Source organism: Corvus moneduloides, chromosome 3, assembly GCF_009650955.1.
Source record: "Corvus moneduloides isolate bCorMon1 chromosome 3, bCorMon1.pri, whole genome shotgun sequence".
NCBI classification, from domain to species: Eukaryota; Metazoa; Chordata; class Aves; order Passeriformes; family Corvidae; genus Corvus; species Corvus moneduloides.
Window position 1 is genome coordinate 58,142,501 of NC_045478.1, and position 54,218 is coordinate 58,196,718.

The following is a 54,218-nucleotide window of genomic DNA, read 5'->3' on the forward strand; positions in this document are numbered from 1 at the left end:
GTGATATGCCTGCCATTCCTGGCGCAGCAAAAAGGGCACTCTGGCACTGATAAGCAAATAATTCTGCAGCAAGAGGCTGGAGTTTGACTGATGGTTTGTGGTCTTTGCTCCCACTGCTGTTTATGTGCTTTGTTTAGTGACTCTTGGATGAAAAATGCATTAGCAGAGACTGGGACATGAAACTGTTTCTTGAAGGAACTCTCCTTATTGCTGGAAAATAAAGCCCCTTTTTGCTCTTGGTGATTAAGGATTAAACCAATCCAAAATGCAGAATTAGGGTAGTTAAGAGGAGATGATTAAAAAATTACACATGAGGATTTCAGCAGAAGCTTATTTGAAATAAAAGTTGGTTTTCTTTCAGATAAGGACAGCAGAGATGATTTGAGGTCAAGATTGACTCTAGAGATTCTGGAGGGGTTTATTTATCAAAATTACAATTTGAATTAAAACTCAGAGAAAGCATTTCTAGAATAATTTTTACTTTTAATTCCTATTTTTTTTCTTTTCTTAGCCGTACAGAGAACTTCAGGCACTGAAACACTCAGAAGATAAGGAGAAGAAAACATGCTGATATGATTGAACTTTGGTCATAACTCAGAAAAACAAAGCAAAACAGAAGAATAAAGCCAAGAAGAAATACCAGCAACCAATGATAAAATTCAAAGGTAGCTGCCAGTGTGAAAAAGATTTAGTAAGTCCAAATGTTTAGAAGAATAAAGGATGCAATGAAGCAAAAAAATAGCGGTCTCTGCATCTGGTCAGTCAAATGACGAACACCTACATTCCCTAATTTGTACCTTAAGATTGTGAAAAATAAAATGACAGAATGCATTTTTTGAGAGACTGGGAATTAACTTTCTTAGTTATATACTAGACACTTCTTGCACTTGCAGTATATAAGGGTGTACTACTTTGAAAATGACACAGACAAAACAGTTATGAAAAATCACTGGATTTAGTGAGTTACAGAAAAGATAAGTACGGAGAAGCCACAGACCAATTTGTCTCATTTTGTCTTGTTGCCATCCTGTAACCTCAGACTCTTGGAAGACCACTTTTCATCTGTCGTAACTGCAGAGATGCTCCTTCATAATTACTTACTAAGTCTCTGGGTTTTTTATTGCTGTAGCATTTCTGGATCATCAGCATGAATTAATAATTTATATACATTCATAATTTACAGTAGGGAGTGTGATGGAGTAACGGAAGCTGGAGGCCATGGGATCAAAGGGAAGAAGGATCTACTCTGTAGTCAGTGAAGTCACCAGGGTCATGAAGAGAGGCGCAAAGACTGTATGGGGAGCCTGCTCTCTGGATAAAGCAATGTGCTCTACCAAACTGGGGAACAAGCTACACCACCAGCACAGGAAAACCTGGGGTGGGAAGGTGAACATGAACAGGTCCTAGCTCAAAGTGTGTTGCGACCTCTCGTTCAGGTCAGTTTGTTTGGGCATCTTTAACCAGTCATAAAGAGACTCCACAAATTGGACATGCAAAACTCAAAAGCATAAAATTATTGTTTATTCCGTAACACATTAAAAAATGGGGTTTTCCAGACTCCTAAGCTAAGCTTCGACACGCTCCCCACCCCAAAGTCTCTCTGCTGGCCAGGCGGGCATGGAACAGGAGGAGAGGGTTTGGTGTCCACAGTCCCCTGCACTGAAGTCTCCATGGTGCTGAGCTGCCATCTGCCACCCCCTCCACCAGTGCTGGTCCACCAGCTGTGTGAGCCAGAGATTCCCTCACTGCTGACCTGCTGCCACCCCATCTCACATCCTTCAGCCAGCCTCCATCAGAGCTGCACAGGGCAGCTGTCAACACAAGACCTTGTTCCCAGGCTGGGGCAGCCACAACATGCCCAGCAGCCTCGCCACATCCACATCTGTCACGTGGGCTGTTCTCCACAGGAGCAGACATTTCCATCCAAATACTACATTAGCTTATGCATGGGTGGATTAATGTTACTATTTGTATTCCAGACTCAAACTGGTCCTTGCAAGAATTAGATTAAGGAGGTTTCAGAGAAGTGTTAGCTAACATTTGTTAATCATTATTCTTGAACATAATCTCGGAGCACTTGCCTCTGCTGAAATATTGGACATTTTCCTCACCATGTCTCCTTTCCTCGCTCTGGAGAAATCCAAAGAGAAGCTTGCCCCAGAGGATTAGACACAAAGGTGCAGGAAGCCAATGGACAAAATCAAATGGAATCCTATGGCAATGGACACTGAACACACAGATAAAATCTCCATATTGCACATAGTCTTCTCCTTCCTGTGGTTTACTTGGGAGTCATCCTGCAGTGCTCCTTTGGTGGGGGCTATGCCACATGGGAATGCTCAGTTCAGCTGTTTTGTGTAATTCATCCTTCACTAACCATGTTATTTAGATTTGGAGGTTTGTGCAAGGCCAGTTAAAAAATAAAAACAAGCCCAACAGAGAACTAGCACAGTCTGGTGTGAACATGTTGCAGCATCTGTGTTAAACTCTCCCAACAGTAAAGCAACTTCATAATCCTACCAACACTTAGCCTGAAAATCACACAAATAAATTAAGAAGCTTTCAGAAGAAATGAGAGAGAGAAAAGCTTGCTGGTGGATTTAGCTGCTAACCCAAAGTTTTATTAATTGTATGAGCAGACACCCCAGGTTATGCACAAAGCACTTGCATGCGCTTTCTTCTGCAGCTGCAGAAGTCCATGTCACGTAAGTTACGCGACAAGAAGAGTTGTGCTCATTCATGTGAACACCATGAGGAGCTTTACTGAAGAGAAAAAGAGGCTCAGAGTGGCAGCATACCCAGAAGCTAAGCAAACCTGGGATAGGAGACCCCAGATTTAGAGAATCTGATTTCAGATTCAAAGTAATCATCATGAGGGTCTTTCATCACCCAGATTTCTCTATTGAGAGGACAGAGAAAGAAGGAGAATCCCAAAATTGTACCAGTAAATACTTCTTAGGCAGTTGTTTATAGAGTGGGCTGCTGGCATGATGTCTAAAGTAGCCCTGTTTTTAATCAGACTACTGATTAAAAGTGTGTTTAAAAGCTGAAAATGCCCTTGCTACCCAACTGAGGTAAATTCCCCCAACAGTCTATGGGAAAAGTATAACCAGGGCGTCACATGTGCATTAACAGAAATAAAAGTATACTAAGGGCAATACTTAATAGCTTTAAAACCCTTGTTCTGAGCCTCTGGGATAAACAGAGTTAAATAATGGCAAAATAAACCTGCGAGCATACTTAAAAATTCATTCCAGAAGTCACATTGTTGCTTTTTATGGGATCAAAAATCATGCAAAAAATTATTCAAGAATAATCAGCGAAGTTTTTATGACAAACAAAACATTAGAGAAACTCAATATTTTTTGTCTGGTTTTGACTGTTTCCCTTGTGGGCCCCCTCCAACTCAGAATATCCCATGGTTTCAGAGCCAAATGAGAATAGGAAATCTGTCTCCTGTCTTAAGAGGTATTACACATATCAAGCGGTAATTCACATGCATTTCCATATTATTTTAAACCAAAAATTTCCCCCCTCCGCTTTACTCATGTGAATGTAAGAACTGAGAGAGCACAAAAAGCTGTGTTCCCGCTTATAGGAGCAGTGGCTGCTGCAGCAGGGGCAGCTGAGTGTTTCTTTCCCCGGCACATCCTCCTAGTTTCCAGCCATCAGCCCTTCAGGGACTTTGTGAGTGGAGACTTGCATCGGGACCTGGAGGCTTTGATTACCAGCCTGATTAGCAAAAATGAAAATTATTTCCAAAGAGCAGAGAAGAGACATAAATGATAATAAAACACAGTGGAAGTCGTAAGTGAATTAACGAGCAAAAGACAAACTCAGCCCTATTTCACAATAATAATTTGAGTGCTATTTGGTATAGTCCCAGCTCTCACAGAAGCAGAGCTGGGCTGCAAAATGCAGAGTGGCTTGGGTTGCTCTTGTGCCCTGCTAGGCCACAAATCTGTACCCACAGTGTGCACAGGAAATGGCCAGGCTCATACCACACCATGGTTCTTAGCATCCTTAGCAAGCCTTGCCCAGAGCTCTTTGATACTCAGACTGACAGCTGCCCTTTTATTGCTGTGCCAAATCAGAAATGTTTGGATGCCAAGGTCAGGGAGATGTTCCCAGAAACAGGTTGGTGGGCAGCTCTGTTTTTCAGACAGGACACTGCAAATCCTCACCCCCTGGGAAGATTTGCCTCCAGCTGAGGCACCATGGCCTTCAACTGAGGAACAGCCATGTGGTTGTGCCTGGCATAGATGTGGTGCCTTGAGCAAGGTCACCTTCTCCCAGGCAGGCAATCTGGGTAATTTACACCCTCTCAGGGCAAATGTATTTCAACTAGACCAGAGAGTCAAATGCAATACATTGGACCAAATAGATAATGCATGATAGATTGTGATTGCAGAAAATAAAGACTTATTTTGAAAGAAAATCTCTTTAGTGTGCTATTAGATCAGGATGAAACATTGCCTGAATAATAATTACAATTGAAATTACACTTTTGTTTCTCCAGTTTGGGGTTTGGGGGTGAAGTAGCATTGCCAGAGCTAGGAGAGAGTCTGGTTCTTCTCAGTGCACCAGAGCTGCTAACTGGAGAGAATGTATCATTCATACTGCTTTTCTGTTATGGTCCTTTCTGATTTATCTTCTATTAAATTATGGTCCTTCTTGAAGACCTGCCAGCAGGCTGGGTCTGTATTATTACTTGGTGCTTCAGTAGCCTGGATCCTTTCAAAATATTGTGTTGCAGTAAGGGACATCAGAGGATGCTGGCAGGACACAAACAGAAGAAGGGTTTAACATACAGTAGATAATTGACCTGTGGAACCTACTGCAGAAGGATCTTGTTAGTGGAAAATCTTTATGTGGCTTGGGGGATGAATGGATGACAGGAAATCCACTGTGGGTTGATACCAAAACCACATCCACTTTAGGAAAGCCCCTACTATAAAGCTATATCTGTCTTTTAAAATATGAGATTTTATAAATGTTTCATTTGGCCAGTTTGTAAAAGATGTGAGCTTTGTTACTCTTACTCCTTGGGCTTTGGAAAATTGCTGTACCATTCATTTGATCATATACAGGAAAAACATTGCTATCAAGCTGTGATCAGATTAGCAATAAAAATATAATCATAGGCTTGGTAAGTTCACGAGAGCCTACTGAAGGTGATATTATGTGCAGATTGCTCTTCTAAAGCCTGAGGGGATTTTCATGCTTCAGCAGTATCCACCACTGGCACAGGGAATTATCCTCATCCCTTGCACCTTAGCTGAATTTAGAGCTCCTTACTAACACAAATAACCCACTTGCTCTTTGTTGTCTATTTGAGAGTGTGTTTTCTTCTCATATGGGAACTGGTTTTTATTTCTGTATTTTTATCCTTGCTGACCATTTTTACACCTCTTGTGCTCTACAACAGAACTTCTGGACTGATGTGACTAGAACTGAAGACACCGTTATCATTCCAGAGTCACATATAGTCTGGCATGATGATGTTTTCTTTTGTATTCCTTATTTCTTTCCTAGTAATTCATAGCATTCAGTTTAGCTTTTTGATCATTGCCCTGAACTAAGGTGAAATGTTCAGAGAAATACTCACAAGGATTGCAAGATCTTTTTCCTATGTAGCAATAGCTCATTTAGAAACCATTATTGTGAATGTGTAATTAAGGTAGGTTTTGCACTGATTTGTATTTATCAGTATTGAATTTATTCAGATACTGCATTATCTATCGACATTCTCACAAAATATTTTACAGGTCTTGGTAGACTTAGCTTTGACTACTGTGAGTAATTCACTACTATCAGTAGAAAGTGTCTCCTAAGTCCTCACATTATTTTCATGATCACTTACGAACATTTATGGAGTTCTACATTTCCTATTGCTCTACTAATTTTATAATCATAATTGCTTCATTTCTTTAATGCACTTTGAGAAGAGACATTGTTAAAATGATTTGATGATTACCTCATCCTTAATTGTATGTTTGTTGATATTTTCAAATAGCTCCAACCGCTTTTACTCTAAAAGCAATGTTGATTCATTCCATATATGACATATTTATCTATTTTCTAATGTTTTCCCATTAATCTGCTCAGTGTATAAGGCACATTTATCTTCTTGTAATTCTCAAAATTTTCCCAGGGTTTTCATTAAATATTGATGACACATTTACCACTTTCAAGTCCTTGGGATCTGAAATAAGTTTAGGGAATGGGGTACAGTGTGGCCATTTCAAACCATCCTAGGACTGAGTCATGCAGAAATTACTCATTTTCTGGTAGCCAGATTTCACTGGGTCTGTTTTGCTGCATTGCTTGATTTCAGAGGAAAAGCAGTGCACACTTAGCACCTCGTCCACCTACAGTGAGCAGCACCTTTCATTTGTATCTCTTGCTTTCAGCTCCAGGACTTTTGGATTTGTCATGCTACTTATAAAGCCACAACAGAAAGTAGTAAGAACAAGCACCTGCTGCCAGTGACCGTAGTGGAGTCTACAGTGCCCTTTCAGTTGAAAGGTTTTAATGGTGCCTGTGCCAAAATATACTGTGAAAACTGTGCTAGATCCTTTATCAGTACAAGTGTAATAGAACTGGCATGGATAAATTAGTTTTCCTATATGAGAAGCTCAAATAGTGGAGCTCATGTACAGCTGCCTACTTCTCAATTCAACAGTTACCAGGAGAAACTTGGATCATACAAGGCCTTGCAACCAAAAAGAAAAAGGGTCCTTCTTCTCTTTCAGATGAACAGTTTGGCTGATGAAAGCTCCCAAGAATGGGTTCACCTCAGGGGAGAAAATAGAGATCCTAATGGAGGTAAAATTGCATGGCTCTCTCCTTTCATCCTTCTGCCAAGGCTCATGCAGGTGAAATCAGGGCACAAAACCAGACAGCCGTTCATTGTCGGAAGGAGGCGATGGGAGATCTTCCAAGTATTTACAATAGTTCTTTCCTCTTTACTGTTATTTCGATTTAGGCAATCTGAGGGGTAGGAAATAAGGTCCTGAAAGAGAGAGAATTTAGCAAAAAGGAAAACTCTGCATGCTGAAGGTAATAATATTTTATACAAGAAACTTTGATTCTGGCCTTCAAAAAGAAAGATGCTTTCAATTTTCTGTACTGCTAAAGCCATTTTGCACCATCTGGACTTATGCTGCAGTTTTCAAGCAGGAAATTTTTTCATTCCTGTGTAACCTTCATATCTTTGTTGCAGTGATTTCTAAAACTCAGTTACAGTAATGATATTTTATAATATAGACTAAATATCAAGCATCAAGTAGCAGATTGATTTTCTCTTCAGAGATGCATTTCTTTAATGTGCAAGTAATTTCATCCTTGCAATGAGTCTGTTATAGCACTTTCCCTTCTGCTGGTGGTGGAAACAGAACCCTGTTCAACCCATGGCTGGATCCCAAACCTGCTAAGTGTACTGGCAATGCTGCCTGCGATTTTAGCACTATGGAAAGCAGACTTGAAAGACTCAAGGTCCCTTCAGCTTTCTGAGGGATGTGGCAAGAGTAACAGATTCAAGGATACAATTTAAGTCTTCATTTTCAAATGTAAAACTCAGCATTAGAGAAGATCTTTGGCAGACACCAATATAATTTTATAGACTTGAGTTTATTCTACATCAGGACAAACCTACCTGAAAACTTACCTTTAGGATTATGTTTTCCACAATGACAAACAGATGTATCCAGACAAAAAATTTCTCGTACATTTAGATACAGTCCACAGCACAAAACTCATTTGCAAGAATACAAATGCTTGAACTTTGGTTCACAGAATCTGTCATCTTAATATTTAAAATAAATTCAAAGCAAATGCAACAGTCTCATGCCTCCAGTTATCTCAACTGCCAGTGGTAAATAATCCTGGAAAATCCACTTAGAAATAACAGTAGGTGTTTAGATGCACAACTGAAAAAGCACCTCAACTTTGTGCCTGGGTTAGAACAAAGTTTTCCTTATGATTACTGGGATATCCTGCTTCCGTTTGGGCTGAAAATACTTTGGGAACAGTTTAACTCAACTATGCAGCAGTTTCAGTCCTAACAGCATCTCTGAAACAGAGAACAAAACATGAAAAAGCAAAAATTAGCAAACCCTAAAAATCCCATAACATTTGTTTGGCATTTGAAATTAAAATCTGAAGCAGAAACCTTCCTTTGAGGAAAAGCTGCTCTTACCTTTCTTTTCCTGGAAAGGTCTCCCTTCCCTCAGAAAAATGCTGAAAATGCCAAGAAACAAACATGCAATCTCTGTAATTTTTTCCAGCTGGGCAGCTTTGTTCAACTAAAATATTCTTAATCTCTTAAGCGTGATCTGATGCCACTTCTTTGCAGGCTGCATGAGTCCTCTTCTGACCTTGGAAATTGAGTTTATATGTATACTCGTCTACAGCTCTCATTTGCAATGCCAGAGGCAATTTAATTGTTTGGTACTTTCATTAGTCCTCTATTGATTGGTTCCTCTTTCTCCCTACTGTGCACAGAGAGGTACATTTCCTGTTGATATTTGCTGTTTCACAAAACCCTCTTACCATTTCTTCGGCATTTTGATGATATTTGATGCTAATCTTACCTGGTTGTTCTTAAAGCAGCATTTTAATTTAATATTTTGTTTAAAGCAAACTTTGAAGCAACTTTATGTGGCCCTGGAAGTTCCACTCTGAACTAAGTAAATCACTTCCCCTCCCTTCCTCCCTCCTTTCCTCCCAGCATCTATTAAACTGAGTATTGGGCTGAGAAGTAGGAGGCTTTCCTCACCTAGCTGAAGGCATTCCTGGCAAATACTATGGCATGCCCTCTAAGGCTGCTCTCCAGCATACACTGGGAAGCACGGCACCCTCACACACTATGGGTGTCATTAGCTGGGACACTAGGACCTGTTTTGTTTAGTTTTATTTGGGTTTTGAACTTTTGGAACAGCTTAGACATCATAGGTCTAGGAGAACATGTTGTTTAAATGCTCACTAGCACAGAGGAAAAAAATAAAAACTTCTTTCACTTTTTTTTACTGTAAATCCCAACAAATTCATACCATGTCTTTCAAATGTGTTATTTTTAAGTTGTTCATACTCACATTCAAGAGTCTTTAGGTGAGTTACTGGAGCTTACAGCTGTAAGGTCTCACAACACACACTTTGAGAGCTACACTAAAACTTAGGGACAGAGGAGAGCTATTGAATTTGCTAGTCAGGAAAAACTATGCTGAACTTCCACATCATGTGCTTTCATGTTCCCTGGCTTGCACAGAACAGGACTAAAGTCATGGAAGTGGCAACATTCCACTTCATCAGTGCTGAATCCTTCTGCCAGAATGACTCAACTTCAGCCATGTCATGTGTAAGTAAAAATAGAAATAAACATGGGCATTGATTAATGGTATGAAAGATCAGATATTGAAAGTTAAATTATTACAAACTTTCTTTTTATCCAAAAAGTAATAAGGCAGACATGAAAAAGCTCTGATAGTGAAGTTCTCTGTGGCAAAGGCCTTTCCTGATGCTACTGGAAAATGTCAGCTGAGTTTCTCACTCAGTCTCCAGCAGAGAAATCCTCCTGCAAAAGTCCCATAATCCAGCATGGAAATCCCAAGTGTCGTGTAATATATCTCTGAGGGTAAATACCAACATGGAAATTGTCAGTCTGGGTTTTTTTTCTGGCTCTTGCCCACACTTCCCAGAACTTCGCATTTGTCTGTGAAGTTTGTTTCCATGGATTTCTTCTTTTTCCTCAGCCCTATCACCTGTTGTGGTTCAGGACAGGCAGGCAGAGCTGTGCTTTGTCCACTTGTGAACACATGCAGAGGCACTGAGCACCCTTGTGCCACAGAAACAACCCCTCTCTACGAGCAGAGAAACGTAGACATTGCCCTGGTATTTCAGTGCTCCCACTGACAAAGCCACTGCCTGGGGCAAGTTGTGTGGCACACAGCTGCAGGGTCCTGCTCCATCTCAGACAGTGATGAGGCCTGAGCACTTAGTGGAGAAAAGGAAGAGGAGTTACCAGAGCAAGGTTAGAAACAGTGAAAGCCTCAGGGAAGGGACCCCAACACCTGCCCCTTTTGGTTCAGCTTTGCCCCAGTGACACAAGGGAACATCCTGGGGTGTTTCGGGTATCTCTGTACCCTGAACCCAGCACTGATGGACATCTCCTTTCCCTGCCAGCACACTGTGGTTTTGACCATCATGCTGGGAGGGCTGTAGGCTTCCCAGTAGGCTTCCTGGAGTCAGGAGACCCTTCCCCTTGGCTGGAACACCCCAATTCGCTCCTGACATGATCAGAAATGGCTTCATTTGGTGCAAAGCTCTTGACTGTGGAAACAACGTGGCTGAGCTGGTCTTCGGACAAGTTCTTCATCTTCCTTCAGGGAAGCTGAGTGTCTCACAAGCCACAGCAATTCTTGAGCTGGCTGAGGGCCCTCCAGCCCTGCCACATGTTGCAGACTCACCAGCTCCATTGCTGAACTTCCCTGCAGAGCCTCTTAGTGCCATCCATCATTTAAAATGACATTCCAGTAGTGCCCAAGAACCCAAGTACGTGGTGGTCTCTGGGGCTCCAGGGGTTGCTCCTAGGCATACTTAAAGGCATCCAGATGATGGCAGCAAACAGGACAGGGTACAGCAACACAGTCCTCCATATTTCCAATCTTTAAAACAAATACAGTTCTCTCTACTGCAGCTTGCACAAATGAGGAAGTTTTAATTACATCCTGAGAAAAAATGGTGTCATCCTTACTGATTTGAGAGTTCAGGTTTTTGCAGCACAAGCCCTTTCCTTCAGCTTCCCTGCCCAGAGCTGGGCTGCTCCGGGCTCCTCTGCTTTCTTTTGTCCTCACTTCACTCTACAAAACAAGTGCTCAAATCCCCTGTGGGTGAGAGCTAGCCAAGGCAACGTGGCCCCTGGCTTGCCAGGTACCTGGTGCTGAGCACGGCAAGTATTTAGTGTCTCATGGTTGGTTTGGGAAGGAGCAAATGGAGCAGAAGAAATTGCCAGGGCTTATTAGGCATGGGATAAACTCTGGCATCTGGGGTAAGGTGCCATTGGACACTCAGGGGCTACAGATGGTGCAAGTTGTTCTTTCCCTCTTCTGTCCATTGCACATGGCTGTCTGTTGGCAGTGGGATGACAAAACCAGAACTAAACAAGCAAAGAACCCAAATCATCATATTTTTTGTGGATGCAGAGCTGAAAGGCAGCTTGGAAATGAAGTGTTTTCACACAGGCTGAAACAACAGTGAAAATACTGCAGTCACTGCATACAAGCACTGGCTTTGTAGGAGTGCTGAACTGAGACGGACCAGCTTGCACGCAGGTAATGCATGGACAAAAAGGACATTTACAGAAGCCATTCCCAACATATTGTAGCAGATTTAAAACCTGCTGCAAGTGGTCAAAGCCAGCAAGTATAATGTGCTGGAGAGAAGAGCAGAGAATTGTAGGCATTGCCCAGGTTTCAGACTGCATTAAATGAAACACCTCGACAATCACAGAAAATGGATCACAACCAAGTGAAAACAAGCCCAGAACTCTCAGTGCATTCAGTCCTGCCCCACTGACATGCTGGAAGGATCACCCAGACAAAATCAGTTCAGTTTTGCATGGTCAGGTGGGGTATATGAATCTGGCAGGTGGGCAGTTGTAGGTGTCAGGAATACCAGGATGTCCATGTCCTGCCTTTGGGTGCACAACCCCTGAGAAAAGAGAAATTGTGTATCTGAAGTAGGCTGCAAATACCCAAAATAGCACCTGTCAGACATCTCAAAGAATTTACATTTCAGCCACCACCTGGACTAAAGTATCTACGCTGAAAGGCAGCAGATCAGATTTTAGGGACAGTGATTTTCCTCTCCCCAGAGATGGAGGGGTGTCTTGCTCATGCCCAGCAGTGTGGTGTGACAGGGCTGCTGTCTCCGGCTCTGCCTCCCTGCCCCATGCAGTCCCACTCATTTTTCATGGCCAACATGCACTGTTGGTTCCTGCCCTGTTTTCCTACAAATGCATCCAGCTTTCCCTGGAAAACAACAAGAGATTTCTTCATTTCTGTTAGCACCGTGTTCCACTAAGTGCTCTTGGTGGTAAGAATATGATCCTAATTGCTGATTGCATTTCTCTGGATTTGCTCACCAGGAAGGGGTTTGTTTCGTTTGTTTTTTTTTTCCTGATAGATTAAGGAAGCTCTTTATATCTTTTATTTTCCACTTGGAAAGATATATTCATGCTGCAATCATGCCACTATTATTACCACAGTTATCACCTGATACCTGAAGCGGACTGAACAAATCCTATCAGAAGTGATTCTCCATTTTTATTTTTAATTACTACTTTTCCTAAGACTTGTGGCAGGCTGCTATATATATATATTGCATTGCATTATTCACAATGATAGTATTTTTAAAACCATTGTATGTATTATCACCCTTCCACAGCATCTGAGACTCGTTCTCTTAATACAGAAAAGCCTTCTCAGCAAACTCTTTTAGGATGTGGGGATAGATTGGTTATATCTACGGACTTTAATTTATTCCCTGAATTTTCTTAACTTCCATAGGAGTTACTAGTGACATCCTAATAGGATACAGGCAGCTTGAAATATTTTCAAATACAGAACAAAAAATGGAATAAACATGCATTATTTTTTAATTATTCATAGAAATGAAACAGTTGATTAGTTGTCAATGGGATTCACAGGTATGTTCACCCACTTTTGTCAGTAAGTCCCTCTAGCTTTTGGTATTAGGTGGAAACATCAACAACAGCCAGATATTTTAAGATCACTCATCTTATTGTGTGCCATCAATGGGGTTTGTGTCACTGAGCAACACAGCCAGTGCATGGGAAAACAAGCAGAAGTGATGCTACTGCTATTTATAATCCATTTTCTTTTAAAGCAAAAGATACTTTAAAAATAGTAAGATTATTTATAACTAATGAATGCCACCCACCAGAGCACACAGGGAGGTGTGCGCTTACAGACACAGACCACTCTGAGCACTTCAGCTTAACTGAATGTGAGGCAGGTCCAGTACAGCATGTAAACAGATTTCATCTTATGGCTCATTTGTTCAATCACAGAGATGGTTTGTGTCCTACCAGCCTAGAACACAAACATAAAATAAGATGTATATTAATCCATTAACACAAACCCTCTATATACTGTCTCAGTTTTGTTTCAGTTTCTGCTCTGGACTGATGTTGAGGGGATTTTTTTGCTGTAATGCAGAGATCTAGACCAGAATGTGTTATTTCATCATTCATTAATCTGGCCTATTTATTCAATAATAATAAGAATCTGGACCCAGTATGAGGACTGATAAAATGAAGAGATCCCATTGGCAGTAAAAGTTGATCAGGCTCTTCACAATTTCTTTGGTATATTTTGAGGACATATTTAACAACTTCAGAGGAGAAATAGATCTTTGAACATGCATATCTCTGTTACACCAACCCATTGCTTCAGGCATCAGAAGGAAAATATTGCAAGCATGATTAAGTTACTGGGACACTGTGTAAATATATTCCTTTGGATTTTTTTCCCCTGGTCTACTCTACATATTAGAAAATCTATGCAAGGATTGCCCAATGATGACACAATTGTACAGCTGAATAGCACATGCAACTATCATAGAGTGTATATTCAGGAAGGGAAGATTTTTCAGTTGTTATGAGTATAATGCAATCTAAGGACACAGCAGTCATATTTTTGTAAATATTCACTAACAGGTTTCTATCCTGAATGTGAAAAGAAAATGCGTTTTGCCAAGAGTGCTCCCAACTCTTTTTGTGAGCAGGTGACACCAAAGGCAGAGAAAATGCTTGGAACTTCCTCAGAGAATTCCTGCTACTGGAGATCTCCTACCATGCTTGTCCATTCTTCCAGGGAAATAGTTTTTGAGCCTCTGGAAGACATGTAAGGTTCAAAGGCTGGAGAAGAGACATGCCAGAGTCCCACGTATCCAGCAGGTAGAGCAGAGATGCCTGCTGTCCCAGCAAATGGAAAGGGGATGACATGAACAGGAGGAGCAAAGAGCCACTTCCAGCATCTGTGTTAGAGACTGGGAGTGTGGGAAAAAGAGATGCAGCAGTATCTGATGGTTCATTAGTCTATTCCCACAGCATGATTAGATCAGTTGGGTCAGTTTTCTAAAGGCTCCAGATGATTGAATTAGTCAAGGATAGGTCAGATTATTTCTGCCTTACTGCCATCATTACGGTGCCACAAACATATCAATTAGAAGAGTTTGCTCTGACAGGATTCCTGCTGTTACTAATTCAATGGCTCCTATTGTAAAGAAAACCACCTTGGTGGTAGCCCTGAGGAGGTTGTGGCAGCTGAGTGTGTTGGAATGCCTAGGCTTGGGAGCCAAGGAATATCTCTGTTTTTCCTGGGAAGAGTACACATGACTGGCTGAGATGCAAAGGAAGCAGAGCTTTGGGGCCAAGACCCCAGTTTTGGGCGGCAAAGCTTTTATTTACCCAAGTAAGAAGATTGACTTGGGCTTGCTTTTGAGAATTTTGGGGGCATTGCCCACCACCATGGGCTTGTCACCTCCCTGTTAGATCAGTCCCAATGCTATGTCCCCCTCCCAGCTGGGAAATAAGCTCTTTTCCCTGGACACTCCAGAAGTGTGCTGCAAAGATGCAGTCATACCATAACCACAGTGTGCACTGGGCTTTTGAGACTTAAGCATGAAGACCATTTGGTCTTCACAGCTAATACTTTGCAGGAGAAAAATTAAATCTTTAAACTGAAAGAGTCTCATCTGCATTTCCTCAAAGCAGTAACAAGAACAATGGTGTGGGATAGCAGTATTAGCATAAAAGCATTATAGATGAAGAAATCCTTATCCGAATAACCATGGATGAGTTAACAGCTCACTGACCACAGAATCATAGAATTGCTAAGTTTGGAAAGGACCTCTAAAATTATCAAATCCAATCATTAACCCAGTACTGCCAAGTCCACCACTAAGCCATGTCCCCAAGTGCCACATCTAAATGTCTTTTAAATATCTCCAGGGATGGTGGCTCAACCACTTCCCTGGGCAATCTTTCCAATGCCTGACTTCCCTTTCAGCGAAGAAATTTTTCCTAATGTCCAATCTAAACCTTCCCTGGCACAACCTGAGGCCATTTCTTCTTGTCCTGCCACTTGTTAATTGGTAACAATTGTTACCAATTAAGGTTTTCAAGAACTGGAAGGTATTTCCAAATACAACTTTCCAAAGACCTTTAGTTAAACTGTGGATCTGTGCTCTGACTTTGGCATTATGAGATCTTAAAGCTTTCCCAACAGTCACCACACATCAAGAATATTTTGGTATGTGTATTGATTATGATGACTTACAAAACCAAACGGTGTGTGGAACTCTTAAGTTTTGAATATGCCATTTATTTGCATCAAATACATACCACTTCCAAAGCACTCTAGTTTTTTCTCATGGAGCCTGCAGGATGGGTGGATCTTTCTTCCTAATGCCTGAAAATTGTTAAATTCACAATAAAACAATACTCAGATGGCATAATTATTAGCATTACAGGCTGATCCCCTAAGAAAAATTGTGGAAAGAGCCCTTTTATGAGAGGGTGGCTGCTGTAGCCAGGGGTGGTCTGGCCCTGCTATCACAGGGCTGTGACTCCAGTTGATGACAACTGCTGACTCCAGTTGATGCCTTGCCCGTTCATTGAAGCAGCACAAGAAAGCATTGCTGCACATCTCTGTCCATCTGGGTTGAAATCGTCACTACTTGAACATCTTGGCTACATGGGTGGTCACATTTATGACTCAAAGAGTGCTCCTATCCACCATATTGTCCATCCTTTCAAAGCTTCCTCTGGGTTTTCTCATTCTCCCTGTGCTCAGAACCAGCCTGCTTTTATATCAGATATCTCTGCCACCTTTATTTGGTGCACTATGCCAAGGCATTGCTGGAGCATGAACCCAAGGCTGTATTTCCCAGGACAGACCTGTCTGGTTGTGTTATCCCTGTTTCTCTGCACACTGCAGGCCTGGGGCTTTCAGCTGCACAAGCCCCTTGTGTCACTGCATCACTTCATCCTCCCACACGGCATGTGGGAGGGAAGCCTGTGCTACAGCATTGCTTTTTCTCTAGCATTGGGTGTGGAGGGGACCAGCAGCAGCTGCCCAGCACTTGCAGTATCATCAACGCTGGGCAGTGCAACCTTTGCTGCACAACAGCAGAAGTGCCCAAGAGAGAAGGGCATGTATCAAGCAAGAGTTTGGAACATCCAGGTATCCTGGAGAAGGACACTGACAGTGGGAGTAGCAGGGAAGAAATCCTAACTGGAACTGAGACAGAAAAAATATCTTCTTACCTATGGGACAAAGGTCATTTCTTCACAAGCTGCAGGTTTCTAGGTGACAGGTGATCATGCCAAAAAAAAAAAATTCCCTAGTTCATACATATGAAGATCTTCTATTCACTTTCAAAAAAAGGGCAGGAATACCTATAATCAGGCACCTTGGACGTCTCCAGCTTTGTTAATTGGTTCATTTCAACTGGAGTCTGAATGAGGATTGATGTTCATATTCACCAGATTACTCTTGCCCTTATCATGAGCCAAAAGGAAAAAGATATGGCTCAGGCCAACCTGAAAATCAGATCCAAAAGCTGTTCTAAAACCCGTCACTTTAAATCAGACTTTTCAGTACAGAGAATTAACAATTGTCAACTCACATCTACAGCTTTCAGAAGCCTTTTTACTCAAGGATGTCTGCTACAGTTTAACATTTTCTCACGTTTTCAGTATTTCTGCTCACCACCAAGGTGGCTGCAGACAGCTGTGAATGAGAAAGAGGAGGGAGAAAGAGAGCAGTGCCCCAGGGGGAGCTGCCATAGCTGCAAAGCTCCATCTCTTTACCAGGGACAAGGGACACAACTGTAAATTCTGACAAAAAGAAAGCCCTGCTCGGGCTCTGGAGCGGCAGCCTCTGTGGTGTGCCCTCTTCCAGAAGGGAAGGCATGGCAGCCCATGTGCTAAGGATGTGGGGTGCCCCAGAAAAGCGATCTCCCACAGCACTCGGAGACCAGCCTGGTTGTGCAATGTGCTACATGGCTAATTGGGGACTGTTGAAGGATGCAAACCTACGGAGTCCAATTACTGATAATTTATTGCATCAATCATTTAAAATCAAAGAGTGAAAGGGGAAAAAATTACAACATTTTTTCAGCAAGTTAAAAACACTGAATTAAGCAGATTGAGTCTCTCACCACCGCTCTCTAATCACGGTGTTGCTTCTGCATCTGCTGTGTAGGTTTAGCTGGAAGTGTTTTCTAGAGACAGGAAGACAATTAGACAAGTACCTGTGAAAAATGTTGGTTAATTGGTTTTTTGAGGTTTTTTTTGGTCTGTATCAGGAGGAGAACACTGCCAACATGCTATGAAAACAAAAATATGGAATCATAGAATTCTTTAGGTTGGAAAGGACCTTTAAGATTATCAAGTCCAACCATTAACTCAGCACTGCCAAGGCCAACACTAAACCATGTCCCCAAGTGCCACAACTACATGTCTTTCAAATACCACCAACACTGGTGACTCAACCCTTCCCTGGGCAGCCTGTCCCAGCGCTTCACAATCCTTTCCGTGGTGATATTTTTGTAATACCCAATCTCCCCTGGCACAGCTTGAGGGCATTCCTTCTCATCCTATCACCTGTTGTTTGGGAAAAGAGGCAGACCCCCACCTGGATACAACCTTTCCGGCAGTTGTAGAGAGTGATAAGGTCTCCCCTGAGCCTCCTTTTCTCCAGTCCAAACAATCCCAGGCCCTCAGAAGTTCTTCATCAGACCTGTGCTCCAGACCCTTCTTCAGAAGCTAGGGAGAACTTGCCTTTTCCCCTGCTGCTAACTGGGAGTGTGACATGGAGCAAAGTGCTACTGGGCTTTATCTCTGCTCACATATAGCACCGTAAATATTAATATTAAATATTAAATTTTCCCCTGCTGCTAACTGGAAGTGTGACATGGAGCAAAGTGCTACTGGGCTTTATCTCTGCTCACATATAGCACCGTAAATATTAAAGAGCATCCACTTACTCCAGACATTTCTCACTACTGAAGTGGGATCAGGTGGTGGGAGCCATTGATTATTTTTATATCTTGCTTGCTCTCTTTTGGAAACATAAAATTTCATTCTCTTTTGAAGATGCATCTGTTGGGGTTTTGGGAGTTCCCCTTCTGTTTTCTTTTTCTCTTGAGGAATTTTTCCCATATATGTTGCTGGGGCAACAAATTGCTGCGTGCTTGGGAGAAAACAGAAGACCTGGCCACAGAGGGAGGGGTCCAATGGGCTACTCTCTTTCACCTGGGCTTGTGGGCTGTTGTTCTCAGTGTTCGGACGGAGAGAGAGGCCGCCATCGTGGTGGAGGGAATTCGTCAGCACTGCAGGCTTCTGCTTTTTTGGCTGCCGTCCTTCTACCATGAGTGGAGCCTGCTCACTGGAGCAGCTGTTGCCCTGGGACCCTAACACCCCGCCTTATTAAAAGAGGGACCTGTTCACTATCTTCTGGGGTGCCTCAGGGAGAAAACCCCGGGATTCCCAAGCCCGCCTTTCCCTGCCCCACTGGGAGCTGGGCTGCGGCCGCCCTGCCCCTGCCATTGCTTTGAGCCTTCGCTACTCTGTAGCCCCGCACGCCCTGCCTGCTGAGACCTCCCGGGGTTCCCACTGCAGCTCTGGAGTTTGATCCATCTCATCTGCCACCCGGGATTTGTGCTCGTCCCTGCCGCTCCAGCCTGCTGTTCCCGAGGGTCCAGCCGGACACCGGGATCGGCTGCCCAGGGGTTTGTGAAGCCTTTGTTCCATCCCTTCCCGGGATCCCGGGGCACCGGTGCCGCGTGCTCCCCGAGCTCGCTCCGGAGCGCCCCCTGCAGCCGCGGGGGAACCATCGCACCTGCCCTGCTCACCGGGAGCCGCCAGCGCCCCTGCCGGCTGCGAGCGGAACTGCACCCGAGGTGAAAGGGCCTGACAGCCGAGAAGGCTGGCACTGGGTTTGTGATTGTTTGCTGTTACTGCCATAGTTATTGCTGTTTGTTTGACTTGTTAGAACTGCTATTCCTGTTCCTCATATCTTTGCCTGAAAGCCCCTTAATTTCAAAATTATAATAATTCAGAGGGAAGGGGGTTGCATTTTTCATTTCAAGGGAGGCTCCTGCCTTCCTTGGCAGACACCTGTCTTTCAAGCCAAGACAGCATCTCATCGCTTTTACCAGTGACACCAGCCCTTTCTTTCCCTCATACTATGTCACTGCAATTTCACAGCAAGCAACTGAGAAAAAAATGTATTAATGGTTCTTGGTTCATAGGCAGGCTCTGCTGTGCTGGAGTGGCAGTGCTCTAAAAGGGCTAATCGCAGACAGGAGGCCTGCTGAGTTGCACATACTGAACATGGGGCCCCTCCCTCGCACTCCCGTGCTGCGGTGCCTGCCTAGTCCATTCCAGCAGCACTAACAGATTTTTGTGAAGGGACAGATAGGGTGGGGGCAAGGGTCTCACTCTGCCCAAACCCTGTGGTGAAGGTTTCCCTTCACTGAAGTACTTTCCCTTTGTTTGCCCAGCTCAGGCTGCTTTGCCTGACAACCTGCCCTTTGGCTAAATACTGCATATTAAATACAAGATCCCCGAATCTGCAGATGAAGGGTATCCTTAGTTCTGAATAGACCTTCCCACGTAGAAAGTAATTTGAATTTCAATCAGGGTATAAAATGTAGTGTGTACTCAACAAAGCAACTGAAGGCAGGATGAGAAAACATAAATGAGCTTCATTTAAGTTGCTTTCAAGTTCCTTCTGTACAATCCTTCCAGTTCTTATTTACTGTAATCAACATCCATCTGATGGCAATTTGTAGGCAATTCTGCATTACAGTTTGTTCAACATTCAGAGAAAAAGTGCATGTTTCTGAAACCTGAGGTAAACTCCACGTATGCTAGTGCTCTGGATAGAAGATGAAAAGGCCTCATAACAGGACACATTGTTCTGCTCCAGAAAAAGGTATTGGGAAGAACAAATGGGCACCAGTGGCTCCAAGCAGTTTTTTACAAGATTATTCCAAAGACAAAAAAGGTCAAAATAGAGTCAGTTCTTCCACCACTGTGGGTTGTGGCATGGTTAAGTCATCTGGACTCAGCACCTCCCATTGGAGAGGCTACTGAGCCTCTTCCTCTTCCCCTTCTCGCAGTCCCTGGGTGGGTGATGGAAAAACATATTCTGCTGTGAGAGCAGGTGTGGTGTGAGGAGAGCAGGTAGCACTGGTGAGTGGGTGTTTGGGTCTTCTGATGAACTGAAGCAACACAAGAATTTTGACCAATTTACTCAGCTGCAAATGCTGTGCAAAGTGCCTCTCTTGGTATCACTGTTGCTGTCTACACTGGTTTCACTTCTCATGAAGCCTCCTTCATGCAAAGCCAGGTTTTATTGTAGGAAGAATAACGGAGGCGGAAAATGCCTGGTGTTTAATGCTCTGTTATTTCAATTTCATGATTGCTGTTTCAAGTGTTGAACGGGCTCTTACTTCTGGTGATACCAGGTGAGAGAGGCATTAGTTGGAGCTCTGCCAGGCTGAGATCAATAAACTCACCCACATCCTTACACTTCTCCCTGATCACAGTTGAATAGCTCATTAGCCTCGTTCCAACTATTATCCTGGCACAGCACTTTTTAAGCTGATATGGTCCCTCCTTGAAACAGTAACGATGTGTTTGTGTCTGTAAGGCATCATGCACAGTTATAGGTCTGCCTCAGTCATGAGCAATAACGAATGTACCAAAGGTCAGTGCAGCCGCCAGGCTCCATGGGGCTCTAAGTAGTAAGCTTGATATGAAAAAACTATTGCAGTTATACACAGATAACCTGATCCTCTCAGGCAAATCTGGTGAGATGCTACCCCGGGGAGAAAATGGAGCAGCCAGTGTGAAACTGCAATTTATAGGGGCTGAACAACAACATGTGCACACCTCAAGCAGTGGCTGCAATACAAGAAGGGCATTTTCCCTGCGGGTCTTGACATTACTGGAAATTTTCAGGCTCTGAACTGGTTTAATATCTTGAGACAGACTGTGATATAATTGTTCTCTGCCTCTGTGTAAAAGGTACTTAATTTCTATGCATAGTCTTTATCCTGGAGCATAGGATAACTTTGAATTTATGATGTGATTATGGAAAGCACTTTTTATCGTAAGCCTGAAGTGTGATAGATCTAATTTTGAATAAATCATTCTTATCAGCTGGATCAGCTATTGCTTCTGCCCTGGGCCAACAACCAGGTCCTTTTGCTTTGCAGCCAATAATGTTTTAAAGCTTCTTTAACACCCAAAATGCCTAGATCCTTGCATAAACAAACCCACAAAGCTAGTTTGCGAGAAGTCAAATTCTCCATGGAGGTCTAAACACTCTGCAGCTGAGAGACACATATGAAAGCTGCTTTGGAATAGCTAAACCCATTTAAATCCATTTAAAAGCCTCACAATTAAATTTGCATGCAGCCGGCTACTGCTCTGTCTCTCCTGAGTCACAGTGGGTTTAGCAGGCTGGAGAAAATCAGGGCCACTTTTTCACCAGCACAATCCCAGTTGGTTTTCTTCCCGACTTTTACCCAGATGAGCTGTGGGAAAAAGGCACTGTTGCCAAAGTGCCTTGGTGGGAAGATGATGGGGATAATTCAAAGCAAGCAAAGTACAAAGAGACCCCAAAAAAGCAATGTGAGTTGAGCAACCTCTCCTTGAAGGAATGAACCACTGAGCAAGAGATGCCAAGGGCCAGGTGTCCCTCCCAGACAAGAGAATGAGTGGATGGGCGCAGAACACCCATGGATGGCCTGCAGGATGCCATGGGGCTGGTGGTTGCCTGGTACTTCAGGCAGCACAGAGCTGATGGAGTGAGAGTATTTCTGGGATGGGGTCAGCACGGACAAATGGAGAAGGCAGCAGGTAGTATCAAAGAGCAAAGTGTTCCTGGTGAGCAAAGCTGCCGGTCTGGGGACAGAAGAGGCCACACGTTAAATGGGTTCCCAAACACCTCCAGTAATCACTGCTTCTCATTAAGAAGCTGCTGATGGCAGAGGTGTCACTTGGCAGCTCCCTGTCTTAAGATACAGAGAGGAAACATTATCTTTGCCATGCAGATTTAGGGTCCCACCTGTCCTTGGGTGCAAATGGTCCTTATTGAAACACATGGCTGCTGTGGCTTGATAAACTGCCAGGGGCTTGTCTGCCTGTGTTAGAAAAAGAACATCTTCCTGCAGCCACGCAGAAATCCCGGGGCTGGTTAAACAGGCATTTCTGTCTGCTTTCAAATACGGGCCAGCGCCATGTGTAATGGCAGCTGTGTGTTCCCAAAACATTTCCATGCAATTAGGTTGCAAGGAGACAAAAGCAGCCAGCCAGACTCACTTCTCCCTTACTCTGCTCCAGCCTCAGGAACTTGCTGTGTGCTGACACCAGCCTCAGCAGGCTTTCAGCAGTTTCTAACCCAACCTTGCTTCCTAACTCCTGGAGCCGGGAAGGCATCCATGTCCCTGTACCCCTCACCGTTTTCCTGCTAGCTCCCACAGAAAGCTGATCAGGGGGTCACTGAGAATGTTTTTGTGATGGGTTTTTTTTCCCTAGTTATTATGAACTTATTCTGGGTTTATTCTGGATTTCATTCAGGAAGAAAAAGGAAGACAAGACATTGTTTCAGTCTGAAAAATACGAGTAAGGAAAGCATGAGTGACAGTTTGCATTCTGAAAAACCTGAGCATTTTAAACGTTGTTTTTACAAGATCAAAATATAACAAGACATCTTTTTGAGAAACAAGACTAACCTTACCTTGACCTATCCTGTATGTGTCAGAAAGTATTTTACGCTTTTATCCAAGGACATCAAAGTGCTCCTGTGCTCCATCCTATACACTGTATTCACTTCAATCTCCTGAATGCCCTTTGTCCCTCTGCATTGCAAGTGCTGCTGCTCCAAGGAGATGTGCACCCAGCTGCTGAATACGTGCTTTGCGGGATGTGTGCCTATCTTATTATCGTATTGAAAGATATGTTCCTATCTTTCAATAATCTAGATTAATGATTATTAATCCTTCAGCTGTTCAGAAATACTGTCAGAACAAGCAGTTTTAGCAGACGAGAGCAAAGAAGGTGTGTGCTTGCATGCGTATTTGCTACGTTGTTCCTTCAAATTCTCCAGGCATGAAATCATTACATGTCTAATTAAGTGGCAATTACAAAAGCAACACTCTGTATTAGTCCCTTTTGCACAAGGGATTTTTCTAGATGTTTTTGATCTCACCTTTTACAGATTCAAGTGAAATTCAGGGTGAATTTCTGATGTTTTTTCACCAACTTCAAAGGAATCAGAGTTACCTCCAGCGGGATGATGGCAGGGATGAATTCTGCAGGGCAGTGTTGGAGAGGCTGAGTGTTTAACTGGCTCGTGAGCGGTTGTGCCACTGCGGGTTCAATTTGTGGAATATATTACAACAACAGTGTGAAAAAATAGGTTTTGCAAATTGATACACTAGAGCTTTAAACTAGGATAGGGAAGGGCCAATTTACACTTCAAAACCGAAACCATGCCCTCGGATACATTTGCCGAGCTCCATCAGAAGTTAATAAGGACCGTGTAATCAAAGAAGATACAATTAGGTTAACTATTTGGATGCCTAATCCCTTTGACTGTGCCTGTTTTACATCTTCTACAAGCCAGTTTTTCAACTGATTTTCTGAATGTTCTGAAAGTAGAGGAGGCAGTTTGAAGGCTTGTCCAGCAGAAGTCTCCTAACATAATAGATGTCAACAAATTAAACAATCCTCAGATCTCCAGGTTCTTCAGAGAAGTGGTGTCCAAATCCTCATTTCTTTTCCAGCTAAGCTACTTCATTCAGTAAAAAGGTCAAGTCTGCCTACAAATCTTGTCTTATCAACATGCCTAAGAGTAAACTATTTCTTTTTATAATATGACTCTTTGAAGTGTTCCTGACTGGAAGTCACCAGCTTTCTGTGGAGTGAAGCTTTTCCTCAGTGTATTTCTACTTCCTCCTTTTTTATATCAGTGTTTTGACTGAAAACAGCAAACTCTTCATTGTTAATAGACTGGCAAGATTTGTTAACATAAACACAAATCTAAAACAAGCTTGATATTTTAATTAATCTTCTCATACCAATAAAAGGAGCAGTGGAAAAGGATGAGCGAAGTATTTCTTTTTTAATTTCAAAACACTCCATACAATGAAGTGACTTAGACACTTCATGGTCTCAGACATTTCTAAACTCCTGCCTTTTTGTGGCAGGTTGTGCCTAGGTGTTAAACAGACAGAATGGGTTTCTCTTCTACAGAGATTAATTTCCAGCGTAGGATTTTCTAAAGTGGTATAAAGTGACATAAAGTGAGAGTTCAGGAAGATGCCAGAGCACAAACACAGTGTTACCTTCCTCTATCCTGCCTTGCTCTAGAAACAGGTATGTGCAACACTGGCATAAGCACCATGGAGGTTTCTCTAATGCTTGGAGGGACTAGAGTGGGGCAGAAACAAGAGCAGGATCTCAATTCCCACTATTTTTTTTTTTTTTAAATCTGACCAAACATTTTTTAAAGCAACTTTTGCTTTTGCTGTTGTTTTCTTTTAGATACTTTTACTGTGATGATAATGCACCACTTATTCCTCTCCTACCCCTCTGCCTTTCTCTGCCTTGGGTTTTGGGAGTTTGAGAAGCTGCTGCTGCCACAGATTTTTCAACGAAAAGGATGCAGAATGAGTCTGAGGGCCTTCCACATGGCATAGGAAAGCAGGAAGAAACAAGTATGGCATTAAAAGCAATAGCTGGAACTGGATAAATAGTTCTATACTATAACTATACTATAACTATAAAGCACTCCTACAGTGCTTGGATGCTTGAGCAAGCTTCCTGGCTGCCACACCTTCCCATCAGGGTTTCTGGAAGCTGAGCTGTCGTTGCTGCCTTTTGACTTCTCTTTCCCCTTGCATACAAGGACCACACTGTCACTTTTCACCTGTGTCCTCTCCCTCTACAGCCATCTCTGCTTAGAAACTTTGTGAACTGAGGATCAGAGGATCATTTTGAGTACAGCTCTAGCTGATTTTGCATTGCACCATTTTAAAGCCTAGGAAAATTTGCTATGACGGCAATTACAAGGTTAGATTTTTTGGGGGGGGAGGGGGAGGGGGGCATTCTTTGTGCCAGAAGAGAGAAATAAAATAAAGAATTTTCAGCTTCTCTACTTCTAAACAAACTCCAATCATGTGATGTATTCCAGGGTAGAAGAAAACCCAAAAAAACAACAAAGCCAACAAACAAAAAAACCCCAAACAACAGACAACAAACAATAAAGAAAGTTATGAGATTTCTGGATATTAAACTTGTTTAAAACTGAATCCTTTAATAGCAGGAACCAAATAGGAGAGGAAGTGGGGGAGGGTTTTGTTGCTTTAAGGCAGGCCAGGTATAAATTTCTGTTATTGATGTGAGAAATCACCAGAGACCTACTATACTAAAGTAGATCTGCAAATGTCTTAGGTGGAAAAAGTACTTCTCTTAAATACAAAGATACTTGGTAATAGCTTATCTGAGTTTCAGAAGCAGCAATAGGCCCATTACTAGGTCTTGGCTACCCAGGGCCTGTTCCTACATGTCAGTCCCCAAAGTCATTGTGTCTAGCAGTGCAGCTTGCCAGCTTAACCCATGACCATGTGATCGACTTGCAGTGATTTTCCTCTGTGCTAAGCCAATAAAAAAATTTTAACTCTATTAAGACCCCAAGGCTAAAGTTACACACATTCTAAAATAGGAGGAGTAGGAGCAGATGGAATATTTAAGGTTTATAATACAACCTTTGACACTTAACAATAAAGCACTTCAGGAATCCCCTGTGAACCTGGTGGAGCTTTATACTGCTAGACTGTAGCCAAGCTGTGAACTATCCTTAGCAGCACAGAAGGAAAACAGGACTTTTTGTCAAAACAAGTGAAAAAGTTTAGTCAGTTCACATCTATTGATTAATTATACTCAGTAAAGCTTTTGCTTGCTCTCTAATAAAAGAGTTTTCCAGCAAAATCAAATGCTAAGACCACTGATTTGCTATTGTCTTGCTAAAATACTAATTTACATTTACTTAATCTAATGTAAAAGTATTCAGTACTGCATCTCAGTGAAGAGCCATGAAATACGTACACAGTACAATGTGAACAAAAGCTTATTCTCTCCGTCAAAAATACTGTATGGAATACGTCTTATTAAAATGCTGCACTGTGAAGCTGTCCTTTTTATGGTGCTGATAATTGACATCTCCTGTCTGGAAGTAGGAACACGGTCACCTTTCAGGGTTCACATCAGTATTTATTACCATAGAGACCATAACAATGTCTCCTTACAAATGTTTTGTGTAGTTTTCCCTGCTATCTACTTATTTTCCTGAGCTATTGGGTTATAGGATAATTTAAGGTGGAAGGAGTCCCTGGGGCAGCATGACTCACGTCATTTTGTCCAGGGCCTTCTGTAGTCTACTTGTGAATATCTTCAAGGATGAGGAGTCCACAATGCTTCTCCTCAGCAGGTTAATTGATGATTTGAATCTAAAGAGGACTAGACAAAATTTTGTGTTGTTGTTTATCATTTGCCCACAGCTGCACCCTTCCTGCTTCCGTGGCTTTGTTCATGTGCAGCATTAAATTAATGTGTCTTACCTTTCCCCTGTGGTCCTGTAGTCCCGGGCTTGGACAAGCCATTGTATAATGCTGACATCCTATTCCATGTTCTCTGTCCTCTTCCTCAGCCTGATGGTACCTACATGCCATGGGATGCAGCAGTGCTGAGGCACTGGGCAGCACCTGGGAGCAGCTGAGCACACAGACCTGTCCCTGTGCCTTTCCTCCTCATGTCCCTGTGCTACCCGAGCCACTTCAGCTGGCACATTCCCAAAAGGGAGGCTGAAACTGAACTGTGGTGGTTTTATCCAGGCCATGAGAAACATGACTTAGTTTTTAATTTCTTAATGTCAGAGTCTACTTCTCAGCGTTGCTGAACTGCAGGCTGCAGATCTGAGATGCCTATTGAACTCCAGATAGGAGGAATAGCTCCTCCTCAGAAACATTAGTGTGTATTGCTGTCAACATTTGACAGCTGTAGGAAATAAGTCTATTGTTGCTACAAAATATTTGCTTCCTGAATAAAGTGGCAATAGATATAAGGAATCCCACTGAGTTCTAATAATCCAATGGTTCTGAAAAGCCACCTGGATCTGGTGATTAAATACTGATGAGCTGGGTGAATTAATGCAGTGATGGTACAGCATTGCCTTTCAACATTTAGCTTGACTGCTGTGTCTGGTGTATTTACAGTGGGCTAATCCTCAGATTTACGAATGAAGCTGAATTCCCTGGGGCATTGTGTGTGATGTTTTTTATTTTTTAATGGGAGATGCTGAACTGATGAAAAAAACAGCTGTTCCTATAGGCTGGGGAGGCCACAAGGCTTTTATTTACTCTCCAGGTGTGACCAGCTTGCAGCCAGCATGGCCAGCAGGGTCCTTGTTAACCAACATCCCTCACTATGTGTTATAAACGCAAGAGTGGAAGAAGCTTCATTACATTCAGAACGAATCCACAACACTCTGAAGTCTGTGTTGGTGTATCTGGTACCACAAAGCTGACTTCCCAGGGGACAGCTGGACCTCTTCCAAGACAGGCTTCAATAACATGGGAAATGGAAGGAAGGATAAGAAATAACAACAATGCTGAGAGCAGACTGCCGAAGATGGATCATCAGACAGTATCAATTCTGCTGGCACCATGGATGTTAATGACTCATCAGGCCCTTTTCTTCCTCCAGGCCCAGTTTGAGTAGAATATTGATTGCTTTACAGTAAGTTCTTGTTTACTGCAGCTAGATTCAAACACAGAGCTGCATGATAATGTGGAAGTAGAATTAGAAGTTTTCTAGAAAAAAAACAACATATTTTCCTTAGGCTCCAATTCCATACAGTTAGCTCTTAAACTGTTCTGTTTTTAAGGCATAGACCAGAGCAAAGAAGAGAAAAGAAACCCTCAAAAGTCATCAGAAAAATCACTGACATTTCTGGTGCTTCTGTTCCCCTGTGTTGTCACAAAAAAACCCCAAAACCCATTACTTTGAAAACTCCAGGGACTAGTGCTGTAACTAGAGAAGCAGGACTGCAGAAGTGGCATTGTGTCACGCATGTCAGGTGGTTGAAAATGCATCAGGCTGAGTGTCTGGCAGCACGTGGCAGCTGTCAAAACCAGGATGCTGTTTGTGTGCCTACAAGCTGTCTTCTCCATTTGCCTTTTTGACTTCTGGAGGGGTGACCAGAAACTGGAATTCAGAGCAGGGGACTTGAAGGCAATGGCTCTTTGGTTCCTCCATTTCCCCATCTTTATGTGCAGTTAGGTAGTACTATAGGAACTGAAGCACATGCAGTATTTGTGCATTTCTAAGATGTAAAGTGCCATTGAGAACACATCTTTTGACAGTATTCACAGTGTTCATTCTTTTTTTCTGATGACAGACCTCTGCATAATGGAAATAGCCCCAAAACATCACTGATAGCAAAATATATTCTGCTGTGTACTACCCAACTTGCTGGTCCAGGCATATTCTGTGCAACTGAGAAATGATATACCATTAGTTATTTCCATTTTCTCCCTCCTGAATTTTCAGTGGACTTAGGGCACTTCAGGTCATACAAACAAAAAGTTATTCTTTGCATCAGGAATTTCTGAACCTCAACTTCCAACGGAACACATGGATAAGCTAATAAAAAAATGGAAAGAAAAGGCTTTAGAAAGGTCAATAAACTGCTTTTATGCAGGAAGTAGTAGAATTTTAACCATAATTTTTTTTCTCCATGGATTATTAACATATGCCATTAAAAATGCTATAACCAGAGGACAAACAGGACATTCTGAGAGAATTTCAGAGTTTGATGTTTTCACCTAAAACATACCCTCTTTAATGGTACAGCTATTAAAATAGGGGCATCCATAAAATCTGTTAAACATAAGGAATGTTACTCTCTTATGACTACTTTAAAATTCAAAGAGACTGAATCTTGTCTGTTCCTAATGTAATAATGACAAAGTTTATAATTTTAGCATTATGACCAAGAAATTAACGTGACTGCTTGGGAAAGTAGTAAGACAAACTGGACTGTTACCTCAGTGTCTTCTGAAATCACATTTCTAAGATACTGAATTAATATAGCTCTGCCAAAGACAAACATTTTTCTTTTTATAAATTTAATTCCTGTCATAAATACTTCATAAGAAGGAAAAATGAAACCTTTCCTGGAAAATTGTTTCAAGGCATATTTTCTGAACCTTAGCATCAACAGCAGCAGTCTTGCTTTGCCTTGTTGTTTTCTAATAGGCTGAGTAACACAGGCATTGGCTTTATCTCAGTACAGAAGTTGTTTAAAAGAGATCATAGAGAGGACTTAGGTGTTCTGCAATGTTTCCAGGTTTGCCTGACTCCAGGGCAAAACATAAATAACTCCAACACTAACCCAGAATAAATAAGGAGGAAACTAGTTCTTGCTCCAGCAGACGAAGGATTCTGATTCCCATACATAGAATGGGGAATCTTCCCCTGGCCAGCCTCAGCCAGGAGCAATCTGCCTTCCCAGGGATGCAGGCTTCTGAACTCCCAGTTAGAAGAAATCCTAACCTGGCCTGAGTAACACAGGAAGAGCAAGAAAGGAAAAGAACAAAGCCCTTGACTAATACTTTCAGCTCCTTTCCTTCTCTAGACTGCAGTTTATATAAATGCCAACAATGACTTTCATTCCTCAGGCTATTGATTTTCCAGCACCCTGCCCTTAAATCCATCCAGGCAGAGAATTACAGTCGAGAAAAGAGAGAAAAGATGGGCTGTAATTGAAGGCAGCCGCTTTCATAACCTCTCAGTTGCTACAGACCAGGGCAAACATCCTCAGTTAGTTATTGGATTTTAGAGGCCATCAGCAGCTATGAGGATTTGGTGAGGCCATTAGTCCTCTTTCCCCATGGGGTTCAACCCTAAACTTGTGATCAGCTTACAGAAGCATCCCTGAGGTACATCATAGCACTAAGACTGCAAAAGGTGAGAAAAAGCTTTTGACACAAGTCATCCCAGCCTTCTTCCTAGCTCAGCCTCCTGCAGAGTGAGGTCTCCAGTGTTGAAAGCTTTGTTTTGCTTGATTCAAACACCAAATAAAACCCTAGCCCTCATCTGAATGACAAGCCCACAAGCCCAGTCAAAGATGCAGGCAACAAAACCCCTCAGTTATCACCATTAGCCACAGTCCTGGTGGTGGTCAAATCCTACTAAATGCATGAAAAATTTCTGGGCTTTGCAGGATTTTTTTTATAACCCCCCACAGAAACAATAACTTGGCACAAAATCTTCTGAGAAAGAAATTAAAAGCCCTTGCCCCCAAAGATAACCAGATGCTTCTCATGCGCTGGATCCTGAAACCAGAGCTGAGTGGGTGCGGGACAGCCCTGGCATAGAGCAGAGCCAAGCACATTTAGCATCTTGGAGAGGGAATAACCACGGTTTGATTTCCCATGAAGCCTGCACAGAACAATACCCCCTGCTAAAAGGAAAGAAAAGGGTGAATGATGCTGCAAGTTCTGCCCAGGCTGTCACTGAAGTTCTGTTTGGTCCTAGGGTTAAGATTGGAAGATGGAAGAATAGCAGAAGGCTGCAAAGGGATGTAAGAAGAAAGTTGGAGTTGATGACAGCCAAAGGCTTTGCCTGCTGTGAAGGACAGGACCTGCTTCCTGAACTTAGGAAGATGGTCAGACCAATTTCTTCTTAGGGCTGGAGAGGTTGGAGAAGGCACATGAATTTGTTAGCCTAGGCTTTTCTGTTGCTTGGTTTTGTGGAAGGTGTCTGCACATTGTGAGGGAGCTGTGGCAAGTGCTGGTGTTAGGCTTAGAGTATGAAAAGTAGAACATGGAAAATATTTCCAGAAGAGAGGTGGGGTCTGCTTCTTCTACAGGATAAAGTGGATGATGAAGAGGTCTGGAAAACTTTATTGCCTGAACACTAGTTGTAAAAAAATTCAAAAGAGCATACTTTGATATTTTTGCACTGTTCTGATACCAGTGCTTTAGGATAATTTGAACAGATGTGTATATTGAGCAGAAAAATAACACATCTGTGTGCTGTGCAGGCTGAACATGACATGGATGTAATTAAAACTCAGCACCTGCTGCTTAAGTGATTGTATTAATCTGACATGAGCGACATTAAAGTGGTTAACAGGAATGCCCAGGGCACAGAATTTCTAAAGGTAATGACAGCTTGCTCTGAGCCAAGTGGGTGGGGAGGACAAGGTCACCAAAGGCAAGGCAAACACCCATGGCCTCCTGTGGGGAAGAAGGAGACACTGCTTTCCAGAGAAGGTTTCAGGGCACGAGGAGTGTGGGGGCTGTCTAAACTGGTGCTCTCCAAAGCAGGATGTGCACACATCAGGGCTGCACAATACAAGCCATGGGGGGGGGCGGGCAGAAAGAAAATATTTTTTGTGCATTAATTAATTAAATTTAAAAATAAAATAAACATTTTTTACCTTTACCTCATCCTATTTTTATTTCTATTGTTGTAATATTAATACAGTCCTACATTTATTTATACTTAATAAATAAATAAGTATGGGGGGGAGGTGCTCAAAATGCTTTTACTGCCCAACCAAAATAGTTTTGGGATCACTGATCTAATTTCCCAATAAATGCTAGGGAAGGGAGGGCCTAAAATCCTGCTTCTCACTTAACTTCAGCCATGCACTGGCAGCTTACCTGAGACAGAAACCCATGTCTTTGTCTGGGTCCCAGCTAGCTGCTCTGACTACAGATACCCCTCTGCCTCTTGTCAAACGGCCTCTGTTCTACTGCATGTGGAAATCTACAAAAGACTTAAAGAGAAAACATAATTTTCTGTTCCATTTAGTTTGCCCGTGTTGCTTCCCTGCCTTGTGGTGCAGCCACAGGTGGGAGCTAATGGCTGGGGCTCTGCTTTCTCACTCATATAAATAACCCTAACACCAAACATAAAATGTGATGGCATGGCCAGCATCTGTTATTTTACAATAAACATTACAGAAATAGGTGTGTGACCTGCTGCTGACGAATCCTGATACCCATAACTGGCATTGCACTGGGCCACTATTTCCATGATTTACACCTTCAGAAAGCTCTGCACCAAGTGCTGCAGAGAGCAAAGGGACTTTCTGCCTTTACAAAAGAAACACAGGAAAGACAATGACAAAAAACACATGTGAAAACTTAAAAGACATTTAAGAAAAATTATGTCTAACACTGGAGATTAAAAATTGACAAATGTATCATAGAGAGGAGCAGGGCTGTTTTGTGGTGGATGGATTTACACTGATAGCAGCCACCAGAGTTGCAGAAGGAAAACCCCTGCTGGGACCTGGGAGCCAGAGCCTTTGCAAATCCACAAAGGCAGTGCAATAACAATCCACTTGTTTTTTTATTGTACAGATGACTGTGGCCGTAGGGCTGCATAATGAAGTGCTTCTTGCAGCGTTGCAGCATTTTGTCTTGCTAGTCCTTTCACCATTGTTAGCAATTTCTCCATCTTTTCCTACAGAGCTATTGAGGGATTAAATCAGTTGTCTGTGGTGTGTCAGTCTGTGTCAGTAATTCCCTGCAATTGAGAAAAACTATCTACAGTCTTCTCTTTTTCCTCTTCCGTGCTCATCAGCCCAATACCTAAGTCTCTGTGAAATACATCTTACTCTATTTTTGATGAAAGCTCTTTACTTTCCTGCTCTTCAGCTAGAAGAAAATAGAAGCACAATTCCAGCAACTTCAGTGAAATTAAGCCAGCTATGACTAGTTCATGAGCTAGCTATGCATTTTTGTACTCCACGTTGCATTCCTCATCTCACAACTGCTGCTGCCATGCAAGCATCTCATTTATAATTTTGTTATTAGATGAATCTCCACATGGAATCCCTCTAATTCCCCCTTTCCCAGCAGATGAAATGCAGAAAAACTGCAGTACCTGATTTATAAATTTTATTCTCTCTATGGAGACAGAAAGCAGTAGTCACACATATGAATCTCAGGATGATTCCTGCCTAGAAAAATTAAATTAAAGCTTTTCAGTTGAAGATGCTTACAGTACAGAAATAGACTGTTTCTAGTCAGCAGGATTAAAGGAAAGAAAAGCTCAGCAAGAATGAAGTTGCTTTGCAGAGTTCTCTCTATCTAGGCAGCAGACCGTAATTTCCATAAAGAGAAGATTCTCTTCTCATCACTGATTTTCAGGTCAAAGACCCATTTTTAAATTCCCTTCTCTTCTCTTTCTTTTCCTTAATTCCCTCACTGTCTTCTCTTTTGTGCTTTATTTGAGGATCAAAGGATAGTAAAATGTAGAAAAACCGAGTATATCATTTTAAGGTACATTTAGTTGTTTATTTAATAGCATATTTTGCAAGTGCAAACTTAACAGAGAGGGAGAAATGCCCTTTAACAATACCACCACTTGCAAGCCATTCTCTGAAAGGATGTTATTTTCTCTTGGTCTCTTAAAATCAATGTGAGCTGTTTTTCACTAAACTGGTTGTCCTGTAGACCTCACTACCTTCTCCTTACTCTCTTTAATCCCTCCCTTGGCCCAGCCCTTCTTTTGTGCAGTCAGCTGCTGGAAATTAACCTATCACTGGCAGTTACAAAAGTACAGTTCAGCTTTGAGGCAGATAAACTGTGGGATCCAGTTCATTGCACTGCCGTGTGAACACTGGTACCAGTTTGAGGGACACCACAAAAACATGGGGCCAGTGGCAGGTTGAAAGGTGAAAGCACCACTTTTGACTCTGCCCCACTCTTAAATCTGCTTTCGGGGATGGCAGAGGAGAACCTTGAGCCAAGCAATGGGATTGCAGTCATGGAGCTCCCTTGTCAAAGCATAGCTTGTACTGGGTTCTATAACATGTTCTGATAGGTGACTGAGCTATCCCAGGCAGCCACTTGTCCTGAATACAGTAAGAGAAGAAACCACCATTAATGAAAAACTGAAACTGTAAAAAGAGTGCCACTGCTTTCTCTAGTCTTTGATTCAAAGCCTCAGGATGAGGAAAATTAAAAATAAGGAGTAAAATCCTGCATCTCTTACAGACTGTGGAGGTACCAAGGCAGAGTCAGGTTTGCACTCCTGAAGCAGTGGTATGAACATGGACAATGTAAGCTATGAAACTCATGGCTGGGATTACTGAGATTAACCAGAAACTGTAGAAGATGAAATTTTTTTCCCTGAAGTCACAGGAGGAAGTCCTGGCAAACCAAATGGTCACTGTCTCCCTTCTCCTTGCCGAGCAGCCATGTCACAGGATATGTTGTCCCCTGGCAGTGAGATACAACACCCTCTGCTGCAGTGCAGGGGATCGCCAGGATGCTCAGGACCCCCTGCATTATTTGCTAAAATTATTGGTTTTGCTATTGTTATTATTATTTTTTACTACTACTATTGCTATTATTGTGATGATGCTGTATTTTTAACATCTCAGTCCTCAAGAAGTAATTAAATAGTATCTTTGCCAATTTCTGAATTTCACTATCACAGTTCAAAAGAATAAATACAGGAGATGTTCAGTTTTTATTTTTCTGTGATAAAAAACAATCTCAAGAATTTTTGTATATCCCTTCAAGAACAATACCCTTGGTTAGGTTATCCAAGCACAGAAAAATGCAGGCAAATGCTCATGCCTTTCCTGTAGTGAGCATGTGAAATAACAATATTTGTGATGGAAAAAGTGTTGCAGAATACCTACCGTGAATGCATATTCAAAAACTAATTGCACCCCTTTGCTTTATCCCAAATATATATGCATGTGAACAAATATCAAACTATAGAAGATATTAACTGTGATATATACACATCCCTATGCAGAGGGTAGGAGAAACATATATGAACATTCTGAGCATAAATTCTTTTATGCATATTTTCTAAATTCTTGCTCAGTAATAAATCTATTTATCCACATGCCTTGATATCCAAATAACTTATTCAATTAATATACCATTGGTCTGTCAATCTGGCACGTTTTTCAACTAAATGAATAGCAGACTTTTTGGACTCTGCCTCATTAAGCTGTTTAGGGATGGTACTTAGCACCAAGGAAAAGCAAAAAAGGAGAAAATGATCCAAGCAGCCTGCAAGGCTGATTACTTCTGAATGCCTTTGGCTACAGCCCAGGGTAATCACCACACAGCCTCCTAACCCTGCTCCAGAGCAGCTGAGCTGGGGGCTGCCTCTCTGCTTGCCTCATTTGGGAAGCTGGCAGAGCAGGTGTTTTTCCTTGCACAGCTTTCCACCCTGTAGATGAAGACATCCTCTGAGTTAATGCCATCCCATTTTTGTCATGACATGATTTTGCACTTCCCTCTTCACTATGGGAGGCGTCAGGGCAGCCTGGGAGTTGCTGTGGGCCTGGGAGTTGGGGTGAGCAGCACCCACAGGGGCAGGGGAGCCCATGGGGACTGTCACTCTCATGTACCCCTGTGCCAGATCTCAGGGGCCACGCTCACTGCAAGCCCTTAGGATAGCAAGGGAAGACTGGTTTTGCTGACACTGGCATTCTGTTCAACTAGAAGAAATGAAAATAGAAAAGCAAAATATTATAGTGATAGCAGGAGAAAACATAACAATATTTTATACTAATGAATGCTGCTTGGGAAACTCCTTTGCATTTACCAGTAGTTTTTAAACATGTCAAATACTGTATTTTTGTATACTACCTGAACTTCTGCACATCTGCACAACTTTTACACAGTGCCTGTAATGAAATTTCGACAAGGTTATCTGACTTTCTATGCATAATCAGTGGTGACTGACTCACAGCTTCTTGGAGTCTCGAAAAAACATATGCATGGCAGTTTTTATAGCTCTTCACTTTAAGCACAGTTATAGACATCTCTGTATGTTTCTATCAGTATGACTGAAAATGAATGCAAAAAAGACTTTATTCTTATGCTAGATCCTGCCACTATAAAGACAACAAACACTTGCTCTGCAATGAAAAGGAGAACTACATGGCATATTTGTAGGTTAAGCTCTGAACAAAAAGCCCGTTTGATAGAGCTTTACACACAGCTGTTGTAAATTCTGTTTTATCCTTGCTAATTTTGTCTCTGCTTTTGACTAAATAATAAATCCCCACTGAGTATCTGAATCCTTAAATGCTGGCAGGACTTGCTGAGTGGAATACCTCCTAGTGTTGTCCATGCTGCCAAATGAAAAGCAACCCCTTTACGCTGTACAGCCTAAACCCAATCAAGGCCTCTTCTCCAAAGCCTCTCTGAGGCCAATTCCAGGTATTGCCTAGCTCAAACTAAGGAAATTTAACAAGGCCACAGTAAGATGCAAATTTGGGCAAAGGTCAGGGAGGTCTGGTCCTATCCCTCACTAACACATATCTCAGGGCAGGAAGAGATGTGTCCTTTGGGCTGTCTGTGGGGAAGCATGACTGCTTCCTAAGCAAGTCTTCACTTCTCTGCTCTGTGCAATTCACAGAGAGCCTGATGCCAGCCCAGCTGTGAACGATGGGCAGACCCACAGCCTTTCCCCTTCCACACATGTGTTTTCCTTGACCAACAGCCTCGACCAGGGAGCCCTGGGGTGTCAGCCAGGGTCAGATTTAGTGCCTTTTAACTTCCACAGAAAATCTGGCTTCAGCTTTCCCCCCCCTTCCCCCCCCCCAAATTCATCACTGACTTCTAAAGAGCAGCTGGTATTTACCAATGGAGAACAGGTCAGCATCAGGGAAGGCAGAACAGGCTGAGAAAGAGAAAGGAGCACAGGAGGCAGGTAGCATAGATGGAAGAGTAAATGTTAGGACCATAAGGAGGAAGACATGAAGGATGTTAGTGTGATATTTAACTCTGTAACACTATTGACTGACTGTGTTGATTCAGGAAGATATACTGCTATTAAAAGATTTCCAGTGTTTAGCGGTCTCTCCTGCAGAGCTTTTTTCTTTCTTCCATGAACAAGCATTGTGAACATCCTCTTCTCCATGCACAAAAACTGTACTCTTCTTTTTATCTTATGCCTACTAGGCTGACATGAAGCCTTTTGAGCTTCAGTATTTTCAGCAAGAGTCAGCAACACCTTCAGTTTTGTGTCTGCAGAGGGGTAGCATGAGAAGCAGCAGCAGGATAGGTAGCCACAAGTCTTCTGTAAGGTATCTGCTGGGTCCCACATCATCAGCTGATGAGTTTTTGAAACAAACCTTGGTTGTTCTGTGGCTCTGGGGTGTCACACAAACAGCAGAGCAGCTAAGGCACTGCACCAAGAGGGAGAATTTGGGCTGCACCCCGAGTTCATCCCAAATGTCCCAGCAGCTTGCAGATGCCTGTGCTAGTGGGGCTGAGTTGGTTGCTCCAGAGACTTGGAGAAACTGTCACACCCACCAGGGCCCTGTGAACTTCCTGTGTTTCAAGTGCAATAGACAACTTTTTGCAAGGTTCCTAATTCCTACTCATTTGTGTACATTTGTAGGAAAAAATATATTCAAGAAAATAGGTCGCACAAAACACCCTGCCGCTCTCCAGGGCTCAGCTATTTTTTGCTCAGGACCTGGCAATAAGAGCTGCCTTATTAGCAGAGGGGCTACACTGTGCAAAACTGGACAGTTTATGTCTTAGGCTGAGCCTGAGTTGATAGCTTGCTGCACTGGGCTCATCCTGCACCAACCTCCCCAGGACTGCATTTCTGGAGCAGTGACTGGGCAGCTGGGGTGTACACTGCTTTTCTTCATGGAGCCCTGCAAGACTGGGTTACAAAGTGCAGGAGTGTAGGTGCCACCATGAATTCAGAAGCAGCAACACCTTCAGTGCCCATTTTTTTTCCATCATTTTCTATGGCTTCAGATGATACCCTTGAATTCCCATGAATGGCTCAAACCAGAAGATCAAAGGTGGAACAGGCCCACTCAAAACTATAATTTGCCCATTTCATATATGGAAAATATACGAGGTAACCTATTGCTTCAAAGGCAGGTTTTTGGATGGCTGTAACCAGCCTGAGCACCAAAGTCACACATGTGTACTCAAGTAAAATCAGTCTGTCACTGCACCTACGACAGTCTCAGCACCCTCAACTCTATTTACTAAGTGCTTATCTGAAAAGGAAGGGGAATAAATCTGTCAGTGACAGTCTTAAATTACCTCTCTGTGTTCTGAGTGAGTGCTGGATGCTGTTCCCTGGTGAAGGAGGTTGTGCAAACTGACACTTTGCCTCTCTTGAAGAAGTCTGGCTGTGGAGCACCCAGAGGGCCAGCTCCTCACCAACTCACCCACAGCCCCAGCGCCCAGGGTGCTTCCTTTCTCCTGTGCAGACTGCTTTCCAGGTGAAATATTCAGGATAAATGAAGTGCACTAGGGAGAATAGCTTGCATGCTGTGTGAGACTCTGGTAGGACATGCTCCTTTGACACTGAAAGGTGTGACTGCAGGTCCTGTAGTTACACCTAAGTTTGTGCTAAATGGGGCAGCTCAAGGGCTGGTGTCACTGAAGCACCTGTTCACCTGGGCTCACTGCCTGGGGGCTGTGAATCACATTTGCTTGCAGATTTGGCTGACAGTGCTGCAGCACAAATGTTTCATGCCTGGCTCAAACCTCCTTTACATCCTGTATTCCCCAACACTTTGCTCTTTCCCTTGTATCACCTGCTCTCTAGTGCTGGCACTGTCTTAGTTTTTATGAGTCAAATGGTCAGGGATTCAGCGACAGCAAGGCCAGAAAGGCTACCACAGATATCTACTTTGATCTTCTATAACAGGCAAACCACAGGATTGCTCTGATTCAGTCTTTATTACGCTCTTGGCCAGGCTTTTAGAAAAATCTAGTATAAGGCAAATGCAGCATGAACTGGCTAACTGAGCAGTGTGTGTGTGTGTGTGTGTGAGCACTGCCCAGCTGGTGTCTGTGCTAGACACCATGGCACACAATCACAGCTGCTGCCCTCCTCTGAGAAAGGACACAATTCAGCACAGTGCTCTGCCCCATTGCTGGGTGTCAGGACACTTAGGGACTTGTCATATCCTTGAGATTTCTATTTTCCCACTGCCTCACCCCAGTAATGCTGGTTGTAACTGGACAAACACGCTAAAGGTATTTAAAATTTGCCTGAATGGGAGAGGAAGAGGAAAAACAAGGGGTGGATCTGAAAGGTGCATAGACTTTGCTATCCCTAGGAAAGCACGTGAAAAATACCCTGTATTTGGCTACCTTGATTTTCCATCTTTTGTATTTGTTTGTCAATGTGAAGACTAACTATCATATCTCTCTTCCCCACGTTTAAAAAGCAAACAGTTCCTTGGTCAACATACATCTGAATAAACTAAATAGGTTAGATCCCTTTTTTTCATTCTCACAAGGACATATTTCCAGTCCCTCAGTAATTTCTGTGGTCCCTTCCTGAGTCTTCTCCAATTTCATCAACATCTTCCTTGAATTTGTAGGCATCAGATGAGACAAACATTTCAGTAGCAGCCTTCCTGTGGGTATGACACAAACCTCTCTGTTCCTTTTGCTTTGTGCTGCTATAATCAGGATATAGGAAAGATGAGAGCAGGTGGTTTTGCCACCATCACTCTGAAGCTCATGCTCAGCAGGTGAAGTGCCAGGACCTCCAGCCTTCACTACAGCCCTCCCCAGAACTGAACTTGTAGTCTTTGTAGAGACATATTTTCATTACAGGCCACAATCAAATACATATTGCTTATTTGCATCCTATTTACTGACAGGTTCATATTGCTCTGTATCAGAGACCTGTTTTCCTCATAATTGATTAGTGCACCTTTTATTTCCTTTAACATCTGCAAATGACTGCGTTTCTCCAGGTTGTTACTGAAGAGATTTAAGTGGCATAATGTTAAAAATTTATCTCTGTGGGAAGCTCTAGAAATGTAACCATGAAAACAAAAGTCCCCATTACATTTTGAGACCTATCAGCTCTGCCTCTTAATCAAAATGCCATGCTGTGCCACATCATACACCCTGCAGAGTCTGTTACAACAGCCTCAGCTAGATTTTACAATCAATCTCACAAATTATCAACAGATAACAAGCTACTTTTTCATAATTGCACTTTGTTCAGCATTAAATATACCACTTTCTTTAAATTTTTTATTAGTTGACTCTTGGATCAGCTACAGAGTATTTTACCTGGATTAGTTTCAGGCTATTTGATTTATAATTGCATGGACTCCTTTATTTGCCTTGCCAGGGAAGATTGGCGAGATATAGCTAATTACCTGGGTTTTTTTCCATGGGTGTAGCAAAAGATGTTTATCCAAGATAGAACGTGACTTTGGCTGCATTGTTTTGGGAATTTTTGAACTACAAGATGAGTGTGTGGAGACATCTGCCTTTTTGTCATCTGGGAAGCTGCTGGGTTCTGATCCACTGCACAGCTCCTTTGCTTTTCCTAGGCTGAAAACTTTAGAAACGGAACGTTTTGATCTCCAAGGTCAGAGAAGACTTATCCAGAGGGAAAGGAATGGAGAGAACCTCAGGCCTGATACCAGGAGAGCAGAAGAGTATGCAGGGAGGTTGTGATGCTGCAGGGAGAATGGCTGGGGGCCCCCCAGTGGCAGCATCACTTTTGGTGTCCATGCGCAGGACCCAAATTCCTTCCATCATGCTCATCACTGTTGCTTCTGATGTCCTGTTCTTTGTGCTTCCAACCTTTTTGTGGGGGTGTAAAAGTCCTGTGTGTATCTCTACACTCTGTTCCTATGTGTCCCACTTTAGCTCTTCATTAACCAGTGCTGGAAGGGATAGAAACTACAGCTGGTTGTCCTTCTGTTTCTTACTCTGGCTCTAGAAAAGAGACCTGACATCTACTGAAGAGTTCAAGTTCTACTGAGATTTCCTGGAGAAACAAACTTTCTCTACCTGAAGGTCATGGAGAGAGGCTGTTGCCTGCCTGAGATTTGTCTGCAACAACAACAACATTGCTTTTCTATTTTTACCTTTGGTTTCCTCAAAAGGGATTTGATGCACAGCACAACTGCAACAGGAGAGGGCTCCTAGCTAGAGCCTGAAGCCAAGCACAATAGTTTAGGTGAAGCTGTGAGCTTGTATTGGTTTTCATAAACAGAGAGTGGAGTAGAGCTGAAGCTGGTATGAGTCAGGACAGCCAGTGTGTCTTCAATGGACCTGTCCCTGGTGACATCTCTTGTGGGTCTGACTCTGAAATGAAGGACATGCTGTACAAGCAGATATGGGTGCAATTATTTTTTCTGATGAATCCGAAATACATGGAGAATGGGGTAGGTCCTTTGTACAGGAAGAATCAATAAAGTAGCTGAGATAATAAATGTGCCCTTTTACCCTTCACAGGCACGTAAAAAGTAAACTCACCTCTTTCATTAAAACGGTTTGGCAGTACAACTGGATTTGTTGGTTCCTTGTAGTCATGCCTAGGACCTTGTCCCAGTTTCTTCTTTTCCCCTTCCACCTGCTCCTTTAGTAGCTGCCTGAATAATTGTAAAACAAGAGAGTGCTGAAAATCGGATGCATTTTTTCTAAATAAAGCAGCAATTTTAAATCCCCTACATGAATAAATAATCCCTATGTTGCCTGAATCTTTTATGACATGAATGCCAAAGAACAACTTAAAAAGCTTTCTCTGTTGTTTTGGAACTGGGTCAGAAAACTCGCTCAGGGAATTTTTAATGAGCTACGCTGCCTCCCAGCTCTGAGTTACGGGTTCAAGCACGAATCAGGTTAGTAGGCAGCAGAATTTGTCACTGCAGCTGAAGAAGCCAGACACACTCCTCACCCCAGACACCCACATTGCCACGGGCAATAGTGGCACGATGAGCACAAAAGCACAGGGAAAAATGGGAAAAGGGTCTAGAGTATGAGAACTGCTGAACTTCCTTTCATTCAATACCTGTCCTTTAACCTATGCCCCAGCCTGGACTTTGCCCTCCTGTGCCCTTAGTTTCTTTCAGCACCTTCTCCACTACCTCCAGCTGTAAAGGGACCACTAACCTCAGCTGGCTCACAGATAATGAAATAACTGCTTTTGTCAAGGGAGACCTTAATACACATAAATGGGTGCCAGTTAGCAGAAGCTGAAAATATAATTTTTTTCTGGAGCATGAACCTTCACTGTTGACAAAATTACCAGACTTGATGTTGTCTTGATCAGCACAGAAAGCCTATTTTTGACCCTTTATCATTGCTCTGTAGATCTTGTACAGACTAACCGTGGCCAAGTTTTTCGGTGTTTTTCTCAATAATTTTACTAAGACTGATTCTTTCATGATTTTTTCTTCCTTTCTTTACCATGCTTTCTCTGTTCTTTTAATTTGCCAGCTTTTCCATCCTAATTTTCCTAATTCTCAAAAGAAGACAGTGCTACTAGGTTCATGGTTTTTTCACCAATTCCAACTATAGGATACTGCTCTTAGTGTCATTCCAGGCTCTCCCATCAAACTGCTCAAGCACTTCTGTTTCCTTCCCAGCTTTCAGACATTGAACATAACCCATCCTACTGCCTCTGTCATTCACCCCCAACATTTTGATTGATAAATATCTTGGATATCTCACCTTGATGTCCCCATCCTGGGTCCCACAGCCCTCATGTCCCACATGGGTGCTGTCAAGGGACAACAGAAAGGACATGAAGATGAGAGGAGGTGCCCAAGGCACAGCTCTTTAGCAGCATCCTAGCACCATGGCTTCCCTGGCTGACTTCCCATCTCAATTCCTTTATCCTTTTTTCTGGAAACTGGGGTTCTGGCAAAGGGTATGCTGGGACCTGTTGCAATACAGAGCCTGTGGACTGGGCAGTGTCTGGGTCACACTGTTGTGATATGTTTTTTCCTGTTTCTCCTATATTCCAGGCAGGTACGTGTCCTGATAAAAGCAGAAGGGTAGCTCAGGTACTGCATGGGGCTCCATCATCACACCAAGTGGCCTACATGGACTGTCAGTCCTCCTTAAATTCTTCCTCCAGCCCTGACCCTGCTCTGCCAATGAGGAAAGCATTGTCAAAGGGTCAGGTGCAGACAGGAACACCTATTTTGTCCAGTTACACCTTTTTTATTATGAAGGATTGATAAGTATGTAAAATATATCTTTCACAAGTTAGAGGAAAACAATTAAGAATTAAGCTGCAGATGCAAAATGACATTTCTATGTTCCATAAAATGGTAAAAACTCTATGGAATCACTGATGCTGCTTCACCACTGTGAAACACAGAAGAGCCTTAAGGAAAAGATGAAGGAGGAAAAAGGGAATTGTGGAAATGCATTTGATCAGAATTGTACTTTTTGGTATTTTTAAATACATCTGCAAAATACACACAAAGCAGCTCTTAGCGCTGTACCTCATGCCATCTGACCAAGATGGTCATGTTACAAAATCCTATAAAAATCAATAGTAAAACTTTCAGACTGTGCTAGACAGGACAGCTATCTGCTCACAAATCTCATTTTCCAGTTGTCCAGCTGCTGGGAATGGGAAGATCACCAAACAAAACAGTGTCTGTCAGGTTTAATCACTTCCCTTAGCGGTATTTGTGGAGCTAACAGAAAGAAACATTTTTTGGAGGATGGTAAAAAATGGTAGAGTGTCTTCCAGACATGACAGCCAGAGGAATTGCTGCCTCTGGGAGCTAATGCAGTCATTAGGAACCACACTCTTCAGGGACATTTCAGGGGAAACTGTGACTATGCCCTAAATATCCAAACAAAGCATTTTTCCTACACTGAAGGGAAGCTGTGAATTACACTGGAAGAATTTTAAAGACTTATTGCAAGAGAAAACTACTAATAAGAAAAAGAATAGAAATAAGAACAGACAATAACAGCTAGTTTATTTTACTTCTTTCTTCTGTCATATGGAGTAAAAATAGAGATATTTACTGAAAAGGTTTTTTTGTGAACCCTGCAGAAAATGCCAAAATATGCACTCCTAATGCAGTGACCTGTTTGAATTAATAAATATGAATGTAAATTAGGGTGAAATTGGAAGAGTAAATGTCATGTCACTCCCAGCTAAACCAAAGTCAGGCATTTAGGATCGTTTGGTTTACCTGAAAAGAGAAAAGCCAAGGTTAGGGTTGGGTGAGTGACTCAGAAAATTCCATTTCTGGAGGGAGGGAGGGAGGGAGGGAGGGAGGGAGGGAGGAAGGAAGGAAGGAAGGAAGGAAGGAAGGAAGGAAGGAAGGAAGGAAGGAAGGAAGGAAGGAATTCGGAAGGAATTCGGAAGGAAGGAAGGAAGGAAGGAAGGAAGGAAGGAAGGAAGGAAGGAAGGAAGGAAGGAAGGAAGGAAGCCCTAAGGACACTAAACATAAAGGCAGAGGAAGGCTGTGAAACCTTGACTCCACTAACTTTGGGGAACTTGTTACACTAAATAAACTATACTCCCAGAAGAACAAAATGTTCTTTGGCATCAAACCCAATGTTATTAAAACTTAGGGGAAAATAACATATAATAGCTTACTTAGAGATGCAGAAGATGGTTAGTAACAATCAAAAGGCTGTTTGAAGAAACCTGGAACTAATACAAGACTGAAGGAAACTGGCAAGGTCACTAAACCACAGATCTCAGCAATTGCATCAGGTGATCCTTTTCTTAAGTGTTTTGTTTCAAGCCTGGTTAGGGTTAGGACTAATATATGTGTTGGTCATTCCCTATCAGGCAAAATTTAAATAAAGAACAACCATTTACACAGATGGAATATATATGATTTTTATCTCTGTCACAGTTTGACATGAAAGGGCATTTTGAAGTATGTGTCATCAACATTACACTGTGTTGATGACACATGCTGAAGTGCTGTGAGGGAAAGAAACTTCCTGGGGAGTAATTACCCACAAACAGCCCTTGGCAATTTCTCAGGGATATGTGATGCAATAGAGGACATTGAACTAATCTTGTATCAGGTTGCAATTCTTAATTTTTTAGTTTACATCTGCCTTTCTAACAGGGAGAAATATGTTTTTAGGCAGTAAGGATTAGTATCACAGGTAAATATTTAATAAGAAAGTTGCTTTCCTCCGGTCCGGATATCTGGATGTGTCTCACAATAGCTCTGTAATACTTAGTTACACAAATGAACAACTCATGAAACCCCATGACTCAGAGGTGGAGATATCTCACTGTATTTTGAGTTGCTTGACTTGCTTTTATTTGTGGGGTTTTTGTTCAGCTTTCTGCAGACTCCAAATTTCTGTCAGAAAGGACCTTGCAATCTGATAAGTACAAGCGATTTGTTCCAGCACTGATCAGACTAAACATGCATGTTTTGTCCTTTATGTTTCAACAATGGAGGCTTTGTGGTAGGGCATGGCTCCCTGCCACCCAGGAAAGAAAGGACAGAGCGAGCCCAGCGCCGGTGCAGCCGTGCGGGGGAATGCCGTGCCGGGAGCCCTGGGCATGCCACTGTGCCGGACATCCATACATGCTGCACCATTAAATCCATAAATGTGACCTACTGCTGGTGTGCAAGGGCAAGTCATGGCTTTTTGACAAATACAAGTGTGATAGGAGGGAATAGTACTGACTTCCTCATAGCAAAATTTTTGTTTAAGGAATTACAGGTGATGTCTGTGAAATTGTCTGACACTGCCATTGCCACCACAGCTTCCAGTTGCTCTGCAGTCCCTCAGTGGAGGACAGCAGGCTCCAAAACAGGAAGGTAACTACACTGACGACTGCAATTACAGCCAAAGCTGGGGGAGAAGATTAGTCCTGAAGACACTTTTGTGACCATTCCTCACAGGTAATTTTTAGCAAGTGTTTGCAGGGGAAAAAGACCTTCCTTCCTGCAGGAAAAGGAAGACTTCAGTGACAGGAAGGGATTCACAGGCTTTTCCAGGTAAACTCCTGCCATATAAACTCAGGGGGGTTTTTCCTTTTTTTTTGGTGGAGATTTTTTGGGGAGAAACAAGGAAACAAGATAATTGATCACAAAGTTTCTTTGTAACATTTTGAGACTGGAACATAAAAAATCAAGTGTTAAAACTTTTAGTCTGAAACACCAAAATGCAATCACACTGAGATACAGCCCTTGATCAGTTTCATTAACTCTGTTCTTCACCTTTCCACCTCTATTTGTTGTCCATTTTCTCACTTTCCTCAACCCAGATGTATTCCTGCCTCATAGAAGACAAAAGAAGGGCTAAATAGTGATAAAAGGTCAGAAAGGGGTCTGAAATGGAAAAGAAATGGAGAAAAAGGAAAGATGAAGAGGAGGGAAATAAAAATGGGCAGGAATTTGGTGTGTGTGTCTGATGTCCTCTGAACTTAGATCTCTCATTCTCCAAGGTGTATAAGTACACAGGGATCTTCCTGGGCCTGGGGATGTAGGTCCTGCTACTACTGAGCAGTGCCCAACTCAAAGTATTTAAGTGCCATCTTTAACTGCAATTTGAGTTTCATCCCTCACTATTGTGCAGGAATTCAGAACAGCACTTCACAGCTGGGATGCTTAGATGCTTTGATCTAGATTGCAGGTCATAGTTACAGATGGCTGGTTCCTACCTGTGTATTCTTGTGACAACACCATCCTTTAGCTTTAGTAACCCCTTTCATGGCTGTATCACGTTGGTATCTCATGGCCACAAGTAATGAATGCACCCAGGTCTTGGTTAATGATAACATGCAGTGAAAACGTATTTTCAGCTTTAAATGTCTGTAGCTGAGTAGTAGGAGGGACATTTAGGTACTGAGGAATGACTGTTCTGTCAATGCTTTGGGGATGAGTTATCTTAAAATAGACACAAGTAGCTTAAAATACCAGATGGTATCTTACAATGTTATGCTCTACTTTATTAAGACTCCTCCACTTGAGAATGGGATTTTTTCTCTTCTTATTTCATTTGCATTTCCTCTTCCAATCTGAGGATTTCACCGTATCCCTTTCTTTTTGCCCATTCATATTTCCTCTATCCTTGTACCTGCAGTAGGAGACAATGTGGAGGTGCCCTTCCAAAATCTCCTTACCAGAACCAGGAACAACAGCAAAGCTAAAGATTAACAAGCAGCAGATGCTGAGAAGAAGACAGATGGAGAATGAATGTAGCAGGAAGCAAATCCAAAAGATCTCTTCAGGGATAACAGCATAGAGAATATATTAAACTCTCACAGAAAACCCCAAAAAACTAACAAAAAACCAAACCAAATGAAAACAAAAGCCCCATGAAAAATATGTCTATGCCAAGGAAATGTGGATTCTGGTTAGCTATGCAAAAGTTGTGTGACCCATTGAGGTTTCCAGTATTTTACTTAAACTACTGCATTAAGTAGCAGTTGTACTCATTAGGAAATGCAAGGAGAACTTGTGCTTAAACACCCATGCTGCTAATCAGCAACAATTCATTGTTAACTCCCATCTTTTCTGATGCAGAATTGTACACTGCAGATCAAATCAAACATTGGTTGAGAATGTGAAACGTAGGTAACTCCAACATGTACTAAAGAGGTTCCCTTGAATCACAACCCATCATCTTTTCTGCAATGAGGCAGAATTTTTAAATTGCATCAATGACATACATTGCATCACCTGGGGAGTGCAAGGGGTGTTGCAGTCTAGCCACAAATGATGAGCAGGAGACTCCTTTGGCTTTGAAGTCCATCTCTCGTGTCTCTCTCATACTCCTGCTCCAGTCCTCCTGGCTTAGGAATTTGTCACAAGAGATCAGAGTTAAAGACATCTTTGCACAAAACCCCGCATGGATTTCATCTGAGTGAGAAGCATAAAACTGATTATCACTTCACAGTCTTTGAAGATGGGTGGGCTCTATTGTTTTGCTTTTTTTGTCCCTTTATGACCATTATGCATATGTCATAGATTTGAAAATACAGTCAGACTACACGACTGAGTAAAAAAATCATCTCGACATGAGTGGGATTTTTTTTTCCCCTTGACTCAGTACCTCAGGATTGGCCTGACATTGGGATCTGTGGGATTCCAGATAGCACACTTATCTATCCTGCCCTCTTGACAGCTATTTATACCATTTTCTCTTTCTGAAGGATCAGCAGTTTAACTTACTAGGACATGGGAGCGGATTCTGCAAGATGAGCATAAGCCAAAGGGTATTAAAAAAACCCCAAACCCCAACAATGAAAGAACCTGACTTCAAAAGCATTCTCTGTATCATCAAAACCAGTCACAAGAACAAAGCCTCTCTGGGATATTCTGAAACAATGTACCTTTCTGTGGAAAAGTTATATATCCTTCTTGACCAAAGCCTATCATTCCTAGGCTTCAAATTGTGAACTTAGATAGTTGCAAAGTTTTCTTACTCTGAATTCAAAGGGAATATAACATTATATAGATTTCAACTTCTGCTCTGACAGTGCCTTAAGAAACATTTTTAGGATTAAATATTACATAAGAAAACTGTCTCTGTACCTGTCAGTGTAACACCATCCATGAGTGACATGCTGCTGACTTCTTTCCCAGAGGGAAGCAAGTAGCTTATTTATTTAGAGATCTGTTATATGACTCAGTCAATAACTCAGCTGTCTTGTTCCCTTGACTATTCATTAGTTCTAATTAGAAATAAAAGCCTGGAAGATCAAACTGGCTCCACTCAGTTAGTTTATTGATTACAAAATTCAAGACAATAATAAATAAAGACATAAATTCCTTTCATTTCTACAGACCTAAGGCACTTCATTGCTCCTAAAGGACACAGCTCTTTAAAGTTGTTCCGTACTCCAGACTCAGAGAACTCTATTCCAATATGCTAAATACCCTCCACTTCCTATTCTTGGGAGTAATTAAAGGTTGAAGCAGCCCAAGTGATGATAAAATCAGCATGCCTTGAGTGGCAAGGGTAGCAAAGCAGCACCTGACACCATCTCCTGACTCTCTGGTTCAGCAAGGATTTAGACAGGCATGTGATGGGATCTCCTCCTAGTCCCTGCACACAGGCTGGCTGAGGGGGCAGCAGGGTCACACCCATGTCTCATCTGGGGCACTGGGCTCTTTTGGGTAACTCACCCCAGGGCTCAGATTTGTCAGTGGCTGAGATTTGAGTGTTGCTGGCAGAATATTCCCCACTTTCGCCTTCCAGTCAAGCTACTGGTTTCAGTTCAGGGAAAGTTTGACATAAAAGAAATAATCCAGGATCCTGACCCACACTGCCAGTGTTTAGTCTAAGTGTGAGAGAAGGGGTTTCCTTCTGTACATATCCAGGGAATTCAGAGAAAGTAGGGCTGGATTACTGAAGGCCCAGTTGAAGACTATGTGAAAGACAAGTGTGAAAAATACACAGCATGGGTATGTCAATCTCTTAATTCAAACAAAATGTTCAGCCAGATTTATGTTATACTGACAAGACAGGAATTTAGGAGGGAAGAGGAAGTACATCTATGAGTATGTCCCTTTTAATTCATTTATCCAGCTAAAAATAATAACAAAGATGATGTTGTTTTGTCTTGGAAGCCTGGCTAACAGGAGAAGATTTCAACTTCAAGTAGTCTGAAAATGGCATATTCAGACCCACGAGTGACTGAAGAACAGTTCTCTACATGAAGCCCTATGTATTACTGGCTTAGAGTTTGCTTAAATCAGAGAAATGAAATTTTATGCCTTTTAAGTAAGTTGTCTTAGCTTTTAGTGTTAGCCACCTAAAACATTAGAAAGAACATCAGTCACATGGTCCATGGGGGTGACCATAATCAACAAATGTCTGTTGGTATTGTAACATCTGGCTTTCGTGGCTGAAAACACATTTTTAAATAGTGTTTAATTAAAAGTATGAAGCCCTTCTACTCTCAGTGTAGACACTGCCCTTGACAGGAAATTATACCTTTTCAGACAGTAGGTAGAGCAAGAAGTACATATGTGTTCTGGCGAGTAACTATAAAAACAAGGAGGACAAAAATGATCCCTAAGACAGAAATAAATTGTCAGGGCAACAAACTGGTCTGCTTTGGGTTTGAGGCCTTGCATAGAAAGCAATGCAGACAGATATGCCCAGTTTTTTTACCAGGACAACTTCAGCTGGAGTATGGAGGCTAAAACCAAGGAGCTGCAAATTAGAAGATACAAATCATAGACTGACAGAAATGTAGGCCCAAACTACCAAGCCTTCTTTCATCATAGATATAAATTGCTTCCCAGTGACAAAATTTTACAAATTTGGACAGAGCATGTAACATTGAAATAAGGTACTCTTAACTTGATGCACTTTTGTTAAAAACGAAATCCCAGCAGTGTTTTCCATATTGACTAGTCCTTCACTGGAAGCAACCAGAACAGAGAAAAGAGAAACCAGAAACTACAGCTGGTTATACGAGCATGATTCTAATCACGTTTTTACTAAATCTATGCAAAATCTGAAGTATCTTCAGAAGTTCATGTAATTTCAAGCAATCCTGTCCTGAGTTTGTCAAATAGCTTTCAATGATGCCATGAGAGCATGTATGGGAAAACCACATTTGCCCTTCGTTATTCTTCTGCAAAATACATTCACTCACCAAGTACAAAGAAGCGCTCCAGGAGCAGGAGGTCTCAGGGGAAATGTATACTGTTACTTCTGCCCTCTTTCCTCTGGGAAACACCTGCATTCCCTGTTTGGCACCTTTGCCAGATGCATTTGCTGACCTACTTCTGCAAGACCAGCTGGGAGAACCTTGGTGGTATCAGCCCTCCTTTTTATTCAAACTGACCAGATGCCATAATATAGAGCACTTAGATAGCCATTATATGTGGGGGCTGGCAAAGAGACCACATGAAAAAAAATGTCCTTAAAAAAGCCACCAAGCAGACCCGCTCATTTCCTTTATCCCTCCAAGAGGACCCAGTGCCCTTCACCTGCCCAAACGCTTCCTGATGGTGGTGGGAGCCTGTCTGGTTGCTCTTCTCTACATGGAGAGGGGAAGGCTTCCTATGTGTGTGCTGCCTGGGCTGTGCCTGTGGAGGTGCTGGTAGCAAATGAGAACTAAGAGGGAGCACTTCCAGATGTCTGGGAGCCCTTCCTGTTGTCAAGACCTTGAAGTCTTCAACCCCTTGAGTGTGCACAGGATGTGTCTTGAACACATGCACACCTGCCCACCCGGTGACGGCACAGCCTGCCAGCCACCCTCACATCCCTCAGACACATCAGCCCTCCCTGTCTGGGGCCGGGAGGGAAATAAGAGATGAAAGCCAGAGACCTGTGAGCAAGACACATGTCCCTGATCTGCTGCAGGGACTGTGTAGGCGGCTCTGGTGCAGCCCTCAGCAAAGGCTCCACCTGAGGGGACACCCGGCTGGCAGAATACACACATTGAGAAAATTGTTGTTTCAAATGATTGGTCTTCTGAGATGGTTTATGGTGTCTGATTTTTGAACATTTACATGAAAAGACAAGGGAAGGAAAACAAGTGAAAACATTTTAAAGTCAAGGCCTTTTACAACGCAGATGACATCAGGCCTTGTTGAGCTTTAAGCTCAGGATCAAAAAAATTATTGGTTGCTGGAGTTTTCCTGCTGGAAGGACCAGAACCTTGCAGTGCACAGGGAGCCCTCCCCCACCTGCTGGCTTGGCAGGAGAGGGAACAACAACCACACAACAGCATAAATACATTTCTGAAAAGGCTCTTAATTAAAAAAAAAAAAAAAGGGATTGTATATTTCATCCACGTGACACTGACACATTCCAATTCATATTATATGACACATAACTTGGAATATTTACATGACTGATGAGCATATTAATAAACCAAGCTTTGACAGGAAAATGTCTTTCAAGGGTTGAATTTTGTTGACATAGAGTTCTTCTGTGCTGGAGATAATTAGTGCTGCCTGCTTTCCCCTTGTTCTCAGTAGAATTTTTTCCCATACTACAAGGATTAGTCAGAGCTTATAAAAATCCTGTTCAGTTAAATCCAACTAGTAAAGAATGGTAGACCACATGTCAAATAAGAGGCAGAGAAAAAATCAAAATAAAAGCTGATTAATTTAAGGAATCATTTGAAAATCATTTCTGCATTTTGTTTTCAGTACAAAATAGCTCATAATGAATATTGATTTCGATGACTACTTCTACTATTTTTGCTAGACTAAGAACTGTATCGAATGTTTGCCTCTGAATAGGGATGAGCAAACCAGCTTGGAAAAAAATGTGTTTGCTGCTCCAAGCATTCTCTGAATCCTTACTCATTTAGATGATGAAACCCTGACTGCACCCAGCCTGAGAGTCTGAACTTCAGCATCCATGGGATCTTCTGGTTTAGTCCTCATAGAAACTAGATTCACACCTCTTCTTGCATGGTGGCCTTTTCACTAAGAGTGTGCTATGCTACAAGAAAAGTGAATTCACTGTCTGTTATCTGCAGGATGTGGAAAGTGTGTAAATATGTTTTTAGAGACTGACATGGGATAGTTCCAGTTTCAACTGTAGTAGTGATGGAGACATCTCTCCTTCAGAATTATTTTTCTCTACTGCAGTATTGTGCAGTGCCTCAAACACAGAAGAGTTCAAATATCTCATCCCATCATTACTTTTGCAAGGCAATCATTCCAGAAATATTGTCATAGGCTTTCTGGCTTGTTTCCTGCAGTGCAGACTGGAGTGACCTGCTTTGGGTTGTTCTTCAAACCCCAAAGAGATTGTGACAGAAGACAAGTGTGTGTCAGAAACATTTCTGCAAGTCCAGCTGGGAGAAGGTGCCACTAGCAGAAACTGTGGCAGAAATCAGCAGCAAGATGGGAAATCCAGTGGGAAGGGAAAAAAAATATGTTCTTTCTTAGTAACTTTAAATAAAGCTGACCTAATATATTTTTAAATTTTACGAGTATGAGCACCAGTTTAATTTGCCCACAACATCATTAAAACACATAGTTAGTACTTATTAAACCATCCATCTCTCTTTATGGTGCTACATCATCATGTGTAATGGAGCAGTGCCCTTTATTCTGCCAAAACAGAGTTTATATTAATCTATAATATACTGATAGGAAGATATTTGGGAAGATATTTGGGCGTTTTATAATCAGACTTGATTCTCCATACTTTATAAGCTTTACTTGTAATTTAAACATGAGGAATGCCTTCCTTATTACAAGGTGCAGCTATTTTTTTTTAAGTGAATAGCCAGCAGTATTTGCTCACAGCTGAAGTGTCTCATTACCATTTTATGTATTTACACCTATTTTCAATTTCTATGCCAGGATCTTCTTCCAGCTACATGCTATGCAATGTCTTCTCAAAGGAAAACCCAAGGTCTACTACTGAAGTTTGCATCAGCCCAGACTGATCTTTCTCCTTTCCCTGATGCATGACTCTTTCAAATTAATGAAATTCACTGGTGGATCCTTACAACTATGAGTAGTACAACCAAGTAAATGAAACCAGGCCCAACCTGTGAACAAGGGAACTAACTCAGGTTCACTCTTCCCCACATAGGGCTCATCCCCAGCCCAAATGCAAGTCTCCAAACTCTTCCTGCTCTGGAGAGGAGCAAATGAACACATCACCCATGTGCACATTTCTTGGGCATCCCCTGACTCTTTAAAGCAGACTGAAATAAAATCCCACCTTAAGTCACTAATAACCACAGTAATTTTCTTATCTTTCAGGATTGCTTCAGCTTTTAAAGCAAACTGTAATGTAACAGGGAATTGTGGTATCTCAGGACAACTGGGCTAGAAGGGACTGCAGGAGGTCTCTGGTCCAGCCTCTCTGAGCAACCTGCACCCCTGCATGACTGTCCTCATTGTGAAAACTCTTTTCAGCATATGCCCGTTTTCTCTAGAGCTCCTTAAACCTCATCACTCAGGTTGTCTCAAACCAGACCAGGAGATGCATGCTCCTGCATGCCTTCAGCATTCCTACCAAGTCCAAATCAAGGACATGGCAGGAACAGCTATTGTTATTTTTTCTTCTGATATGAACCAAGGTGCAGCATGGCAGATGGAGGCTGAAGAATGCCCAGTTCTTGCTCCAGCATAGGTCAGGAATAAGGTTGATCAGGTGGGTGCCTCAGTACGTGTGCTAGCTCTTTGGACCCTTTGGAGTCCACCAGTGTAGACATAGGTCCTGAAAAGCCAGAGAGCTGAGAAAAGTCTGCGTTGGTACCTCAGTGGGAGACACATTTCAGAACAATGCTGCACCCAAATGGAAAACCAGCAGATCCACTTCTGGTGAGATACCAAGACCATTCACCAGGCACATACTGTTTCTTTCCT

At 42.4% G+C, this 54,218-nt stretch overlaps 1 long non-coding RNA gene across 1 annotated transcript; it reads right to left on the reverse strand.

Moving 5' to 3' along the window:
* Positions 1-503: 503 nt before the first annotated feature.
* Positions 504-48,484, reverse strand: LOC116440691. The gene is made up of 3 exons (XR_004238734.1): positions 48,450-48,484; positions 41,434-41,549; positions 504-7,015 (listed from the first exon to the last, which is right to left on the reverse strand). It is a non-coding gene; the product is annotated as an uncharacterized LOC116440691 (long non-coding RNA).
* Between the last annotated feature and the right edge of the window lie 5,734 nt (positions 48,485-54,218).